The 66777-nt window shown below is 52.1% G+C and overlaps 1 protein-coding gene across 3 annotated transcripts; it reads left to right on the top strand.

Moving 5' to 3' along the window:
• The first annotated feature begins 13454 nt into the window (after positions 1-13454).
• On the top strand, positions 13455-40605 carry TRIM29 (tripartite motif containing 29). 3 transcript variants are annotated; one of them, XM_023208476.1, is made up of 10 exons: positions 13455-14358; positions 22992-23087; positions 23899-24132; positions 25634-25832; positions 28476-28577; positions 30783-30875; positions 33078-33176; positions 36448-36524; positions 39404-39473; positions 40077-40605. In XM_023208476.1, the coding sequence occupies exons 1-9, from the start codon at positions 13555-13557 to the stop codon at positions 39464-39466; spliced, it is 1767 nt and encodes a 588-aa protein (XP_023064244.1). In that variant the 5' UTR covers positions 13455-13554; the 3' UTR covers positions 39467-39473; positions 40077-40605. The 3 variants fall into 3 exon arrangements, with proteins under 3 accessions (XP_023064244.1, XP_023064243.1, XP_023064245.1); XM_023208475.2 differs by having other exon boundaries at positions 39404-40605; XM_023208477.3 differs by lacking the exon at positions 13455-14358 and adding an exon at positions 22576-22840 and having other exon boundaries at positions 39404-40605.
• The last annotated feature ends 26172 nt before the right edge of the window (positions 40606-66777 follow it).

Genomic DNA, 66777 nt, shown 5'->3' with positions numbered 1-66777 from the left:
GAAAAACGGGGGAAACCCGGGGGGGGGGGCGGGCGGGGGGCCGGGGCCGCGCCCCCCCCCCCCCCCCCTGGGCGACAACGAAACTCCCTCTCAAAAAAAAAAAAAAAAAAAAAGGTCAGGAAACAACAGATGCTGGAGAGGATATGGAGAAATAGGAGTGCTTTTACACTGTTGGTGGGAGTGTAAATTAGTTCAACCATTGTGGAAGACAGTGTGGCAATTCCTCAAGGATGTAGAACCAGAAATACCATTTGACCAAGCAATCCCATTACTGGGTATATACCCAAAGGATTATAAATCATTCTACTACAAAGACACATGCACACATATGTTTATTGCAGCACTGTTCACAATAGCAAAGATTTGGAACCAACCCAAATGCCCATCAGTGATAGACTGAATAAAGAAAATGTGGCACATATACACCATAGAATACTCTGCAGCCATAAAAATGATGAGTTCATGTCCTTTGCAGGGACATGGATGAAGCTGGAAACCATTATTCTCAGCAAACTAGCACAGGGACAGAAAACCAAACACTGCATGTTCTCACTCATAAGTGGGTGTTGAACAATGAGATCACATGGACACAGAGAGGGGAACATCATACACTGGGGCCTGTCAAGGGGTGGGGGGTTAGGAGAGGGATAGCATTAGGAGAAATACCTAGTGCAGATGACAGGTTGATGGGTGCAGCAAACCACCGTGACACGTGTATGCCTATGTAACAGACCTGCACGTTCTACACATGTATCCCAGAACTTAAAGTATTAAAAGATGGGAAAAAAAGTGAAAGATATTCTCATTATATGACCCAACAAACCCACTTCTAGATATTTACCCAGGAGAAATGAAAATAAACACACAAGGACATTTATGTAATTATGCATAACAAACAGCTCTATCTATACCAACTCCAAAAAAACGGCAAATGTCCATCAAGTGGTGAATTAATAAATACATTATGGAATATATTTACAATGAAATACTATTCAACATTCAAATGGAACTACTTATACAGGCAGCAACATTGGTGAATCTCAAAAACATTATGCTAAGTGAAAAAAGCGAGAAACGAAAGATTACATACTGCAAGTTTCCAGTCATAAGAAATTCTAGGGAAGGCAAAACTATCATGCCAGAAAGCAGAGCAGTGATTTCCAGGGACTAGGGGTAGGAGATTTACTATCAGGGAGTAAAAGGTGTCTTTTTCGAGTAACAGCAATGTTCTATATTATGCTTCTTGTGGTGGTTACATGACTGTATACATATTTGTCAAAAACCCATTGATTAGAACACTGAAAATTGGTGAATTTTATATAAATTATGTCTTTTTTTTAAACAGAGTCTCACTCTGTGGCCCAGGCTGGAGTGCAGTGGTGTGATCTCGGCTCACTGCAACCTCTGCCTCCCAGGGCGATTCTCCTGCCTCAGCCTCCTGAGTAACTGGGACTACAGGCGCCCGCCACCACACCCAGCTAATTTTTTGTATTTTTAGTAGAGATGGGGTTTCACTGTGTTAGCCAGGATGATCTTGATCTCCTGACTTCATGATCCGCCCACCTCAGCCTCCCAAAGTGCTGGGATTACAGATGTGAGCCACCCCACCCCGGCCTTAAATTATGTCTTAATAAATCTAAAAGGACATCATTAAGAAAAGTAATAGACAAACCACAGATTTGAAGAAGATATTCAGAAAACATATATCTGATGGACTTGTTACTAGAATATGCAAAGAGCTCCTATGATTCAATAATAAAAAGAAAAGCAACCGTGTTAAAAATGGGCAAAATACTATTTTTTTCTTTTTGACAGAGAGGGTCTTGCTCTGTTGCCCAGGCTGGAGTGTAGTGGCACAATCCTGGCTCACTGCAACCTCTGCCTCCCTGGCTCAAGCCATTCTCCTGCCTCCCAAGTAGCTGGGACTACAGGCATGTGTCACTATGCCCAGCTAACAAAAAAATAAGCCAAAGACTTAAACAGATACTTCACAAAAGAAGATATATGAATGCCAATGAGCACATGAAACATTGCTTAAACATCATTAGTCATTAAAAAGTACAGGGTAAAACTACAATGTGATACTACTACATACCTGCTAGAATGGCTACAATTTAAAAGTCTTACAACAACTGCATGTTAATGAGATCACAGAGCACCTGAAATGCATGTACCTTGTGGTGGGAATGCAAAATAGCGCAACCACTTTGGAAAAAGGTTTGACTGTTTCTCAAAAGGTTAAACTTATACCTACTGTTGATGTGGCAATTCCACTCTTAGGTATTTATCCAGGGGAAATGAAAACATGCCCACAAAAACAAATGTTCATAGCAGCTTTATTCACAATAGTCAGGCACAGGAAATGCTCATCAACAGGAAATCGCTAGGTAAATTCTGATGTGTCCATACAGTGGAATCCTAGTCAGCAACTTCAAAGAAATAAACCACGATTCATGCATCCAGACAAATGGGTCCCGGAGACATTATGCTAAGAGAAAGAAGCAAGGCACTAAGGAATGAAGATGGTGTGAGTCCACTGATGTGAAGTTCTAGATTAGCTAAAACTAATCTGTAGCTAGAATTTGGATTAGTTGGGGATGGAGGCGAGTGGTAGGATTGACTGGGAAGAAATACGAGAGAATTTCCAGTGAGACGGCAGTGTACCATATTATAATAGGGATGTGGTTTGCTTGGATATAAACATTTTATCAACATTGTAGAGCTACTATTTGCACATTTTAATGTGTGCAAGTTTTCCCAAAAAATAGTAATGTCAAAAAACAATAAAAGTTGAGTGGGTGAAAATATAGTGAAAGGAGAATAGCATGACATGCTCATTGTGGAAGCGGAGTGATGGATACATAAGGATTGAAATTATACTCTTGTGTTTACATTGTGTGTTTTTGAAGTTTTTCATAATAAAAAGTGAAATAAAACAAAAGGGAGGAAAAGGATAATTATACTTCACAGGGCTGTTTTGCGTTCATACAGACAATGCTGGGGACGGGATTCTGCCGGCTGTGGAGTGTGTTTTGACATAGCTTCTCCATGTGATCTGCTTCCCCCTCTCATTGACTCACTCTGGCTCTTGCTGTCTGCTGCATTCTCACCTTCTCGTCACTCCTGTTTCATTTCTCTTTCCCTCCCACCTAGCTTTCTTCTTGTCCTCCCCCTCCATTGCCTTTGGTCCGTTGATGGTTAGATTAGCTCTGGGACTCAGGGACTGCAGTCCCAGCTTCAGGGGAGATCATGAGGGAGGGGCTCAGGACAGACACCCCAAGGCATTGCTTCCTGCCCTTTCTCCTTGGTGCTTGCCCACCCCCCAACTCTGTCACCCTATGTCTCCCCAGGGTGAGGCAGGCAGGGCTCTTGCCTCATTGTCATCTGAGTGCCAGCACATCTGTAACAGGATGGACAGGCTGCTGTTGTCCCGACATGTCTCCTCCACCTGGCTGCCTTGAAAACTGTCAGATTAGAGGAAATCTGAGCCAGGTTCGCAGGCCTGCACCCTGGCTGGCCTCCCTGCTGGAGCTGCCCTGCCCTGGGCAGCCTTCCCCCTCAGCCCTTCACCTTCCACCAGACTTGGCCTCACTGCCGCAGCATCCCACAACTCTTGCACCCTGATCTGTTCTTGCCAAGACCAGCTGAGTGCCTGGCAGTCCTCCGGAAACCTTGGGCTTTGGGGCAGTACCCACGAGTTGCCTAGAGTCTGCGCTGGCTTTGGTCTGTTTTAACCACCCGTGAACTCGAGATACTTATTGGGCACCACTGTTTGCTGGGCACTGTGTTAGACTCTGTGACTACAGAGATGGCCTGGACTTATGGCCTGCTGGTGGAAGTGGTGTAAACAGATGATTCCAATGCAGTGGGGCAAGGCAGGCCCTGGGGAACTGAGTGAAGTTGCAGGGGCACATGGAGGGGTCACTCAGCCTGGACTGGGGCAGGGAGGTCAGGCAGCCATTCTTGGAGGAAAAGCCAACTAAGCTGAGACCCGCAGAGGGTGGAGAGGCACCGGAACAGCATGTGGGGCAGCCTGAGGGGCGCACTCGCTTTCTGGGAGCTGCAGATGGTTCAGTCTGGTTTGGCTTTGTGTGTGAGGGTCTAGTCAAGAGGTGAGGCATGGAGAGGCTAGCAGTTCCCCTGCCGGAAGTTGCCACACCCAGCTTCCCTGCCCGGATGATGAGGACTCCAAAGTGGGCCCCCACCCAGCCCTTCCTGGAGCAGCACACGGCTCCAGCAGGATGGCACTGAGTTGGTGCTTGAGTGTCCCCTCACTCTGTCCCCTTCTTCCCTTCCATTCCTCTCTCCCTAGAGCCTCAGGCCAGGCAGTGACCTAGGCAGAGCTGGGTCATCTCCTTCTGAGCCATCCACACCTCCCATCTCTGCAGGTCAGGCTGCCTCCTCCTGCTCCCTGGGCCTCTCCCGAGTGTTCTGCTCTGGGTCTGCATTTGGGTCACATTTGGGTTGTGGCTCCAGCTCTGGTTCTCGTCCTGGGCTCAGTTGTGTCCCCAGGCGAGCCCATACACAGGGAGCCGGGCCTTGCCTGGGAGAGGAGAACAGCTTCTGACCACAGAGCCTCCTCCTGGGGCGGGAATCTCCCCCATTCTGAGCTCAGGAGGCCAGGGTAGGCACGAGGGCTGCCATGTGGAATGAGACAGCTCTGGGGCACCTCAGGAGTGGAGGCTGGAAGAACGTGAAGGGCATGGAAAGAACTTTTAGAGACAGCTCAGAAGTAGCTGTTGGACTCAATGTCATTAGCACACTTGGCTCAGGAGGAAAAAATTTGCAGCACAGTTCAAGGGATTAGAGGGAGAGTTCTGGAGTCAGAGTACATGGAGTTCCAAACCCAGTTCTGCTAGTTATTCACCTTGTGACCTTGGGCAAGTTACTGAAACTCTGTGTGTCTCAGTTGCTTCTTATTTAAAACAGGAGAATGGAAGTACCCTCTTCCTACTCTTAGGGGAGGATTGATTGAGATGAGCATGTTGAGGGTCTAGCACAGTGCCTGACACATGGTTAGTGCTTCATGAAAATGATAATGCTATTTGTTGTCATTATTCTCTCCAATTTCTCTGATGGACCCAGGAGTGACCCTTGCCCATCACCCACTTGGTGCGGGGGTCTCCCAGGGGTTTTTCCCCTCCATCCATTGGATGAGAACCTGCAAGAAGCAGGGTAGGCCTCATCATCCTCATTTAGGAGGGAAGACACGGGTTTTGGAGCTGAGAGACCTGGCTTCATCGATTAACATTCGAGTGACCGAGGGCAAATTGCTCAACTTCTCAGTCTTAATTTCTTCATCAGTAAAATAAGGATTATGTTCCTCAGGGGTTAGTAGTGAAGTTCAGACAGCATGAATAGATGGTACAGGGCTGAGCCTGGCTCGGCTGTGTGGCCTTGGGCAAGTTGCTTTACCTCTCTGGGCCTCTGTTTCCTTACCTATACCGTGTACCATGGAACTAGGGGTACTCCATATGAAGTGCTTGGCATAGAGTATGCCCTCAACAAAGAATAGTAGCCAGCCTTGTTATTCCAATGGTGGCAATGACGATGAAGAAGGGAAGAAGCTCAGGGTCTGGGAGGGAACTGGCTGAGTCTGGATGTTCCTTGGGAGTCAGTGCTACTGCAGCCTCAGGATAAGAGGTGCATCTTCTTTTCCCTAATGCCTTCCTGAATTGGGGCAGGTTCATATTCAGTGTGCGTGGAAGGAGTGGGGAGGAAAGACGTCTTCCAAGGTCTGAGGAAGACAAGTTGCAGTTGATACTGCAACAAGGAACAAGTCCAGGGCACAAGCTTCTCTCTGATTGGCCCCACGTAAGCTCTGGGCCTCCAAGGCTGACACTCCACTGTGCCCAGGGGTAGCGCCGGGGAGTGCTGCTGGGCTATCCCCACCACGCCTGTTCAATTTGCTCTTCGATTTTTTTTTTCTCTTATTTTTCACAATTCTGGGGAAATTAGTGTCTAGAATTCAAATAGCAAGGAGAAAACCCAGAGGTTATCTAATTCGTTTCCTACCACAAATAACCTCCCCACAAGTCCTGTAAAATAGTTGATGTTATTTGGGCAAGACAGGCACCCTGCTGTCTAACTTCAATCCCTCTAGCTGCCTGTTAGACGGTTCCCTGTCCCCTCTGACTTTGCCCTCTAAAGGGATGGAGAGAAACTGACCAGTGCCTCCATCCAAATAACCCTCTCTAGGTAAAGAAGGGTATGATTAAAACACCCCTTCTCCAGGCTAAATAATCCCAATGCCTTTAACCCTTTCCTCTCAGGTCCTGTTTTCCAAGTCTTTAATTATTTTCACTGCCCTTCTCTGCATTTTAGGATGCAACCCTATAATCATAGAATTTCAGGGCTGGAAGGTACCTGGGAGATGATTAGAAGCCTCGCCCGCCCCAGCTGCTGGAGCAGGAAGAAAGCCCTGGCAATTCCTCTTCACCAGGCCGTCTCCAGTCCTTCTCCAGGAGAGAAAATTCTGCTCACTCTCCCTCAAAGTGAAACATTCAACTAAAACGTATTGAATAGTTCTTGGGAGCCAGGCACAGTCTCAGCATTTTCACAATTTCTTACCTTCCCTAATCCCCCAGTGGTCCTGCCAGGGAGCTAGGATCAGTTTCATTTCATAGGAGAGACTAGCTCAGAGAGATTAAGTAACTTGCCCAAATTCACATATCAAGAAAGTTCTGGGGCTCCTCCACCCCAGCTCTGGCTGCACCCACAGCCAGCCATTCCCTCAGGCCCCAGGTGAAGTTCTTCTCCCATGGAGAAACCCTGACAAAGTTCTGGGCATCCAGGGCTGGGCTGTAGCAGGACTCAGTCAGGATTCTGCAGAGAAACAGAGCCAATAGGACCTATAGTTATATGAAGAGATTTGTTTCCAGGAATTGGCTCATGAGACTGTTGGGGCTGACAGGTCTGAAATCCACAGGGCAGGCAGGAGTTGATACTACAATCTTGGGGCAGAATTTCTTCTTCTCTGAGAAACCTTGGTTTTTAACTCATAGGGCCTTCCCACTGATCAAATGCGGTACACCCACATTATTGAGGATAATCTCCTTTATTTAAAGTCAATGGACTGTAGGTGACTTCACTCTCGCAGCAACACCCAGATTAGCGTTTGATTAAATGACTGGGTGCTGTAGCTTAGCCAACTTGACACAGGCAAGTACCTATGGGGCACAGGGTCCCCAAGGGATCTGATCCAGTGGGCATTTTCCACAGAGTCCTAAGCCAGTGTTGGGAAGGTGGCAGGGTACTTGAGGATCTCCCCATTAGGCAAGAGTCCTAGGTCAATTTGTACTACCAGACCCAGACCTGATCACCTTTCCCTGGGGATGCCCTGTCTTGATTCTGCTCAATTGAGAGCTACAGTTAGGACCCAGTGTCTTCTCAGGGGATAAAAGCCTTGGAAGTGTAGCAGGACAAGCTGCAGACAAAACCCTCAGACATTGAGTTAAGGAAGGAAGGAAGGAAGGGCTTTATTCAGCCGGGAGCTTTGGCAACACTCACGTCTCCAACAACCGAGCTCCCTGAGTGAGCAATTCCTGTCCCTTTTAAGGGCTCATAACTCTAAGGGGGTGTGCATGAGAGGGTTGTGATTGATTGAACAAGCAGGGGATACGTGACTGGGGGATGCATGCACCAGTAATTAGAACGGAACAGAACAGGACAGGGATCTTCACAGTGCTTTTCTATACAATGTCTGGAATCTATAGATAACATAACCGATTAGGTCAGGGGTCGATCTTTAACTACCAGGCCCAGGGTGTGGTGCTGGGCTGTCTGCTTGTGGATTTCATTTCTGCCTTTTAACTTCTTCTTTTTTTGGAGGCAGAAATTGAGCATAAGAAAATATGAGGGGTGATCTCCTTCCTTAGAAGGAGCCAAGGGTAGGAGCAAGAGGACCATTGCTTGAATCCGAAGGGACCCAGTGAGCTAACAGTCCCTGAGGGTGAGGACAGTATCTTCTTATTCTCTGTACACTAGGGCTGGGACCATGCCTGGCCCCCTGGAGAGGTGCCACAAACGTCTTTTCCTTTCCCTTCTCCTCCCATCCCAGGTAGGGTGCCTGAAACATTCCGGGCAGGTAGAAATCAGTCCTGCTTTTGAAGGGCTTCCAAGAAAGGAATTTATGATCACAGGAACAGTACTACTCAATCTATAGAGTTCTTCCTAATATATAATCTAAATCCTTCCAATTTCAGGACAAATTCTGTTGTATTAGGATAGCTGGCATGAGAAAATTAGACTTTAGAAATTTTATTATTGCTATAAAGTTTTGAACCGCCATAGGCTTTTTGCTCCTGTCTATAGCTAGAGGTACAAAAAGAGGACAAGGGCACCAAGAAGTCAAAAGAGACTGGGCACGGTGGCTCACGCCTGTGATCCCAGCACTTTGGGAGGCCTAGGCCAGTGGATCACTTGAGGTCAGGAGTTCAAGACCAGCCTGGCCAACATAGTGAAACCCGTCTCTACCAAAAAATACAAAAATTAGCTGGGTGTGGTGGCACAGGCATGTAGTCCCAGGCACTGGGAGACTGAGGCGGGAGAATCGCTTGAACCTGGGAGGTGGAAGCTGCAGTGAGAGGAGGTCACACCAAGGTACTCCAGCCACAGCAATAGAGTGAGACCCCATCTCAAAAAAAAAAAAAAAAAAAGGGCAAAAGAACCATGTAAGCATTAAGACTGGATCAAACTCTTCTCCTCACAGAAACAATTATCTCATACCTTCCCTTTTGCAGGGCCAGAGGCTCAGTTCCTTAACTCCAATTGCACAGTACACTTTCATTTATAGAGTATTTATGTTAGACTCAAAGAAGAACTTCCCACAGCAAGCGGTCCTAAAGCTTGAAATGAATGGCTGAAGGAAGCTATGAAATCTTTTTTCTCGCAGGCCTTTTAAATAATATATAGTTCTTTAAAAGATACATCAAAGACTTCCTTGATATAGCCTTGCCCAGGGGCAAGGGGATGGACCAGCTGACCACTCCCTCCCAACCCTGGGATTCCAACGAAGCCTGAGAAGTTTTCTCCTTTTAAGGGGTTTCCTCTTTCATCCGAAGATGATTGGTGACAGAATCAGGTGTTCCCAGGCCACACAGTAGGTAAGTGAAGGCGGCTCCACCTGCTGAATCAAGGGAGGTTGCCAGGAAGGGAACATCTTTGAGGTGCCTCATGGGAGAAGCCGGGAGGAGGCTTGGGATTGGCCCGTGGGTGCGTGTGGGAGGAGGGACTCTGTGGGGGCTTTCAGGCATGCCTGGTCTGACAGGGCCAAGCAGGAAGAGGTAGAAGTTGCCTCTGCTCCATAGGAATCCTTCTCTGGAAGCCACACCTGCCAGCTCTTCTTACCTTCTAAAGCTTACAAGGGATGAGGTAGGGGCAGGCAGCCAGTCGCATCTCACCACCACCTGGTATAGGGAGAAACGCTGCAGCAGGAAGACTTTAAGCTAGACCACAGGGAGAACAGGATGAGACGTGGGAGGAGTGACTGGAGTGGGAGGTTTCATGGGCTCCCTTTCTTTCAAGGCCTTTAAAAGTGAAGAGACATCTCTGCCACAGCAGTGCAGATGATGGCCTTTGGGGGCTTTTTGCCAAGTTGCACAGGACACATGGGCTCTCAGGGCCATTAGGAAATGCCCTCTTATGGAACCTATGCAACTGAGTTTGAGGCTGGAGAGGGGCAGGACCCCAGCAGATGGGGTTGCCTGTAGTCAGGTCCTGAGCGAGGGCCTGGGGAGCTTCAGGAGCAATCGTCTTCCTGTGAGGTGTGCCACACCCATCCAGACCTCAGTGCTTCAGGGGTGGGAATCCTCTTCTTTGGTTCAGCTCCAGGAGGGATGTTGGGGTGGTGGGACAAGGGCTTGGGGACCAGCCCTGAAGGGACAATTGTTTGCTTCTTTTCAGCTCCTGGCTTCTGGGATCTCCAGGAGACTCTACCTTCTGCTAGGCATTTGGGTAGAGCAGTCCCTCAAGGGAGGAGGGGCCCTGCACCCTGGCCTAGGAGAACCAAAAGACCAGTCAACCAACACCCACTGAGAATTCAGCCGAATAAATATCTGCTGAGTCAAGTCAAATACTGTCTCTGTGTAGCCAGGGAGGCCACTTATGTGCATGGAAAACGAGCCATGCTCATCCTGGTTGGAGAGACGGGCCTCTCTCAGCACATGCTGGTTCCTCCCTCCTCTGAGCAACCCAAGGCCGTCACACATATTTCTCTCATTCACTGTTCATGCCAAATTCAAGTGATTTGCTTACTGATCTCTTCTCCCACTAAACTATGAACTCCCCAAGGGCATGATCTGGGACTCCTTCTTGTCCGTATGATCAGTCCCTTGCCTAACCCTGGCCCACGGTAGGACGCTCAATAAGTATGTGTGAATGAATGAATAATTAACAACACCAGGTGGGCTGAGCTAAATGCTTCCTAAGTAGGACAGACAGGGATGGATAGATGTTACAGGGGTTGAATAGGGGCAGTGGTCACTGGGCTTGGGTTAGGGAAAGCCTCCTGGAAGAGAAATTCGCCTCATCTTTCCTTTGCCTTGAATCTCTTGAACCTGTTCCCCTGACATCCTCCAGCATCCATCTTTCTATCCTCCGTCTTATAAGATGTCTTCCACTCTGATCATCCACTAGTCCTCCAGCGATGCGTTGGAGCAGGCCCACACTGGCTCCGGAGAGCTGACTGTGTGCATCTCTTTCCTGTGCTCTTCACACTGGTAGCTTGAGACTGACTAGGGTGAAATTTTCAAATGCTACAAACCAGTGCTTTTTTGCCTGGAAGAGTCCGTTCCTAAACGGACTCCTAAACTTTTATCAGCACACCCTTGCAATCCACCCACTCACCTAGTTACCGCCTATCTGAGATCTCCTTCCTTCCTTACTCTTCCCTTCTCTTTCCTCTCTCCTTCCCATGTATCATCCTTTCTCTCTCCTTCCCTTCTTTTTTAAATTCTTTGACACAATTCTTCAACTATGTGTCCATCCAGCCATCCATCCATCCATTTTCTTATTCATATTCATCTAGCTTTTACTTATTTCATTCACCCATCCATCCATTCATCCATTTGTTCATCATCCAACCACCCACTTATCCATTATCTACACATCTTATCCATCTGTTCATTTATTTCCTTCATTCGTTCGTATTCATTTAGCTTTAACTTCCATGCATCCATCCATCCATCCATCCATCTGTCTGTCCATTCACGCACCCACAAATATTATCTGAACATCTACTCTGTGTCAGCCTATTCCTAAGGCTCAGAATCTTTCCCCAGATTTCTGGAAGATGGGTGCATGAACTCTAAGAGCAGAGGCCCTCCAGGGTGCCCCCAGGCTCATCCAGCATTGATGGTAAACTCTAACCAGAACCAGATGACTTTCCTCTTGTTTCTTCCCGTCCTCTCTGTTCTTTTCTCCTCACCGCCTGTTCTCTCCAGGTTAGGGAAACACTAACAGGGAAAGTGGGAAGGACATGTCCCAATCCAGTAGGCCAGGACAGGACTTCCCTCTCTCCTTCTCCCTCCATACCTCAGGCAAGAGCCCAGAGAAACTGGGCCTGGCATTTTGAGAAAGTGTTCCCCTCCCCAGAAGGCCCAAGGAGCTCTTAGCCAATTCACCAGTGAGTTCAAACAACAGGGGGCTCCTTTGGGGCCCACAGACAGAGACCTCAGGCAAGAGGAGAATCCCTGTCATGAAGCCAGGACTCCCCACACCAACACCACCCCACATACATTCTCTCAGAACTGAACTGCTTTGTGAGCTGGGCTTATTGCTGCCCTTGCTCCCAGGGGCTGTTTTTGCAAAGGATTAGTTGCTCAGCCTGGTGAGGCAAAGGGGTGGGGGCTTCCTAGCTTGACCTGGATTGGAGGGGAAGGAAGGGAAACCCACTCTCCTCCACACAGCCCAGAACCTGCCATGCCAGCCTCACCTACTGTCTGCTCTGCCCTGCCCAGCCTGGCCTTGGAGAGGCACAGCCCTTTCCTTGGGGGTTTGGAGGCTTCCCAGGACCAGGCCAGTGGGTTGGAGCCCAGAAGTGACTGTGGGGCATGTTCCACAAGAGCTGAGGGTCCCTGGTGTTCTGCAGGGGCTATGGAGAGGAGGGAATGAAGTTTATTTTTCTCATTTCTCTTCCTGAGGTCTGCATTTATATGATAGTCATATTTGAACAGGGGACTTCTGAGATTATCTGAATCTCACACTTTGCTGGCCTCTTTTTGGAGGGCATTGCCTGTGGCCTGACCCAGAGAGGACGGGCATATGTTTTCTGAGTCACACAGCAGACCAAGTATGGAGACAGGTAAGAGTCAAGTGTTTGGGCTCTGAGGACCCAACCACCTGGCTTGGCATTGCTTGGATTCCCCTCATTGTTGTGCCTCCGTCCTTTGAACACACGCAGGGTCTGACCTGCTCTGATAGCAATGACCTAAAGTCTATATGTATCTTGTTAGGGTCATTGGGAGAGGACAGACTCTCAGAAGCCATCTTCCGGTGAGATATTCAGGTGACTCCATGACCCCTCAGCTGAAGAAGGGCCTTTGGCTTCTAAAAGGCTTAGGGTTCAAATCTCAGCTCTGCCACTTGACTTAGGCCAGTGAGTTATCTTCTTAAAGGCCCAGTTTTCTCATCTATTAAAAGGGGGTAATTGAACAGGTTTTAGGGAAGCTCGAATGAACTCCTATATATGCAATACCTAGAAAAGTGCCTGGAGGTTGGTAAGTAGGGTTCAATAATCAGTAGCCAAATCAAACGGAACCCATCCTTCCCCCTTAAGGTGAAAAGCAGCGTTACAGTCCCAGGGCGGACAATCTTTCCTCTGAAACTCAGGCCCGCAAATTACAAGGCTATTTAACTTGTGTGACCCAGTTAACAGCTCTGTGTCCCTTAGGCCTCTGCAGACACCTCACCTTCTGCCCTAGGGGCCTCTGGGTGCAGTGAAGCCTGCCCACCTGTGAAGACAGAGACTCCTGGCTCCCTGGATGAGAAGCAAGTGCGTCAGAGGGAAGCAGCCCAACTGGTTGCTGAGTTGTGGAAAATAATTAAGCTGGGGGAGAAAAAAAACACTTCTTTTAAAAATCAGGTTAGGGATGAATGTGCAGGGCGTGGTTCCTGTGTAATTATCTGCTCTGCTGGCTGCGGGGCTGCCTGCTTCTCCCGGGCCCGCTGTGTCAGGCTTGTGCCTGTTGCTCCTCCCCTCCTCCCACTCCTCCTCCCACTCCTCCTCCCACTCCTCCTCCCACTCCTCCTCCTCCGCCTCCTCCGCCTCCTCCTCACAGGTGTATCTCTTCCCTCACTCCCTGCGGAGACACACCTGGGCGGTGTTTGCTCCCTGCCGAGACACACCTGGGCGGTGTTTGCTCCCTCCCGAGACACACCTGGGCGGTGTTTGCTCCCTGCCGAGACACACCTGGGAGGTGTTTGCTCCCTGCTGAGACACACCTGTGAGGAGTTTCCCTGTAGCTGCTTGCCCCACTCCCTGCCGAGACGCCAGCCAGAGAGGTCACCTATCCTGAACCCCAGCAAGCCTAAAACAGATCAGCCAAGCACCCTGAGATGGAAGCCGCAGATGCCTCCAGGAGCAACGGGTCGAGCCCAGAAGCCAGGGATGCCCGGAGCCCGTCGGGTCCCAATGGCAGCCTGGAGAATGGCACCAAAGCTGACGGCAAGGATGCCAAGACCACCAACGGGCACGGCGGGGAGGCAGCTGAGGGCAAGAGCCTGGGCAGTGCCCTGAAGCCAGGGGAAGGGAGGAGCGCCCTGTTCGCGGGCAATGAGTGGCGGCGACCCATCATCCAGTTTGTCGAGTCCGGGGACGACAAGAACTCCAACTACTTCAGCATGGACTCGATGGAAGGCAAGAGGTCGCCGTACGCAGGGCTCCAGCTGGGGGCTGCCAAGAAGCCACCCGTTACCTTTGCCGAAAAGGGCGAGCTGCGCAAGTCCATTTTCTCAGAGTCCCGGAAGCCCACGGTGTCCATCATGGAGCCCGGGGAGACCCGGCGGAACAGCTACCCCCGGGCTGACACGGGCCTTTTTTCACGGTCCAAGTCTGGCTCCGAGGAGGTGCTGTGCGACTCCTGCATCGGCAACAAGCAGAAGGCGGTCAAGTCCTGCCTGGTGTGCCAGGCCTCCTTCTGCGAGCTGCACCTCAAGCCCCACCTGGAGGGCGCCGCCTTCCGAGACCACCAGCTGCTCGAGCCCATCCGGGACTTTGAGGCCCGCAAGTGTCCCGTGCATGGCAAGACGATGGAGCTCTTTTGCCAGACTGACCAGACCTGCATCTGCTACCTTTGCATGTTCCAAGAGCACAAGAATCATAGCACCGTGACGGTGGAGGAGGCCAAGGCCGAGAAGGAGGTAAGTGCTGGGCCCCCTTCTGCCCCTCCAGGCCTCTCCTCTCTCACCCCACCCCTCCGACCTTCATCTTCTCCACTGGGGCTTCCTCGGGTTTGGGGCTTAAGTTTCTGCTGTCCTTGGCTCTTTTAGAAAACATTTCTTTCCCCTCATACCCCCTGTCCCCATGAATCCCACCTGGGGATCAGAGGTGGCTCCCCAATCCCCTAATGTCTCAGGAGACAGGGACATTTTCTAGATGAGCAGATGAAGACTCAGAAAAGACTGGGGGCCTGACCAAAGTCACAGGATAAATTCAAGTCAGGTCAGAGAGTATGACCCAATGGCACAGAACTCACTCCTGGGCGCTGTGCCTGGCTGGGGTGTTTCTTCTTCTTCTCCTTCTCCCTCTTCCTCTTCTTCCGCTGCTGTTTTTTTTTTTTTTTTTTTTTTTTTTGATTTGAAGAAGAGATAATTCCTCTAACCTGAGTGGGTCTGGCCCCTGGGGAATGGGTTGTGGGTGAGGAAAGACACTAGAAGAGAGAAGTTTGGGGTCCACTGAAATGTCCTTTCTGTTGTCTTTGTAGTTTTTATTTGTGGTGCGGTGGCTGCTTGTTCTAGCTGATCCCCAGCTGGTCTCTTGACTTCCTCCACAGCCTCCTTTATCCTTCTCTCAGCTGGGCCCTGTGTTTTGCATGTGTGGTTGTGTGTAGACAAACCTATTCCTGCAGGCGGACACTGTTGGGGAAGTTTGGAGTTTGTGTGTGGATGGCATGTACATGTACAGCTAGTCCCTGACTTAGGATGGTTTGATTTATGATGGTGTGAAAGTGCTATGCTTTCAGTACAGTATTCCATAAAATTCAACACTTTATTACAAAATAGGCTTTGTAGTAGAAGATTTTGCCAAACTGTTGGCTAATGTAAGTGTTCTGAACAAGTTTAAGGCAAGCTAGGTTAAGCTATGATGCTTGGTAGGCTAGGTGTATTAAAAGCATTTTTGACCGATCACATTTTCAACTTACAATGGATTTATTGGTAAATAACCCCATCACAAGTTGAGGAGCATCTGTATATGTGTTTATTTTATGTGCACGTGGGTGTTTTTGTGCCTTTGTGGATGTTTGCATGTATTTGTATATGTGATACGTAAGTGTGTTTGCATGAGTTCTATGTGCCTGTGCCTGTACTTCTATGGGGAGGAGCAGAGGCAAGTGCAGGCCTGTGGATGTAGCATACCTGGGGAAGGTGATTTGGGCAAAGGGCCCAGCTGTGGCCACTGCCCTTTGCCCCACAGATGTGGGGTTCACTCTTCCCTAAGGCACACAGCTTCCTGCTATGGGTGGCCTTCCTGGGGCAAACCTTCCTGACCTCCAAAGCAGTGAACTCCACTTTTCTGAAGAGCTTCTGCACGTCTCAGATCTGGACAGCACAGGATTCCTCCTTGCCCAGGCTTCCTGACCAGGAGGAGCTGGTTGATTACTCTCTCCTTTCATCTCTCACCCACACCCCTGGACAGAAAGGGCTGAGGTAGGGAGGGGCATGTACTCACAGATCCCTTCCAGAAGCCTTGTTTGGCCCAGGAAGATGTTTCCAGCTTCCCCCGTCGGAAGATGGGGAAGACCCCAGTGTGTCCTCAGGGTTCATACTGAGAGATATAGATGGGACAGGGGCCATGAAAGTCATTCTAGGGAGCTTACTTGGGAGGTTAGACAGAATAAGAGGCAATCATCCTCATCACAGCAACTGAGAAATTGCAGAGCCTCAGACAAGGTTTTAGGAAATGTGACTGAGTTCCAGTCCCAGTTTTTGCCTCTAACTAACTGTAAGGCTGTGAATAAGTCCTTTCCATTCTCAGTCTCAGTTTCCCAAGGGGTGAGGCTAGATTGTTGGTTTTCAAATTACCCCACAGAGCCATAGGATTCTTAGAAATGTCTTTGAGGCCTCAGGATGAGGAGGGGCAAAGAGGTGTCAAGAAGGCGGAGGGTTCAGGTTCCCACCTCGACTACAAGCAAAGGACATTCTTATTGATCATCTTCTATGTAGGATTTGGCCTCAAATTTGGACTGAACCAAGGATATCTCTGCTTAAGCCTGGGTACCCCTGGAAGAGGTGGTTCTGGTGGGCAGGAAGGTCTTGGGCAGCCCCGTCTGGATGTGCCAGGAGCTCAGAGTTCAGAGTTCAGGTTCCAGTATGGGGGCCGCCGAGGGACTCACAGTTCTTTTCTGAGGGAGGGCTCATACACACAGACAGGACTGGGGAACACCCACCCAGTTACGCAGAGTGGCCATCAGTCAACATAAAGTCGTAGTGGACAGAATGCCAGGCCAACAGAGTATTCCCTCACCTTGCAAATAGGGACACAGGCATAGAGGAAGGAAGGGGCCTGTCCAAGGTCCTTGTTTGAGGAGGAAGCCCCCTAAGCCCTCTCCCAGTGTTTGAGAATGCCTCAGGGAAGGGGCCCCAAGGGGATGGGATTGGGGTATGTGTGCTTTAGGAGAAAATGCCTGGTCCCCTAAAGTGACCATGATGGTGGGAGCTTCAGGTAGCCTGCATGTGTGTGTGCACACGCATGTGCACCTGCAGCATAGGGCTAGGCAGGGAGAAGTGGAGCCAGGCAGCCAGGAGACTGAGCTGGGCACCCCGGCTGTCTCGGCCTGGCTCTGCTGGAATGTCAGAGGTGGGGGACATTGGCACAGAGCAGGTTTAGTGGGTAGATGGTCCAAAGTGAATGAGCATGCCAGTCCTGGCATCCTTTTGAGGCATCTCCTGCAGACCCAAACATCAGCCCACACATAGCTGTTTGCAAGCAGCCTTGTTCAGAACCTGTTCTGCAGGCCAGTGGTGAAGGCCCAGGTGACATAGCCTCAGACCTGCCTTGGTTGGTTGTGTGAGGCTAAGATGACACCCAGGGCTGTGGGTGCCCGTCTCCTGGGCCTCAGCTCTACCTACAGACTCTGAGCCGAGTCTCTGTTAGAAAAAGATCGCTTGGTGCGACAATATGACAGCACCTTCCTCTAGTGGTCCCTGGGTCAGCATGTTTCCAATTCCACCCTGAATGTCACAATAGGTCCCATACATGTCCTCCTGTCTTCCCCTCTGCCATTGGACACTTCCCAGGCTAGGTTACGTGGGTGAGATTGAAATGTACACATACATCCCTGTCTGTATTTCATGGTCTTCCTTCTGCCTATCTCAAGCTTCAGCAGGCCAGGCTGTTAAGACCTTCTGGGTGGCTGGCTGGCTGCTCTTGGGTGGCCTTGCCCTGACATGGGTCTGGCCTGCTCTGAGGTGGCAGCACGACCAGGCATGTGTGTAGGTCACTCAGCCAGGAGCATTGCTTTGGAGAGGCTCAGCCTCACGCCTCCTCCACTCTCTCAACCCCACCATTTGGTTCAGTTCAGTTCTCTCACCATAACATGGCTTTGTTTCTCATCTCATTGCCCAATTCTTCCACAAAAGCTGGGCCACTGGTTGCTGGGCATGGGTAGCCACGGGTCCTTGCGTTTCTGAGCAGCACTGGTCTGCCCAGGAAAGCTCTTTGGGATTTGGGAAGGGGAGCTGGGCTAAAGGCCAGGGTGCCCTGGAGGGGCTGGGCCCACTTTCCCTGGAGACTTCGGTGACTTTGCGGGAGAGTGCTTGCTCTGGGACGGGGTGGGTGAGAAAGGAGGCAGGGTGACCTCTCTGGGTGTTAAGGGAGAAACAACAAAATAAAAGAGGCTTGGAGACAGGAAGCAGGGGAGCAAAGTGACAGGCAGGCAGGAGACAATCCAGTATCTATGGCACACACCTGAGTGCCAGTGCCTGGCCCAGCATGTCCTACCTGTAGATGAAGAAACAAGCTCAAAGTCGTTAAGAGACTTACACAAGTTACAGCACTCAAGATTGGCAGAGCTGGGATTCCTCTCCGCTATTTTAAGCCTTTTTGTTCCTGTAGGATCGGAAGGGTCTTCTTGAGATCACCGAGTCCAGTGGCCAGCAATCCCCAGACCACAATCAACTGGTGAATTGTTGAAACAAAAATTCCCAGTCCTTACCCAAGGAGGTATTTTAAAGGTCTCCCTAGAGAATTCTAATATGTAGCTGGGTTGGGAGTCAGAGATCTAGTCCAATTTCACCACAAGGAAACCAAGGCTCAGGGAGGGGAGGTTCCCACTATGCCTGTGTCCCCATCTGCAAGGTGAAGGAGACTGAGGGGGCTGCTAACTCCGTGGGCCTGGCATTCTGTCCTCTTCCCCACTGTTGGCCTGGAGATGGCCAGGGTGATGCCTTCCTTGCCCCATCTTACCCCTCCCCTGACCTGAGGCTGTGAGGAAGCAAAAGGAACAGTAAATCCCAGTTAAGCAGACTAACTGATCCCAGGCTGTTTGACGTCCGGGTGGAAATGGGGAAATCTATCCAGCATTTCAGATTCTTATCCAGATAATTACCATTTGTCTGAGAGTACAAATCTGGCAATTAACGGGCTCATTTGGCAAATGTCACAGCCGACAGGCCTTGTAGTGAATTCAGGCCAGGGGAAGATCGTGGCCAGTCGTCTCCTCCCTGGAGGCGGTGCAGGTACACCTGTCCAGGTGGGTGCTCAGGTGTGTCTCCACCTGAAGACCACATCCAGGTTGAGGTGCTGCTAGCTGCTACGCTACCCGTCTGCTCTCAGGGAAGCCTCTGCTCACCCAAGGCTGAGGGATTTCAAGGCTGGGTGGCCCATGCAGGGCCCGATCCTGGCATCAGAGAGCAAGAGGCAACCAGACAGGTGTGGGAGAAGGGAACAAAGGAGTCATTTAGGGGCAGGTCTGGGCAGGGAGGAATGAAGCGGAGAGTAGGAAGTCAGGAGGGAGGCGTGGGCAGGGCGAGACTGCGGGGATCAGAGGCCCTGTCAGCCATCAGGGCCTTTAACCACTTTCTGAAGGAAGAGGGAGAGAGAAAGCTGGGGCTTCAGGACAATGGGGAGGGTGTGGGGAGGGAATTGGGAGGGAGGTGGGGGCAAGAGGAAAGACGTGGAACTGCCAAAGTGGGCCATCTGCGAGGTGAAGGGAGCATGGGAGGGCTTAGGTCAGCAGGAGTGAAGGGGAAGGACAATGCCACAGAAGACACACAGGACAGCCCCGTGCCACCACCTCTAGATGCGCCTCTTAAGGCACAGAATAGGATCTGAGCCCTATTGTTGCAGCTTGGTCTTACCGCTTTCCACCTGTGAGAACTCGGGCAAGCTGTGTAATCTTTCTAGGCCTCAGTTTTCACACCTGTGAAATGGGGCGGGGAGGGGAGGGATAATGCCACTTACCTCCACGGGAGGCTTTTGCTGGTTAAAGGAGAAAAGTCGTGGCACATAGTAGATGCTCAGTAATCAACACTCCCTTCCTTCCCTCTACTAGTGTTGAAGGAGAGCCCAGTGTCTTTTAAACCTTCCCATGTTATATTACTTCCTGTACAGGAAAAATTGCCAAGAGCTGAACAGACACGAGGTGCATCCCTAGGTCTCACCCCAAATGCTCCTCCCCTGACAGGGTAGGACTCATCCCAGAGGTGATGAAGGAGTGTTCTAGCAGCACAGAGTTCCCAGTCCAAGGGAACTCCAAGAACCTGCTGTGTCCTGCCAGTCTGGTCTTGGAAGACGTGCTGTGAGAACAAGGCCCCTTCCCAGCCTGTGTCCAACTTCTTCAGTGCCCCAAAGAAATAGAAGGCCAAGTCTCTCCTCCACCCTGACCGACTCTTCCACCCACAGCTGCAGACAGTCTCCCCTTCTGACCCTGCCCTCACAGGTTTCCACGTCATCCGCCAGCACCTCTGGCTCTGCTCTCCACCCCTTGGTGCTCAGCTAGCCCTGTTGCCCTCTTCCCTGGCTCCCTTATAAAGGATGGACTCTAGGGGGACTGGCATCACCCTGCCCTTGGCCTAGACACTTCTTTGTTCTAATCCCCATTGAATTCTACATCCCTGAACTCTGTCTCCTTCGTCTGTCTTGGCCAGTGAATCCATGCTCACTTGGGGAGACCTTTCCTCCTCTGCAGCCCCAACCATGCAGCCCTCACCTTCTCTGGTCAGACCTTCTTCCATTTGCAGGTGGTTAGTCCACCCTCATCCCCTTTCTTCCTCCTTCATTTCCGCCAGTGTCCTCTAATCTTCAATTATCCACGAGCTATGCTTCCGTCTTGCATTCAGCCCAGTGTCTTGACCTCACCAGCCTCTGTGCACTCCCTGCTGTTCACTCTGTGTCTAGGCAGTGTACACATTCCATCTGGATCCCAATCCAACAGCATACACTATCCTCACCACTGAACACTACCAACACCTCACCTGATCACACCTGCCACGCTCCTCACTTGCCAATGCTGGGCCCACCTGCCCACCACACTGCACACACTGCTGCGAGCGTGGTGTGAGTGAAAGCACCTGGCCTGGCCCCTGGTCCATGGAAGGTTCCCACACAACAGTGACGATGGGGACCAGTGCTCAGACGGTGCTCACGCTGTGCCAGATGCTTTCTGGGAGCTTCACTCCCAATCCCAGGGCATCCCACAGCTTCCCTGGGAGGCAGGTCCTCTTCCCGCCCCCCATGGACCAGACAAGGCTACTGAGGCACAGAGAAGCTAGGCAACTTTCAGAGGCACTTGCTGTCCTGTGCTCCCGGTGAACTCCCTCTGAGCCCACCATTGCTCATTTCATGGAAGGGCTGCCCATCCCCTATTTGAGACAGGACTTTTACAAGCGCTGGGCCCTGGCCTGTGGTGGGAGGGGTTGTGTTTTTGTTCTCTGCTTTCCTTTCCATCAGACCTTGTTCTGGGGGTGGTAAGGTGGGGTGAGGAACCCAGGTGCCAACTCCTCCATCGCTGAGCTGGGTCAGGAGGTTGGGGGCCTCCAGCTGTTCCTCGACCTCGGGCTTCACTCGAGTTCTCCAGGGTGAGAAAGGTGCCTGGGATAGAACCCCAGTCTTGGTTCTCTTGGACTCTTCCTCACAGCTCAGATCTGCTTGCCAGGTCCAGCCTCCTCGGAGGCCTTTGGGGCCATGGGATCTGCCAGCCTGTGTTTCCTGGGCTCTTGGGCTCTGTATCCTCAGAGAGTGTGACGGTCTAGTTTCTGCCCTTATGGTGGGCCTCCTTTCTGTTTTCCACTCTCTCACCATCTTATTTAGTGACTGCTGGCTTCTCTCCAGCCTTTTTTCCAGAGATAGGGCCAAATCTCCATCCTCATCTCCTTAGGTCCTCTTTTCCATCTCTGGTGATGGTATTTTCCATGCTATGGCATTTCCAGCCCATTGCTGGTGGGGCAAATGCTACTGAGAACAACTCTGAATCTCCCTGCCTGGAGAGCCCAGTAATGTGGTGGAGGGGGGAGGGGGGGAGGCCAGGGATTCAAGGACTGTCTGGAAGGCTCTGTGGCTCTTGGACCATGCCTTCCCCACCCTCTGGGCACCTTTTCCAAGAAATCCAGGGAAACTCTCTGCCATCGGATCCACTTCCCTGGGTGCCTGCAGCAGGTCCGCTGTTAGCCCTCCCTTGGCCTGGTGGGGCGTTCAGAAGTTGTGCCGTGTGGTGATGCATGTGCCCAAGTGCTCATGACTCCTGGCTGCTGGAACTCACATTCCTAGAGGTTTGTGGCTTCCTCACCTTGACTATTCTTTTGGGCTCCTCAAGGAGATGACCAGAGAAAGGGGTGGGACTCTGCATTCAAAACCCAGTGGTAGTGGGGAAATCTGGAGCAATCCAAGGCTCCCTTGGATGCTTTGTTCTGTCAGGTGGAGATCATTCACCTATTGTCCATGCTGGACGGGGCTTTGAGAGTCCTACAGGGCAGCCCAGCAGAACAGAGGCTTGGCTGGATGGGACTGGCCTTAGCTTCATGCCTCTCCTTTTGTCTCTATTTTGGCTGCTTTTCAGAGAAGGGCACTTCCCCAAATGGAAGGTGAATATGGGAGTGAAAGCTAATGTCCCAGCACACTACTGATACAACCTCTTCCTTAACCACCCCAGACCCCAACAGTCTGTGTCCTCTTCCTGAGCAGGGGTCCCCACAACCCCTTCTTCCACTCTACACTGCCTTCCTCTCTAGCCTTCTCCTTCCCCAGAGCCCCTGGATAAAAGTCCCTGTCTTGCCAAAACTGCAGAATGCCTTCCCTTTCCCATAAACAGGTTTTATAGCTGTGCCTGCCCAGACGGAGTCCACGCCAGAGGCAACCCTGGCTGCTGCTTGCAACACAGCCCTACGTCATGCCATAGAAACGCTGCACACTGTTACTGCCATGAGACACTCCCTGGGCTGGGCTGGGCTGAGCTGGGCTGGGTCCCCTTCCTTTCTCTTCCCAGTGTCTGCAGGTCCACTGAAATGGGCAAGCACCCTGAAAATGAGTTCCCTCCTGCTCATGCTGGGTGGAGAAGACAAGCAGAGGTTTAGCCCTTAAAAAGACAAGGCTAGAATGTCCAGCCCTAGTGGCCTGAGAATATAGCAAGATGGTATTTAACTTACTGCTAGATCCTTGGCGACTGGCATGGTGCCTGGCATATCCGAGGTCCTGATGAATGTTTGCTGAATGAAGAGCTGAATAGATGAGTGATGAGCCCTGGCTGCCAGTGTGCCCCTGGGTGGACCCGCTCCCTTGTTCTCTGGTTCTCTTCCATCTCCTCCCCCTGACTTCTCCAATCCTGGCTCTTTCTCTGCAGACAGAGCTATCACTGCAAAAGGAGCAGCTGCAGCTCAAGATCATTGAGATTGAGGACGAAGCTGAGAAGTGGCAGAAGGAGAAGGACCGCATCAAGGTGAGCGCCCCCAAGCTCACCTTGCTACTCCCTTACCCCACCAGGCCTGCCTGGAAAGAGGCAGGCCTTGGCTCCCATTTGAGTCTCAGGCACACATAGACATCCCACATGTGTTTCTTCTGGCTTCTCCCGCTTCCTCTGACATTCTCACTGACTGCCCTTCTCAGTCTGAGCCAGGCCCTCAGGTGGGATCCTGTCTGTGACCTAATACCCATTTCATATTATCCCAGCAAGTAAAGGCCCCAGTGTGTCTTCCGATGTTCTCCAATGTCTGTTCTGCCCACCAGACTCCCCAACCACCAAATACACACCATTTCTTCTCTACTTATGCCATTGTGGCTAAATATGTGTCTGCCGTGGTTTGGGTAATTGCAAACTACAATCTGAAATCACTGCCTGCTTGACCCTGACTACATACACAGCTGGCATACACATTAATTTTCTGAATACACATTTCTACATATACATTCATTTTCTGAAGATGTTTGGTTCTGGTTAGAGTTTCAGGGAGCATATTGTGACCCATGGGAGAACTTTGGGGCCCACAGGGAATGATGGCTCATATCAACTCACCAAGAAGAAGGAGCCACGATAGGAATGTGGGCTGTGAACAAACCTGGCTATCTCTATCAGTAGGTGGCATCCCTCAGTGATGCCTTTGAATGAGATTCTTGGCTAAACAGACTTGCCAGGTTAGGGCAGTGGGAATGCCCTGACCCTGTGCTGGAAACCTAAAGACATACCCAACTAGCTAGATTTCTTTCCCTAACTAAAGCCCTGCCTAATCCCTTCCCTGACTTTGGACCTCTAGAGCTTCACCACCAATGAGAAGGCCATTCTGGAGCAGAATTTCCGGGACCTGGTGCGGGACCTGGAGAAGCAAAAGGAGGAAGTGAGGGCTGCACTGGAGCAGCGGGAGCAGGATGCTGTGGACCAAGTGAAGGTGATCGTGGATGCTCTGGATGAGAGGGCCAAGGTGCTGAATGAGGACAAGCAGACCCGGGAGCAGCTGCACAGCATCAGCGACTCTGTGTTGTTTCTTCAGGTAACAAGCCACTCCTCTGTCACTCAAGGCCTTAATTTCCCCGTGCACTTTTCAAGACCCCCCTCCATCATCCATCCACCCACCTATCCACTTATCTACGTATTCATCTATCCATTTATTCACCATCCAGCCATCCAACCATCCATCCATTCATCCATCTATCCAAGCGCCATTCTCTCTGTTTAATTTTTTTTAATCCAATCCATTTCTCTACCTACTCTCAAGATGGCACACAAATATCACCTTTTATGAACTTCAGTTGATACGTGCTAGCAGTGCCGTAGGCTCAGTAGGAAAGAGTTCTGAGATCAGTGAATTGGGTAGAGGGGCAGTGGCGTAGGAGTGCTGCCTATTTGTTATCTTGGATCTAGTCCATTTGTCTATTCATCCATTCATCCTTCCATCTGCTAGAGAGTTTTGGATACTACTGCGTGCCCAGTACTCTATTAGGTGCTGTGGCGAATAGAGAAGTACAAGACATGGTTTCTGCCCCCAAGCAACTGCAATCCAGCTGGGAAGATAAGACATGTACAATTAGAGAACAATATAGAAAAGTGTGTAATTAAATGATAAAGCATATGGCTCAGGAGATAAGTGCCTGTAGAAGCTCAGAGAAGGGCAGGCGGGCTAGAGGAAGCTAAGACAGCTTTGTGGAGGAGGTGGAGTTGCAACTGGGTCTTGGAGGCCGGTTAGGATTTGAGAGGGAGGACAGAGTCTTTGGTGAGGAGGAAGGGAAATGAGCAGTGCTAAGGCAGCACTGAGCATGGCATGTAAAGGTAGAAATACCACTGTGGGCCGGGCATGGTTGCTCACATCTGTAATCCCAGCACTTTGGGAGGGCAAGGCAGGCGGATCACCTGAGATCAGGAGTTCGAGACCAGCCTGGCCAACATGATGAAACCCCACCTCTACTAAAAATACAAAAACAAAAACAATTAGCCAGACATGGTGGACTCACCTGTAATCCCAGCTACTCAGGAGGCTGAGGCAGGAGAATGGCCTGAACTTGAAAGACGGAGGTTGCAGTGAGCCAAGATCGCGCCACTGCACTCCAGCCTGGGCGACAGAGTGAGACTTCGCCTCAAAAAAGAAAGAAAGAGAGAAAGAGAGAAAGAGAAGAAAGAAAGAGAAGAAAGAAAGAAAAGACCACCATGGCTGACCCCAAATACCATAGTCATTCCTTGCATTTCTTAAGTGCGTTCACTCCCAGTCTTCACAGCTTGTGTCTCTCTCACAAACCCTATGAGGTAAACAGACGTACCCACTTTAGCGGTGGCAGTCGTGGAGTCACACATCTGAATGCCAGTGCCATCAGGGGTGTTAGCATCCAGTGAGTTTTAGCTGAACCTTTTCACCTTACAGAAGAAACAAATGTCCAGTGAGGAAGAGTGGGGCTTGCAGCACTGAGACCCCCAGCTGCACTGTGAGAGCCCCTGGCAGAGAAGAGTCCTCATAGCTCATGAAGACCCAGGCAGTTAATGGTTTTTTCCTTTCTTGGTAGGAATTTGGTGCATTGATGAGCAATTACTCTCTCCCCCCACCCCTGCCCACCTATCATGTCCTGCTGGAGGGGGAGGGCCTGGGACAGTCGCTAGGCAACTTCAAGGACGACCTGCTCAATGTATGCATGCGCCACGTTGAGAAGATGTGCAAGGCGGACCTGAGCCGTAACTTCATTGAGAGGAACCACATGGAGAACGGTAGGTCCCCTCTCGTGGCTGGGCCCCAAGGCCATGGACCTTTCTCTCCCAAATCAATTCCTGCTGCCTGACATGGGCCGGCGTCCGGTGAGCTTATTCTCATTGTTCCTACCCACCCACCCACCCTTCCTCAGGCTGTTTGGACTAGGATACAGGGATTCTAACCCTCCCCCTCCTTTGAACTTGCTGCCAAAGTTATGCAGCTATAGCAAGAGGCCTCCAGAGCAGGGACGTCCTGGGCACCGGCTGCACAAATGCCTCCTCTCTGTGGGTTGCCCATCAAACTCAGAGACTGGTTTTGTTCAGATCTACATCTAATTGCCGGGCCCAGCCCAGCAGCTGTGTGGATCCTGCCCCTGGTATGGGCCAGACTCCAAACTGGTGGCTTTGCAGACTCTAGCAGACGTGACCTAGAACTGCAGCCATGCCTGGAGGGAGGACTTGCCTGTCATCATGGCCATGCTGAGCAGTGCTGAGCCCAGAGACTGGACTTGGCCTGGTGGGCTGGGCTGGGGATGGTGGGACACTGTCTCTGTGACTCACCAGCTCCCCTGAAGTCAGCTCTTCTTCTGAGTCATGCTGTCCCCTCAGAGGTCAACTGAATCACCTCACAGAAAACCTCTGAACCTGAGAAACAACATTGTTAAGTCCTTTTCCACCCAGTCCCTTTAGGGCCTGAAGCCTGGGCACTTTCCCCAAGGCCCCACCCAATGTCCCAGGCGTTGCACGGGGCCTTGAGAGTACAGCTTTATTAGTGAATGCTAGACATGGATACCCCAAAGGAAAGGACCCCTGATTGTTCTCCAGACACAGCATATGATTCTTTGGGGGAGGAGAAGGGGATGAGGGGGATAGGAGTGTGCGGAAGGGTTGGGGTTCAGGAGGCCATTTGTGCACCTTGGTGATGGCAGTATCACACAGTGTCCCTGTGAAATGTGGGAGACATTCAATCACACCCAAGGACAGATAAGCCATTTCAGCAAGACAATCATTTGGCTTCAAACGGCACTCAGATCCCGAAATCCTTCTTCTAATGACAATAGTGATGATGCTAATGGTGATGGTGACAGCTGACAACGATTGAGTGCTCCCTCGATGCTGGGCATTTCGCTGAGCTCCTCATGCACATTACCTTATTTTCCCTGCGGGGTGTACTGCATTTTACAGGTGAGAAGGCTGAGGCTCAGAGACGCATCCTTTCATAGGGCGCACAGCTCGGTAGGGGGTACGGCGGGGTTGAACACTGCTATTCAGTCTCCCGAGCCCTCTCATCTGAGAAGCTGCAGCTGCCGGTGGCTGCAGCAGTGGGGTTGAGGAGTGTGATAATCATCAGCCCTGGGGTACAAACCCGGCAGGGGAGACCCTCCGGTGAGGTCTGGCCAGGCCTGGGGGGATGGCCTAGACTGGGGTGGAGTGAGCCTTGCAGAAACTGTTCAGCCTCCTGGCCGCTCAGTGTCCCATTTCTAGGTCACAATGCTGTCCACAGCCTCTGTACAGGTGTGGCCCTGCGTCGTGTATGAGGTGTGTGGCGAGGTGGCAAGCAGGAGCAGGGATGGGCGCTGCTGATTCAGTGGCCCACACCTGTGCCTGGGGCCATGGGGGCGGTTCCTCTGCCTCTATGTTGTTTTTTTGTGTGGCTGCTGTGTGGATGCTGGGAGTGTGTCTGCTCTAGAAGGTGGTGGCCGGTGAGTCAGACAGTGGAGTGACCATCCACTCCTCCCTGATGCCAGCCTGCCCACCAGGCCAGGAACTCATCCACACCTCAAAGGCCCCTGTGCTAGGAGACACCAGGCCACTTCATCCTGGGCTCTGTGGGGCACAGGGCTGGGCTAACACCTAGGAGGGCATTTGTTTATTCTTTGAGTATCTACTGTGCACCAGAACACTGACAGGCGCAGGTGATGAAGATGAAGAACAAGGCTCTCAGGCACATTCCTCCTCTTGCTCAGGAGAGAGAGAGAGGGAAGGACAGGGAAAGTAGAACACGGGGAAGTCGCAGGTGAAAGGAATGGACTGGAGGTGGCTGAGGGAAGTCAAGTGAGGAGCAGCAGATCTGTTTGAGTTAGGGGGTCTGCAGGTGAGTGGCCCCCACCATAGCAGCTCACTCCACTGCCTGGATCCCTGGGCCAGGGAGGCCAACATTGGGACCTCATCCCCTCACCTTAGGCTGCCAGCAGTGGCTGGGACTGAACCCGGAAGCAGAGGGCCAGGGCTCAATCACAAACTCTGCTCTTATTGGCATGTGACATTGGGCAAGCTGCTTCTCTTATTTCTCTTACTTCTCAGTTTCCTTATCTATCTCAGGGGGATATAACGCAGCTGATGTATGGATCAAATAAGCAATGGGCATTGAAGCACCTTGTAAAGGTGAAGTGCTAGGAAGTGCTGTGCACACGATCTTATTCACAAGGGCTCTGTCCACGAGGGTGGATGGCTCTTTGCAGACACCCTCTCCACCAAGAACTCAGGAACCGAGCAGATGGCAGTCAGGGCATCATATTCTCGGAGGTTTCGGAGACTTGGCTCTCCCTGGGACATAGGGGGTGGACTATGGGGTGGCTCATCTGAGCCCCCAAAGTCCCCAGTGGGCTGCCTCCTCCTTCCCACCTGGTTCCTCTGCTGACCCGACCCTCTCCTTCCTAGGTGGTGACCATCGCTACATGAACAACTACACGAACAGCTTCGGGGGTGAGTGGAGTGCACCGGACACCATGAAGAGATACTCCATGTACCTGACACCCAAAGGTAAGAGGGAGCCCCCTCACCTCAGACCCAGCGTCTCTCCTGCTGCCCAGGGGACCCCCAAAGTCCACGCAGTGACTCTCAGCCAGGTTCCTCCTGGGTGGGGGTGATGATATGTCCAGTTTGCCTGGGAAAGTCCTGGCATCTGCATGTTGTCCTGATGTGAATATGAACAGCGTCTGCGTTTGCTCTCAGAAGCATCCTGGTTCGAATGAGAAGTTACCTGGTGCCAGCTCCTCAGAGGCGTTCCTCCTCGGCCACACAGGCAGCCCCTCTGCCCTCCTTGCCCTCTCACTTCTAGTCTACACCTCTGCTTCTCGTTCCTTCCAGAGGTCTCCTGGGCTCCCTTCTGCCAGGCTGGTGCTGTGTTTTGCTTTGGCTCAGGTTTTCTAGGGGCTGAGCCCTCTGAGACGGCTGCCGACCGCAGGACCATTCTGCTCCCCTAGGCGGGGAGAGCAGTGCCTCTTCTTCTGAGTTTCCTGGCTCTGCACCCTGGCCCCCTTGGCCCTCCCTCCCAGGCCCTGGACAGTCCCAGCCTGCAAGGTGCTGGCCTAGCATAGACCAGTGCCTGCCTGTCCTTGTCCTGTGGTGGCCTCTCATTCTTGGGCGCCAGCAACAAACCACGGCAATATCCGTTACATAAGGGCGGGTGTGCTGACCCTCGGGCCATGAGGGTGTGTGCCTGTGCATGTGGGAGAGTGGGGCTGGGGGAGGAGGGAGGCATGGGGAAGGCACAGGGGCTGGGGAGGGGGAAGCCTCCAGGAGCTAATCAGTAATTCACACATGTCTTACACACACACATACACACACACACACACACACAATGGGAGAGGCCTGGGGGATTTGGAGAGATGAGCTCAACAGAAAAGCACCTGTGCCGCCCCACCCAGTTTGAAAACAACTCCTGGGCTTCTTGGTTGTTGGGCTCTCCCTCCTCTGACATTCCTGGTGTGGGCCAGGCCCCAGCCGGCCAGCCTGCCTCCTCCCTGCCCAGGGTGCTGTGCCTTTGGGCAAGTTCTGGGAGAGGATAAGCTGTTCTAACCAGTCAGCCCCAGCAACCCTCTCCTCAGAACCCCCACCAGGCCTCGCCCCGGCCCTGTCCCTCCTGTCTCTCCCTACCATCCATGGACCAGGCCCTGGGGTGCCATCGAGTGCCCTGATGGGCTCCTGTGGGTCTCTCCTGCTCTGTAGGAGACTGAGGGCCCGGTGTGAGCCTCCTGCAGGTGTGGGAGGGGGTGGAGGGAACAACAGCACCTACTATGATGCCACCCTGAGGGCTTAGGGCCTGGGGGATCTTGGGCAGGCCTCAGTACCCGTTTCTGAAGAGAGGGGAGGTTGTGCTCACATGCTGGGAAACTTCCCAGCTCTGTTGCTGTGAGTCAGTCTATGATGTCTGTGATAGAAGAAGCAGGTTCCCCCAGCATCCCTGCCCAAGCACTGTGGGTAGCCTGTGCCGAGGACAGGAGGGACAGGAAATCTGCCCTCTGGGAACTCCCAGGCTCAGGGTGGAGTTGTGGGGAGGACACCAAGGAGTCACCAAGGAGATGAAAGAAGCAAGGCCCCTAAAGGGACTGGGTCCTGAGTCTGGGAGCTTTGAGGTCAGTGGGATTGACAGTGGCTGTGACTCCTTCCCAGGAGGGGTGAGTTTCTGGGAACCTGTGCTCAGTAGAGGGGCATGACTGCGATGGGCAGAGGGCATCAGGGACCACAGGCATAAAGGCTTACAGGAAGGACTGGCAGGGCCAGAACTGGGGGTGTGGTGTTATCTGAGGGTCAGGTGGGGAAGGACAGAGGTAACAGAGGACCAGAATACACATGGGGAGCTCATTGTTTTCAGCTGGGTATCAGTGGGGGTATCAGTCCCCACTGCTTCCTCACAAGGCTGTTGTGAGAGCCCAGGTGTGTGGAAAGGAAAGCACTTGTGAAGTGAGGCTCTGAGCTCCCACCGCTTCTGCCCCCGTGCTTGCCATGGCCTCTCCAGGTTTATGCTGATGCTCTCCTCACGGTTACTAACAGAGCCCTTCTACTCTTCAAAAGCATGCCAATTTTGGTGATAAATTAGTTGATTGCCTTATGTCAGACCCAAAGGACCTCTCTCAATGGCGGAGTCCAGGTCCTGTGATGGGCACTTGGGCAACTTTTTTGGGGGCAAGGAGTCCTGCATGCGACCGTTTTCTGCAGTGACAGCCCCCTTCATCGGCTTCACAGGTGGGGCCCGGACATCATACCAGCCCTCATCTCCCGGCCGCTTCACCAAGGAGACCACCCAGAAGAATTTCAACAATCTCTATGGCACCAAAGGTAGGTGGTGGCTCAGCTCGTGGGTGCACAGTGTTCATGTGGGGCTGTCCAGGCAGGAGGGGCGTAGAGGTGAGGCCGGGGGCACGGGGTTCAGACCCCAGTGTGAGATGAATGTGGGAAGCTGGGATGGGTGGGGGGCCCAGACACGGGTGGAGAGGGGTCCTACCTACCGAGCTTAAAGTGTGTGTGTGTGTACATGCATGGGGGACACTGTTAGTTAGGCTGGAGGAAAAATAGCCAGGAATCTCGGCATTCCTGGAGATTCTCGAGTCCATATGCTCTTCTGATTCCTGAGGAAGGATTTGGGGAAAACTGGAGCTGAGCAGCCACCTTGGGCTTAAGTGTGGGGAAGCCCCCCAGCAAGTATGAGGGCACGAGGGCCCAAAGAGAATCTACTGATTTGCGTACTTCTGCAATGAAAAGTCGTACAGTGGTTAGTTGTTAGCTTGGCTGTGACTGGAAAAGAAGGCATGGCAGGAAATGGGACTGGCCCTGGAGCTCCAGGAGGTGAGGCGAGTGAGCAGCACCTTAAGACCTAGATGAGATGAAATGGGGGTGGGGACATGGCTTCTCTAGGGGGAGCTGCTAAGTTCAGGGTCTCCTTCTGCCCAGTGCTCCGAGGGGACCATTTGCTCAAGGGCAGGGCCATCCACTCAATGAGACCTGGTTCTGGGAGCCCTTGGTTCTGTCCTGGGGGCTCCTGGTCACATGCCAGCCATGCACGGGGAAGGAGGGGACTGGGTCAGCCCCCACCCCAGACATAGCACTGGAGGACTCTTCTGTGAGGAGAAGAGCCATGGAGACTGGAGGGTCAGGGGCACCACAGCAATGCCTGGGCCTCTACATCCAGGATTGGATTCACAGCCGTGACCAGAGGTACCCCCTCTTCCACATATGCAGTAGACCATGGGCACCTTGAGGACAGAGCTGTGTCTGTCCTGTTTGCTGCTACAGGCCCAGAGCTCAAAAGTAGGAGGGGGACAGGAAGCAGTCGTTGAGAGAGAGACTAAAGGCATGAGTGAACAGAAGGGCAAGGTATCTGGCCTCGCAGAGCCCTGGCTGGACGTGCTCACTGAGGCCTTGCTACAGAAGCTGCCTGGGATCCTCGTGGGAGGGCTTTGCACGGGGGCAGGTGGCCAGCCCCAGCCACCTCTGACCCCTGAGCCCAAAAGTCAGCCCCCAGCCCTCCCCACAAGCAGCCAAGGGGTGAGCCTGACTAAGGAGGTCACTGATGTTTCAAGCCTGGCAGATGGGGGTGCTGAAGAAGTGTGCATCACCCACGGGGGCTCTGAGCCCCCCACTCCAGTGCCCTCTGAGTGCCCTAGCAGCTCCTCCCACCCCCTTCCCATTGCCTTCTCCTTTGGACTATGGGACATGCCTGCACATAGGCGTGTGCTAGCCTATTCAACTTGGCAACTATCAACTGTCTCCTCCGCAAGTTTTAGGATGTGTTTGTATTTATTTGTTCATTGGTTCATGCATTCTGTCCATCAGCCATACAATGATGAACCTTCCAGGAACCAGGCTGTGTGCCAGGCACCAGGTGTGATGTAGGGGCCAGACAGGTACATTCCTAGTTCATGTGAGCTCACTGCGGGAGACAGACAATTGAACATATAGTTGCCACCCAGAGGGTAGGGGGTACAGGATGATGTGGGGATGGGACTGAGGCACATGCAGACACTGGGGAGGTGCCATGTAAGCTGACACTTGAAGACCCCACCCTTGAATCGCCGAGGGTGGGAAGCAGGAGAAGCGTCCTAGGCAGAGAACAGGGTCTGGGTACATAGCCTGGGGCAGGAGAGAAGCTGGAGTGTCTCAGACACTGAGAATTAGGCTGGTTTGAATGTCCAGTGGTGGAGGGAGGGCAGAGGCAAAGCCAAGAAGTGGGAGATGGCGGGTGTGTGGCGTAGATTGCGGAGAGCAACTCACGACAGAGCCACGGGCTGTGCTTGGGACGTTGCGCCTTATTCTGAGGACAGTGGTCTTTAGGTAGGGCAGGGACCAGACTACGCTTTATATTTTAGAAAGATAGCTATGGTGGCAGAAGGATGGGGGTGAGGTATCACTGGGATCACAAGTGGCATCCCGGATTAAGTTGTGGCCAGCGGCTGGAGAGTCACAGACCTGGCTGTGTCCTGGTCCTGCCTCCTCTCCCCCTCCCAGCTGTGGGGGCCTGACAGCCCTTCTTTGCCCTGCCAGGTAACTACACCTCCCGGGTCTGGGAGTACTCCTCCAGCATTCAGAGCTCTGACAACGACCTGCCCGTCGTCCAAGGCAGCTCCTCCTTCTCCCTGAAAGGTGAGCTTGCCCACCCTGGCCCCTGCTTTCCTCCACAGCTGCCCCATACCTCCCCAACCCTGCTTGGGTCTCTTCCCTGAGCTGCTAGTTCCTCCCTCACCTCCCTGTCCAGTGACCTCAGCCTCTCACTGGACAGATCTGGCCCAGGACAGACCCTGCTTATTTCTTGAGGGCCTCAGTTTCCAGGTCATGGCCTGTGCCTTCCCAGGCCTCCCTGCAGGCTGATGACTGACACTGAGAGTGCCTTCACTGTGCTGTGAACCACAGCTCCTTTCTGGTCTGTCTGGGCTGAGGCGGAGGGAGTCAGGGCGGCCCCGCCTTAGACTAGCATCTTTACAACCAAGCTCAGAGAGCGCACCTGCTTTGGGCCTCTCGGGCTTGCCGTGCTAACCCTGGGTGGTGGCCACACTGACAAATTCCTGCCCCTCTCTAGGCCCTAGTCTCTGACTAGTGAAACAGGGGAGAGGCCACAGAGCCGGGGAGAAAAAACGTGAATTTGGGTTTTGGAGTCTGGCAGCACCTGGTTTGGAATCCTGACTGCTGCTTATAAACTGTGCGACTCAGGCAAACTGCTGAGCTCATAGATACGGGGCCAGATGAGAGCCCGGGAGCTGCCGCCGCCGCCGTGGTCTTTGCTGAAAATGAGGGCAGGAGTGGGGGCTGGGCCACATCAGCGTTTCCCAGGGCTTGTTTCACCGCTCTCTGGTCTCTACCTACACGCTGCAACAACAGCTCTCAGTGGTCAGGACGGGGGGGACACCCCGTACCCCCTGCACCCGACCTCTCTGATCTTCAGGGTGCTGCTTCTCCTACTGCAGAGTTTATTTAACTCCCAGCGTTGGCCGGCTCTAGGGTCCTGTGGCCATGGAGCACCTGCCAGCATCCTGCAGAGCCAATCCTGCAGGCGCCCCTTTGGGAAAGGCAGGACCAGACGACCCTAAGGCCCCCCAAGACTGATCCTCTTTTCTGGCACTCTGTCCCCCGCCTGCCTGCGGTGCTCTCCAGCACTCTGACAAGGGAGAGTGGTCGATGCCTCCTGTCCCCTGGGGCTGGGGGCATCCCGAGGGGGCAGGCTTGAACCAGACCCCAGCTGTGGGCCCCAGGCCCTCATGTATCTCCTGAAAGATCCCAGGGACAGCTCTAATGGCTGTGGTGGGAGTAACCCTGTCTCTTTTCTGGCACCCCAAACATCTGGCCTGGAAGTCAAGATCAGCAAATTGGGTGGGCTCAGGAGAGGGAAAGGGGCTATGCAGGGCAGACAGATCGCTGAGCAGTGGCCTCTGAGGCCTCGTCACTCAGCTGTCCCTTCTGGCCCAGAGTCCTACACTATACCCAGGGCAGGGATTCTTGGAGCTGCTGGCAAGATGAAGGAGACAGGACTATGGGTGGAGGGTCCCAGCCTGCAGAAGCCCCAGGCATGTCCTAGCCCTGATCTGGGCCTGGGGAGCTCCAGGACTTGCCTTGGCCTGTTTGGCTTCTAGCAGGTGCCTTTCTGCTCTCTGCTCAAGCCTGGACCACAGAGCACCTGGCAGGGGAGGTGGCCGCCCTCAGGTGTGATTCAGAGCAGCCCCCAGAATGAGGGGTGGGTCCTTTTGGCCCCTCGTGGGACCAGCACTGTGCCACTAATGCCTCTCTCTCTCCCAGCAGGCACTGGGAAAACCCCCTATCAGTTCACCACCTTGGGACAGGCCACTGCAGAGTTTTCCAAACCACTGGGTCGCAGTGGGCTGTCTAAAAATAATCCCGGTACCTGCCCATTTTTCCATTCCTCCCCTTTTCTCTCCCACAGCGGGGCAGGTGGGACATGGGGAGCTCTCTGCCACTTCTAGGGTGTGCCGGTCCCTTCTCCCCAGAGCTCCCTGGAGAGGGATGCATGCCCCACCTGCCACCCCAGCACACTCTATCTGGATTTCTGCCTGCTACACAAGGCGGGTGACTTGGGCCACCCTAACCCCACCCCTGTTTCCATTCTCCCCTCTCTCATGGCTGGCGTGGGATTTTCTTTCCGGGAACTGAGAGATGAGGCCTGAATTACCCCTCTTAATCTCCACTCATGATCCCTGGAATGCCCCCCTTTCCAAGGCTGCCCCCACCCCCAGATGCAGGAAGAGACCCAGGTTCTTTGCTCCGTCTCCTCCCCTCCTGCTTGCTCAGTGCAACCTGGGAAGGGCCAGCCCAACAGGCAGCCTGGCAGTGCTCATCACGAGCCTGACCTGCTCATCCTCGCTTAGAGCAGGGCAGGACAGGGGCTTCCCCAAGACAGACCACAGCCTCTCACTGGACAGAGATCTGGCCCGGGACAGACCCTGCTTATTTCTTGAGGGCCTCAGTTTCCAGGTCATGGCCTGTGTCTTCCCAGGCCTCCCTGCAGGCTGATGGCTGACACTGAGAGTGCCTTCACTGTGCTGTGAACCACAGCTCCTTTCTGGTCTGTCTGGGCTGAGGCGGAGGGAGTCAGGGCGGCCCCGCCTTAGACTAGCATCTTTGCAACCAAGCTCAGAGAGCGTACCTGCTTTGGGCCTCTCGGGCTTGCTATCCTAACCCTGGGTGGTGGCCACACTGACAAATTCCTGCCCCTCTCTAGGCCCTAGTCTCTGACTAGTGAAACAGGGGAGAGGCCACAGAGCCGGGGAGAAAAAACATGAATTTGGGTTTTGGAGTCTGGCAGCACCTGGTTTGGAATCCTGACTGCTGCTTATAAGCTGTGCAACTCAGGCAAACTGCTGAGCTCATAGCTCACAGATACAGGGGCCAGGCTCAGTGAGGAGACGTCTACAAAATCCCTTCCACAGTGCTTGGCACAAGTGGGGCTCCATGAATGGGAAGCATCGTCCAAAAAGCACAGGGGAGTCCAAGTGAGCGCCTCCTGCCAGGAAACTCTGGCAGGTCATGCTTATGCGTGGTGCTCCTGGTTTCTGGGAAGGGGAGGGCCCGTGGTGTAAACCTCTGGGGAAGGTGAGTGGAAATCCCTGCAGAGCAGTGTGATGCTGCACTGGATGTGGGTGCAATACTCCCCTGCTGCCTGGTCCAGCCCACCTGGCCAGCTCCTCCTCCTTCTGTTTGCTTTGCTGCCTCCTCCCTTTGGCCAGCCTCCCCAGGAATTTCGGTTGCGGCGCCCTGGCTGCTGCACGCCTCTTCAGGCGGCTGCATTTGGTAATGGGCTGGATGATGCTTGGTGGTCACTTTGGAGAAGGCAGCTGTGCTGCTCCGGCCCCGGGGGCCCCTGACCACCAGCGGTGCTCCCTTTGACTTGAGTCTCTTGTCTTCCCAGGCTATCCTTCCCTCATGCGGAGCCAAAGCCCCAAGGCCCAGCCCCAGACTTGGAAGTCTGGCAAGCAGACTATGCTGGTAAGGGCAGTGCTGCCGGGAGGGCCTGGGCACATCCAGAGACCTGGGCACTGAAGGGGCCTCCCTGGGGCAACAGGTTCCAGGGCCTGTGGGAGGATGATGACTTCTCTGGGCCATGGGGTAGAGAAGGAGGCAGCAGTGGCCTGAATACCTGCACACAGCAGAGGGTAGTAGAGAGCCAGGGCTAATGGGCAGGGGACTAGCTAAGCACACACTGTCTGGACCTCAGTTTTCTGATCTATAAAGTGGGCAGCCTTGGGGTTTTATCTGGCGAATGCTTGTTGGATGCCTATGCTAGTGGAATGGCAGCTTGGGTTCTGCCAGCTCTGGGATTGTAAAACAGCCCAGCAGGAGGACAGGCCTCCTCCTAGAGATAGGTCCCACCTCCCCGGGGCAGTTCTCCAGTGCTGACAGCATAGAGGCCATTGGGGTGATAGTGTGGGGACGGGAGAGGCTGGAAAGTTGGGAATAGATATATTTAGGTTCCGTTATCTAATGACCCTAGGCCAGGGATATCAGAAGAGCAGCAAGACAGGGAAGCATGGCTTTGGGGTCCAGGCCACCTGCTGACTGTGGGGTCCTGGACAAGTTAGATACCCTCTCTGAGACACTTTCTTGCTTTTTATGATGTGGGGACTGAGATGATCTCCAGTGCCCGTTAGATCTGACATGTCTGACCCTGACTGAGAGCTCAGTGATCAGGGACTGTAGTTCACATGCAGAGCCCCCATGTGCCTGAATACCTTGCTCCTGAAGGTCCATTCTAGGCCCTGCTACAGGAGTCAGCCAGCTGCCGTGGCAAGTGGGTGGCATCAGGAGCTCTGCTGGAACCAGGGCAGAGCCCTTGGCTCTTGCTGTCCTTGCAATTGGAGTTCAGAGCAGGAGAGGTGATTTGCCCTGGACCACAAAGAATGGCTGGGGATAGTTTAATTGGAGAGAATCTTTAATTGCTGGCGATGGGAGCTAAGTGATCGTGTGTGTAATTTGGAGCTGGGCCCAGGGGCATTGCAACAGCAGGACTGCAGAAAGCAGATATGGGGAGATAAAAGAAGGTTTCTGTTCTAGAGTCAGTCCTTCCCCTCCCTACTACATACTTTTCCACCCTCTCAGAGCCTGGGACCCTGAAGAGAAGGCTCATCAGCACTTTGAGGCCCCTGGCAGGGCAGGGTTCTGGTGTCCAGCAAGCAGCCAGCGCTGGGAGAGTGGAGGCAGTGCTGGGGTGCAGAGAGGCTGAGCTGGGAATCAGTTTCCCTGGGGGCTGGCCCCAGCTGTCTCACTGACTTGCTGTGTGACCTTGCGTGAGGAAGAATGATTCCTTTGTGCCTCAGTTTTCCCATCTGTAATTAGGATGATTTCCTAGCTTTTCCAACGGCCATATGTGCTGTGACCTCAAGCCAGGGAGGGGAAGGGAGGGGAAGGGAGGGTGAGGGGAACATTCTGCCCTGATGCCCACCGACCACTCTGGGCTTTTAACCAGACAATGCAATTCATCGACCTGCAACCCATATTATTGACCCAGTCTTCCTCAAAGAAAGGCTTCGGCCATTTCCAAATCTATTCACTTTGCCCTATGAATTGCTTGGGGTCCCGGCTGGCCCCTGGGAGTCAGGAGACCTGGTCCAGGCCCTGCTCTGCCAGTAAGTAGCTGTTCTTTCCCCTCCCTGGGTCCCAGTTTCTTCCTTTCTTTAATAGGTGGTTTAAGCAAGGTCTGAGCATCCCTCAGGCCCACAAGTCCTGCTGTGGACCAGGCATAGGCAAGGAGCTGACCAGGAGGGATCAGTTCCCTGGCAGACAGGGCCAAGGGCAGTGCACCCTTGGGGTGTGTGTATGAGGGGCAAATGGTGTTTCCTGTATTGGGATCCACAGGGCATGGGGGTGGGCTTAGCCTCTGACCCAGCTCAGGGACAAATCCTCTTCCTGAGACCCTCCAGGGGCTGATGGTACTTGCATGGGTGAGCAGCAGCTAAGTCGTGCTCTTCCACTCCATCCTGGAGGGCTGCTTCCTCAGGGCCCTGATGAAGTGATCTGGGCGGGGTGGGGCACGCTGATTTCATGAAATTACTAGGAGATATGATACATGGAGAAGGCTGGGAGAGCTGTCACTGGGCTCTCTCTCCAGAGATGCTCCCTGAATACCAATGGCTGGGGGAGGAGGAGCAGGACGAGAGAGGCATAGGGCTGTGGGGAGCCTGGGACTGTGTTGGGCTGGGGTAGTTGTTGACCCTCTCTGCACCCCCTCTGTAAGGGAGATTTATGCAGAGAGAGCCAAAGAAAATCCTGGAAGCCCTCGCCATAAGAGAAGTGATGCCGAGAACTGGGGGCTGGTGGTGTGGGTTTTGGAGGCAGCCTGCTGGGGCTTGGATTCCGGCTCCTTGCTTACCAGCTGAGTGACCTTGGGCAAGTTGCCTAGCTTCTCTGTGTCTTGGTTTGCTCAACTATAAAATGAATATGATAATAGTAATCTATGTAATTGGGTGGTTGTAAAAATTAAATGAGTGCATCCGCATATAGCCCTCGGCACAGTGCTGTGAAGTTCCGTGGAGTAGAAAATGTTATATAAATAGCAGCTGTGGTAGCACTGGAGGAACCTCCTGAGCTGTGGAGAGAAATTTCGACCAGTGTGATGAGGGGCTGAGGTTCAAGCTCACCCACTAACTATGGGAATGGACTCCAATTAGGATTCAAACCTGTAAATCCTGACATTAGGGACCAGCCCCTGATCACGGGGTAGGTAGATCTTGCAGATCAGGCCAAAAGGCTCCTAGAATTGTCGGGGCTTGGATCACTGCTACCTCCTGGGGCAGGTTAGGATAGGGTGGGTCTAGCTAGCGGGCTCATCTGTCATCTGGCCTCCCTGACCACTCTTGTTTTCCCCACAGTCTCACTACCGGCCATTCTACGTCAACAAAGGCAACGGGATTGGGTCCAACGAAGCCCCATGAGCTCCTGGCGGAAGGAATGAGGCGCCACACCCCTGCTCTTCCTTCTGACCCTGCTGCTCTTGCCTTCTAAGCTACTGTGCTTGTCTGGGTGGAAGGGAGCCTGGTCCTGCACCTGCCCTCTGCAGCCCTCTACCAGTCTCTCGGGGAGGTTCTGGCCTCTCCAGCTTCCCCACTGGCCACACTCCATTCAGACTCCTTTCCTGCCTCATGACCTCAGATGGTCAACATCGTTCTGTGCTCAGAGGCCAACGCATCACAGGGGTGAGATAGGTGGGGACTGCCCTAACCCATCACCCTCCTCCTCTCGGGCTGGATCTGGGGGCTAGCAGTGAGTACCTGCATGGTATCAGCCTGCCTCTCCTGCCCATGCCCTGCTGTCTCCAGGCCTACAGACCTTTCTCTCCAAAGCCCCATCCCCCAGTGTTGCCAGCAGGTACCTGGACAGCACAGCCACGCATCTCCCTTTCACATGGCCCACCTCCTGCTTCCCAGAGGACTGGCCCTACATGCTCTCTCTAGTCCTACATATCAGTGTCCAGCGTGGCAGAACCTGCAGCCCTTGGCCACTGCAGACGGACACCTCTCAGTGTCTTGACATCGCCCTACGCAGGCAGTGGGTCTCCACCACAGCCACTTTGAGTCTGTGGTCCCTGGAGGGTGGCTTCTCCTAACTGGCAGGATGACCTTAGCCAAGATATTCCTCTCTTCCCTCTTCTGGGATAAATAATTCCCTTAACATGATATGATCCACCCATGAAAACAGCTACTGGCCCAGCTACCATTTCCCAGCCGCTGTACCATTTGCCTATAGAATTTCATTCAGTTTATCATTTGGCATTCTCTCTGGCGATGGAGAGTGTGGCTGGGCTGGCTGCGAAGAGTGCCTCACACACTGCCCCCGCCCTTAGCCACCGCCCCATCAGAGGCTGCCCCCTCCTTCCGATTACCACCCATGTTGCATATCAAGGTGCCCAGGGATTGGAGACGAGACAAAACCAGGAGCGGCACAGTGGGGACCTCTCCCGTCTCAACAGCCCCAGGGCTGTGGGGACTCTGGAAGGATGGGTCAGCTTGCAGGGGTCGGGGAGGGAGGCATCCAGCTTGGGCTTTCCCCTTTGGAATAAACCATTGATCTGTCACTTCTCTTGTACTGAATGACCATTTCCTGAGGGTCCCCAGGGGAACAGGCTGCAGTTCTTCTGAATGTACTTTTTCCCTCTGATGAGGGCACAGTCATCTTCCTGCTCTCCTCTTGCAGATGTGGCTCCTTTGAATCTCCCTTCACCTCCCTTACCCTGTCTGGGACACAGGGGTGCAGTGCAGGAGCCCGGGTCTTAGGGAGACAGGCCTTGGCTGACAATGAACACAGGGAGAATGATGGTGGGTTGTGGGCCTGAAGATACGCTCAATACCTTCTGCCATGCTCAGACCTTCTGGCCAGCCCACCCCAGAGTTCCCAGGGGGAGAAGGGCCCAGGAGTGGCTGGGAGCCTGTAACCCCCAGCACTCTGGTGCTCAGACACAGGCTGGAGTGGAAGCCCACTGGAGGCTTCAGACCTGAGGGCCTTCTCGGAAGGGGAGCTCACTTCTGAGGCTGGCAGGAGAGTCAGGCTCCTGAGGACAGCACCATCCTGGACTTGAGGGATGGAGGAAAGGGAAAAGGCCATCTAGTCCCTGGAAACCCAGAGATCCCTGGAAGGACAGTCAGGGAAGGCTTCCTGGAAGAGGTGAGCAGGCCAGAAGGAGGCATGATGGTAGAGAGGGAAGAGGGTGCCAAACAACCACATTCTTTTCCCTGGTGTGGCAGGGACACCAGGGCCCCTCTGTCCTCACTGTTCTTCCTCACTCTGTTCCCCACCAGGGGCCAGGTGACACCAGGGGAGCAGTCCCTCTGTCCTAGTAAGAGTCCCTAAGTGGCTGGCTCTGGTCCATTGTGGAGGAACAACACTCTTCCTTCCCCCTCTCTGCCTTCCTGGGCCAGGGAGCTTTAGGAGCCCAGCAGCCATATGTGCCAGTAAGGGGCTCTTGGGAATGAGAAAGGGAGGGAGAAATGGCTGAGAAGAGAGAGACAGAGGAGACAAGAGGGTAAGGGTGAAAAAGGAGGGAGAAGGGGCCAAGTGAGCCCACGGAGGACCTTCCGGCACCGTCAGGAAGATGGACCACAAGTCGGACCTGCATGCTTGGCCGCCTGCGTGGTGCTCTCCCTTGGGAGCTGGGACTGCAGAGTGTCCCTGGGGTCAGTTGTCACTCCCCACAGCCCCCTGCCCTGGGTGCTGGTTCCCTCAAACTCTCTTCTGAGAAGCATCCCTACCTGGTGCCCCAGCAGGTCCACCTCTGTGGGCACCATGCCCTGCAGCCTCCTGGCCCTTCTTGAGGACCCTGGGGTTGTGATAAGGGCCCATTCCTGGGCTCCAGAGATGCCCAGACTCTCAGAAAGACCCTGGCCACAAGAAGCTCCCGGTTCTCCAGGCCCTGCCCTAAGCCCACCAGCTCCAGAGGAGGGGAACTGGATGGGACCCAGGTCTGGCTAAATTCCCCTGTGGGGGCAGCCGGGCCCTTGCCTGTCCTGTGCCTGGGCCGCACCAGGGGCTGTACCTGCTGCACAGAGGCTGGCTGGTGGGACGTCAGGAAGACCGCTGTGTCGGGAGGCCCAGGGCTGTGCTGGGAACTGGGTGGGGACGTCGCCGAGCATCATACTCTCCCCATCAATCCCCACCAGGTCCATTATCGTCTGAGCTGTGATTATAAAGCAATCAGGGAAATCCTTTCTTCCCAGTTCTTGAGAATGCCTCTGTCCCCAGCATGAGTGAGAATAGGAGGATTACTCCAGGCCTCGAGTGGCTCAGGGGAGGGGAGAGAAAGGAGGGGGCCAAGGCTCTATGTCCACTTCTGTTCCTCTCAGACCGAGGCAGTGTCCTGGCCCATGCTCCCCTGTCTCCTGCCCTCTCCCAGCTCTGGGCGTTGGGCGATTCTCAGAGGTGTGGGTAGCCCGCTGGCAGACAAGCGAGGAGGGAGGCAGCAGAGGGGCTCAGCAGGGAGCTCTGGCTGGGTAGTTGGGGGCCCTGGGTCTCATCCAGGCTCTGTCGCTTGGCTGTGTGATCTGGGCAAACTGCTTGCCCTTTCTGGGCCTGACCTTCTTGATCTACAAAATGAGGTGTATTCATTGGGTCGTTTCTGGGGTTCTTTCCCAGCTCCAACAGCCTGTGAGTTGGAGACCACAGCAAAAGGAGGGTTGGAAGGGACAGGAATATTGAGCTTGGTCCCAGGTTGGGAATCCACCATCAGGCCTGGGCCAATAGCCAGGCAGGTTGGACTCCCAAATCCCCAAGGCTCCCTGTACCCAGTCCCCTGCCTCTCCTTTCCTTTAGACCCTGTCAGGGCCATGGGTCCCCATCTGAGAAGCCTTCTCTGTCCAGGAGGGAGGGAGGAAGACTGGAGACCCAGGAGCTTCTGAGCTCTGCTCTGGGCCTCAGGACCTGCGGGAATGTGGACTCGGTGATAGCAGGGATGATTCCATCATGGTGTCCTAGAACAGTGCTTGGCACATGGGCGGCCCTTGGAGGCTAAGAAGCAGTTAACTGGGAGGAGGAAGTGGGAGAGGAAGGTGAAAAAATCAAAAGGGGAGCTGGAAGACATCCAATGAGGGGTGCCTGGTGCCTTTCATCGTGTGGAGAGCTGAGGCATGGGCTTCTGAGGGCAGTGCTTGGAGCTGGAGCCACACTGTCAGGGCCAGAATCCTGGCTGCACTGCCCATCAGCTGTAAGACCAGGGCCAAGCTGCCCACTCTGTCTGAGCTTCAGTGCAGGTACTGCAAAGTACCTGGCTTAGCAAGGGCCCAACAGTTGAGAGATTATGCTATTATTATCATGGAATTAACAACAAAGACAATGACGACATTTCAACCTGGGATGAAGCTTGATTTCCCCTCTTTTTGGCCTTCTGCACTTGGTGGAGAGTCACAGGGTGGAAGCTGCTGGGCCCAGCCCTAGGACCCACACCAGGGCTCCTGCAGTTCTGGGGTACGGCCGGCAGGTGACAGCATTTCACTGCAGTGAGTGGGCGCCAAACTCCTGCCCCAGCCCGGGCCGTCAGGACTGGGTCCCAGGGCCCTTCCACAAGGTGAGCGTCTCTCTCTCTCCTCCTTCCCCCACTTCTGTATTGGCTGAGTAGACCCTTCTGTCCTAGCCTGTAGAATATGTGACCCCAGGACAGCAGTCCCCTGGTCTGAGTAGGAGATAGGGGCTTACTGCTCACCCCACCGGACCTTGCCCGAGCTGGCATGGAATTCTGCAGAAGGGGCAAGCTCCCCTTATGTGGGCCCCACCTTTGGGTTCCCTCTGCAGGTAGCTGGCCTGAGGAGGGGGCTGGGTGGGCACAGCAGGCTCGGTTCTGTAGCCCCCAAAGAGGACTTGCATGAGTCAGACAGGGCTCTACACAAGGCAGCTCTTGGTGAAGAGTGAGACAGAAAGCCAGAGTCCTCAAAGTCCAAGGGAGAGGAGACACTGAGGGGCTGCGAACTGCAGAGCTGCCTGACTCTCGTCCCCCTGCCATGTCCCGGCTACGACATGGGGACCTTTGTCCCTGCCTCCTGATGGACCATGGAGAGAAGTCAGAAGGGTAACAAGTGGGACCCCAGGAATGCCTGTCCAGAGGGGTGGGGGCTGGATGGCTGAGGCAGGGCCAGCTCATATCCCACCCACCTTTCCCACCAAACCCTCAAATCACCTCCCAAGAGTGACCCAGGCAGTTTTATCTTTCTGAGTATTGACTATTAAGTTTGAAAATGAACTGTTGTTCAGCCACAGAAACAAGGAAGATAAACACTAATTGCTTGGTGAATGTGCCAACTCCTGGCTCCTAATTCATCACCTAGCCAAGGCAGAGGCTAAGAAGAGGCAAAGGAGTGGGGAGGGGGTGAGGAAACTTGGGAACCAACAGACTCTCTTGCAAGACGTGACAGTGGATGGGTGACCTCAACCCAGGCGATAAGGATGGTGCCCGGGATCCCTGAAGCTCCCCAGGAAGGACAGGGAGCCAGGTGAGGGAGGGAGGAGAGGTCTTTGACTGGGCTTATCATTTTCAATACATTCATCCCAAGTGGACATATAATGTGTTCCCTCGTTGGCCTTGAGGTTGGCTCTGATTAGCAAATTCTGTATTTCTCTGAGGTTGGTCCCATTATCATGTTAAGATCCTCAACTGACTGAATTGAGAGGCTGCAAGCCTTGTTACTGATTGGTAACTTGCAGGATTCAGGTCTGGCTGTGGAAGGTGGAGCCCTGAGAGCTTGTCTGAGAAGGAGGCGCCATATTCTTTGAGGGTGAGGTGTGGGTCTTTGATGGTTCAGGTGTGGACCTGCCTGGAGCGGGGACTGCACTAGGTGTCCTGAGCCCAAGACTGGGGGCACTGCATAGGCCCAGGGGAGAGAGAGGAGCACAGATATCTGATGAGGAGCAGGAATGGAGGTGTGGCTTGGGGGAGGCCTGCACTCATTCAGATCTTTGTGTTGGACGAAGATCTAAGCACAAGATACAGGAGACACAAGCTGCCGCTCTGCAGGAATTCGCAAGACTGGGCCTGTGAGCTGATCCAGAAGGTGATCAGAGTGTGCAGGGCCCAAAACAGGGTGATGAGGAGGTGTGTCCCCTGAGGAGGGGACAGCTGTGCTGAGAGTGGGTTGAGAAGATCTGGGGGGACCAGAGGGATCTGACTTGGACAGTGAGTTTTGCGTGTGTGAGAAAGGCAGGGCTGGATCATGCCAGACTACATAGGGGCTGAGCTTTACCGTAAACACAGGGCCACCCCCATGGGACAGTGAGTAATCAGATCAGTGCTCTAAGAAGAGGACTCAGGAATGAACCGAGGTGAAGCAAGAGTAGAGGCCCAGGTGCGCTATGCCGGTGACTTGAGACATCGTTGATGGGACCGACTGTGGCAGGTGGAGATGCTGGTGGCATTGCAGGTGCAGGAGCAAGCAAAGACCCAAGCAGGATGTGCAGAGGATGCAGGGGTTTAGGAAACGGTTGAGAGCTGAGGGCCAGTGGGTGGAGGAGGGGAGTTAGAGAGTAGGTCCCGGTTGCAGGAGCGCTAATGCCAGAAAGGGAGGCTGCAGCACAGCTGCCATGGGCTGAGTGGGAGGGATCTGCCACGAGGTGGGTGTGGAAGCAGGGAATACTCTTGGGGGGGGTGACACAGTCCCAGAGATAACCCTCTGTCTGTGCCTCTCTGAGGGAGGCAATGTGCCACTCTGTACCTGAATCCTGACTTGGCTGGGTCAGTAGAAGAAGCTACTTACACTTCTTTACCCTCAGTTTTCTCATCTGCTGAATAGAGCTAGTCATAGTGACCGTATGGGTTTGTAAGAGGATCAAGTGAAAGGGGGCAAGTAAGTGTCGCCACAGTGCCTGGTGCATCATCACTTGATAAATCGGTGCCTGATGCATGGTGGAGAGCAGGACAGAGGGTCCTTTCCCTGCCTCAGGCCCTTCTTCTCTGACTGCCGCTTTTGTTTGCTGGTGGTGATGACAGAATCTAATCCCTGGCGTTTCAGGGAGGGCCTGCTTAGCTCCTTGAGGCCACCTGGCTCTGGTTCCCGGGTCCCTCCTTCCCTGGTGGCCATGCAGCCATGGGTCCCCTGGGCTGCGTCTGGCAGGAAAGCCAGATCGCAGGAGGAGTGGAGGCTAATGCTTCTCCTCCCAGTGCAGACCGGCCGCTACATGCATGGGTGGCTGGGGTAATTAATTTACACATTTTATCCTGCTTAAACTAATAAGCTTCTCTAGCTTCCTTCACTGAGCCTGAGCCTTCGAGCTGGGCCTGCCAGAAACATTATCCTGCCCCCTGGGAAGTCTGATGGGGCTTATAGCTGTCCTGTGGGCTCGGGCCAAGGCTCCCAGGCCCTGTGTCCACACTTTTGAGGCTGCTTATTTTGGCTGCTCCTAGCCTGCTGGTCCAGGTATGCCACAGAGGCATCTTAAGATGCCAATCAACACTGCACATCCTGATGGAAAAGCAGGACTTGGGAGCCCATCCTTCCAGCCCCCTGCCCCGCAGCCTCCCGCTCCCACAGTAGCAGGGCGTGGCTCAGAGATGCCTGGGAACACAAAGACCTCCTCCATGTAGCAAAAAAGAAGTCTCTAAGAAAGGTTGTGGAGTAACGATAGTGATGTGGGAATAACGTGTGACATAGCCGCTATTTTCTTGAGAAAGGAAGAAATGCACATCCACATTTGCTTGCATGAGGATAAAGCCTCCTGGATGGATGTACAAGGGACAAGGGACCGGCTGCTCCTAGGAAGGAGCTGGAGAGCTGCGAGGCAGGGTGAGAGGGAGACTTTCCCCGTGGACCCCTTTGAACCTCTTGAGTCTTGAAGGCTGTGAATGTATCACATGTTCAAAATGCATCAACTGTTGGAAAATAAACACAAACACGGTGGAAACCCCATCTGTGCAGCACATGTTTATTGGGTGCCCCTTTGTGCCTGGGAGTAAGGGTGTGAGAGAGCAGGTCATGGTCACACCTTTCAAAAGAGCGAGGGGAGAGGAAGAGAGGTATGTCTGTGATTATAATCGTCATTGGTGAGTTCAATGCCAGAGGAAGCCTGGAAGCCCCCGGGCTCACAGAAGAATCCAAGTGGTAGTTAGAAAGGGCTTCCTGGAGGAGGAGACTCTTGAGCTGTTTTGAAGGTAGCGTAAGAGTTGACTGGATGGAGAAGGGAGGGAAGGGTTGGATGAGATTGAAGTGTGTGTTTCTATTCTGACTGCCAAAACCGGCGGTGCCTTTGGGTGTTAGTCTTCCCATTCATAACACAGGAAACCTTGGTTCAGGGAGCCAGGCAGGAAAGTAGTTCCAGCCCCTAGAATTTCAGCCCTCACCTACCCCTCTGAAGCCGCTGTGGGCACTCTGGTTCTGTGTGGGCTGCTGCTTCCCGGAGAGGTGCTCTCGCTAGCTGAGGACGGCGGGCCAGCCCCTTCCGGCTGCTTCCCCTACTTGTGGATTCGTCTTGTATTCTCGGATTCCAAATCCTGCAGGATTTAATATCCACTCTGTAATCTACTGGCACCAATAGGCATTATCTAACTAAACCTTAAATTGAAAATGCTAGGCTTACTATTTTCCCCACGCCGTCGGGAGAAGTCGGGACTCTCTTCGTCCAATGTGATTTACTCTTGCACTAATTAAAGTGCGTCACTCTGCTGTCCTTGAAGGCACACAGCCTGCCCCCGACAAGGAATGCAGCCGGGGTGGACGAGGCAAAGCAGGGGCCGGGCTGGCCAATCTAGGGCTGCAAGATGGTTCCTGCATCCATCCCAAGTGCCTCTTGCTTTAAGGCCATTTCATTTCCTGAGAGATGGAGAGTTCACTTGCTGTAATATTCATTCATTCATTCACTCACTCATTCACTCCCTCCCTCCCTCCTGCATTTATTAAGCATTCAAGGCAGGCACAGAAATAAAAGCTGCTAAACATATGATCAGGCTCTTCTCTCTAGCCCCTCCCCCGATGTTGTGAGGGTTTCACAGGATGCAGGTTCCTAGGCCATACCAGCTCACAGAGGAACCCAGGGATGGAGAGTAAGAATAGCTAATGTGGCGGGCGCAGTGGCTCACGCCTGTAATCCCAGCACTTTGGGAGGCTGAGGCGGGTGGATCACGAGGTCAGGAGATCGAGACCATCCTGGCTAACACGGTGAAACCCTGTCTCTAGTAAAAAAATACAAAAAATTAGCTGGATGTGGTGGTGGGCGCCTGTAGTCCCAGCTACTTGGGAGGCTGAGGCAGGAGAATGGTGTGACCTGGGAGGTGGAGCTTGCAGTGAGTATAGACTGTGTGCCACTGCACTCTAACCTGGGCAACAGAGCTAGACTCCATCTCAAAAAACAAAAAAAGAATAGCTAATGTTACAGATGCTTCCTTGCACCCAACATTATTTAAAGAACTCTGTTTTTTTTTAAAATGAAACTTATTTTGAGATCATTGTAGATTCACATGCAGTTGTAAGAAGTACTAGACATCCAGTGTGCCCTTTGCCTAGTTTCCCCCAATATTAACATCTTGCAAAACTATAGTATAAGATCATGACCAGGAAATTGACATTGACACAGTCAAGATACAGACTGTTCCGTCACCACAAGGAGAGATCCTGTTGTCCCTTCATAGGCACTTTCCCCTTTTCCTTTTTTTCTGACCCCTGGCAACCATGAATCTCTGTTTCTATAATTTTGTCATTTTAAGAACGTCACAGAATCATTTAACCTTTTGGGATAGGCTTGATTAACTCATTTAATGCTTTTTTTTTTTTTTTTTTTTTTGACGGAGTCTTACTCTGTCGCCAGGCTGGAGTGCAGTGGTGCGATCTCGGCTCACTGCAACCTCCACCTCCCAGGTTCAAGCGATTCTCCTGCCTCGGCCTCCTGAGTAGCTGGGACTACAGGCACACATGACCGTGTCTGGCTAATTTCTGTAGTTTTAGTAGAGATGGGTTTCACCATGTTGGCCAAGATGGTCTTGATCTCCTGACCAGCCACCTCGGCCTCCCAAAGTGCTGGGATTACAGGCATGAGCCACTGTGCCCGGCCCCATTTAATTCTTATAACAACCTGATGAGCAAGGTCAGTATCAGTGTCCTCATTTTACAGACATATAAGTTGAGGCCAGGGCAGTAAAGTAACTTGCAGAGACAGGATTTAAGCTCAGGTCGTCCTGACAGCAAACCAGGCTCTGAAGTCTCTCCAATGTAACACTGACTTGCAGGCACTGCTTGAAGTGATGGCCCTCAATCCTCCATGTGTCAGGTTGAATTCCCTCTGCTTCCAAAACACAGCTGGGGGTCTTGGCTCTGGAATGCTAAGGTCTCAGTCCTGGAGGCTGGAGAGGGCAGTTTTAGTTTGTCCTATCCAGCCTGAATTCGCAAGTGCAGGCCATGGTGCAGGGACCCAGAGATGACACTTCCTGGAGACAGAGGTGAAGCTCTAGCTGTCTACAGGGGTTGGCCGGGACTCAGTGCTCACTCCTGTCTCAGTGGGGGTGGCGGAGGCTCATACAGTGACGTGCTCCTTCTCCCCAGTGCTCTCCAAGGCTGTTCAGGCCTCACAGCCCGGAATTGGAGTCTCAGATACTGTGGTCAGGTCAGCTATGGGGCCATGACGGGTCAGCTCCGAAGTAGTGTCACTTGAAGTAGTGTCACTTGCGGAGCTAACCAAGCGTGAGATTGCTCAGATGGCTGGAACAAGCGACTCCCCTGTGCATTTCTTCTCCCTTCAGCCAGCCACAGGCTCCTTTAGCTCTCACCTAGGTCCTGCTCCTGCCATAATATCACCTGACACTGATGAGGTCACAAAGCCAGTACCCATGGGTCCCACTCACTGTTGACAAGGGCCTCATCTCCCAGTGGGAAGCCTCAGTCCCTGGTCCCTGGAGAGGAGAGCTGGTTCTCTCTGCATCCAGTGGGAGAGCCTGAATAGACCTGCAGGAGGTGGGTGCTCCCAGCTTCATCCAGGGGTCAGATGGGCCAGGGCTGGGGCTTTGCCTGTGTGTATGAGTGGGGGAAGGGAGAGGACTTCCGTATACTAGAGTTGGAGTCAGCGGCATTGACCCTGGCCCCTAGGCATCAGGGATTCTCTACAGGGCAGAACCAGGGCCAATGGGAAGGAGTTATGATGGGAGATGGGTGGTTTTTGCTCAACAACAGTGAGATTTTTTGTAGTAAATAGTAGAATCCAACAGCAGAGCAGACTGCTTTGTGAGATAGTGAGAGCCCCATCAGTGAAGGCATTCATTCATGTATTTAACACACATTCATTGCCTACCTTGGCTCTTGGCACTAGAGTTCCAACTGGAACTAGAACTGGAGTTCAAGTTCCAGTTCTGCCACTTAGGATTCCATGATCCACAGCGAATTCCTTGTGTCTCAGTTGCCTCACTTATAAACATGAGTAATAACAGTTGTTTACCTATCTCAGTGGGAAGGTTGAACAACTCCAAGCTCCATGCCTCACACAGGTAAACACACGGAGCCTTGAATGTACTATTTCACAGGTGTAATTACCTCTATCCTGCAAGTGAGTTAAATAGCACGTTCTCCATTACTAAATGTCTGAGTGGGAATCTGAATCCAAGTCAGTCTAATTCCAAGTCATTCTCTTCCCTCTGAACCATACGGCTGGGCTCAGTTAGGTATACAAATCTGAACTGTGGGACTTGTATCTAGAATATATAAAGAACACTTACAACTCAATAATAAAAAAGACCAAAAACTCAATTAGAATATGGGCAAAGGATCTGAATATACATTTCTCCATGGAAGGCATATGAATGACCAAAAAGCAAATGAAAAGATGCTGCACATCATCAGGTATCAGGGAAACACAAATCAAAACCACAAGGAAATGCCACTTCACACCCAGGAAGGCGGGGATAACCAAAGACAGACAACAGCCAGCGCGAGGCCGTGGGGAAACCGGAGCCCTCATACACGGTTGTGTGGGAGTATAAAATGGGGCAGCCATGCTGCAACACAGCCTGGCAGTTCCTCAAATGGCTAAACAGAGAGTCACCATATGACCCAGAAATTCCATTCCTAGGCTGATACTCAAGAGAATTGAAAACATACATCCACGCAAAACGTGTACAAAAATGTTCAGAGCAGCATTACTGATAATAGCCGAAAATAAGAAACAACCCAAATATTCATCAACTAATGAATGGATAAACAAAATACGGTCTATCCATACAATGGAATATTATTCAGCCATAGAAAGAAATGAAGCGCTGACACATGCTACAACATGAATTAACCTTGGAAAACATGATGATAAGTTGCTGGGTGCAGTGGCAAGTGCCTGTGGTCCCAGCTACTCTGGAGGCTGAGGTGGGAGGATCACTTGATCTCCGGAGTCCAAGGCCACAGTGTGCTACAGTGGGCTGTGAGTAGCCACTGTACTCCAGCCTGGACAATATAGCACGGCCCTATCTCTATATAATTAAAAATAAATAATAAAATTTAAAAAACAAGATTTAAAACGTATTCCACTTTTTACATAATTCAATTTATATGAAAGTCCAGAATAAATTTGTAGAGAGAGAAAGTAGAGTGGCGTTTGCTTAGGGTTGGGGGCTACGGTGTGGGGTAGGGGAATGGAGGAGTAATACCTAAATGGTAGAGGGTTTCTTTTTGAGATAATGAAAATGTTCTAAAATCCGCTCTGGTTATGGTTGCACGTATATGAGAATATACTAACAACCATTGAATTGTATAATTTAAATGCGTGAATTGTATGGTATGTAAATTATATTTCAACAAAGCTGTTAAAAAAGAGAGAAAGAGAAATAAACCTATAAAAAACGTGATGATGATCACCTCTTGTCCCAGCTACTCAGGAGGCTGAGACAGGAGGATCACTTAGCTTAGGAGTGCAAGACCAGCCTAGGTTTTTTTCTAAGACCCCCATCTTGGAAAAAAAAACATCTGAGGCTATGAGAGAAGTGGCCAAGGTGTGGCTGGAGATAGAGTCTGGGGAATCTTAAGACACAGGTGCAGGGGAGACTATGAGGAGACCTTGCTTAGGAAGAATTTCCCAAGTGGGAAGATGGATGGAACCTGGAGGAATGACTTCTAGAGGAATAGGCATTGCTTGGGTGTACCCCTGGGTGGGGTGGGGGAGCGGAGGCTGCACCAGTGTCCTCTGGCAGCACTCACAGCCCAGCAGGAAAGGGCACATCAGTGTTGGGATGGGGGGTTCTGATCATGGCTGGGCAGGTGCCCCACCCGCCTGCCAGACCATGCACACGATCCCATGGAGATGAACAGGACCCACTCCATGTCTCCCAGGAACACAGGAGTGGAGGGGCAGAGCCAGGTCTGGACCTGGGTGGTTGCTACCTCTCTGGCCTTGGTCTCCATATCAATGGTATGAAGGTGGCGGTTTCTCCCTCACCGTGCTGCGTGGCGTGAAAGTGGAAGTTGTGTTGAAAGCACACGGTGAGCGTGGAGATGGGGGCCAGAATTCATCGTAGCCGGCCTTGGTCGTCACTTCAACTATGGGTAGTTGAACAGCATTACTGTTCCCATTTCACAGATGAAGAAACAGAGAGGCTGTGTGCATTGGTGACTTTCTAAAGGACACGTTGTGAACAGAGATAGGACGGGACCCTGCTCCAACCGTGTGCCCACCAGGTCATCCTTGCTGCCTCACGCCTGATAACCGAGCAGGGCTGGAAAAGCGCGGTCAACAAATGACTTCTTTCGGCCTTTAGGACAAACTTCTGCATATGTAGGCCTGGTGGCATTTTTCTTACCTTACAGATGAGAAAACTGAGTCAAGGGACACGCCTGAGGTCCCACCTCTGACAGCGACAGGCCAGGACTGTAACTTTCCTTCATTCAAACCTGGTACCTACATGACTCAAGCAAGGGAAAGGTCAGGGCACCCCTCCCTCCCACTGGCCTTAGAGCAGCCACACCCATGATCCTGAGCCTTTTGGACTCCGAGATGCAGCAGATCAAAGGCCTTGTGATAAAAGTGGAGACTTAGGTAGGTACTGTGGATGGGGAGGGCATGCAGGTTGGGGTACAGGTCTAGGGGCTTGCAGACTCCATGTCATCACCTGCAAAGCCAGTGTGAGTAACCAGGCAGCCCTTTCTGTGGACGCTCTACCTCTCCCAGAGGCTGTTGTGGGATGAAGGAAACTGGAGCTTCTCTGCCCAAGGAAGGTGGCTGCATTTCAAGCGGGAATCGTACAAGCACTCTTGATAAACAGCAGGTAACCCCACTCCCAGCAGCTAACAGGATTAATCTAAATGCACACAGACGCAGCTGGGCAAAATCAAAACACAGAACCCAGGTTAAATCATACCACTTAACGGGAGCCCTCAGAGCCTCAGAACGCGTCACCTGACTGGTGCCTGGTGTGGGGTGGGGACGTGGGAGGAGGCCGTGTGCACTGATGCTTACTTTTGAGGGGCTGTGGAAGCCCTGCTGCAGCGTGGGGGCCAAGGGAGCCCTGGGGCAGGGACCAGGCAATGGCGCGTCGGAAGGTCAGGTGTTCAGGCTGCCATGGCAGGGAGCAGGGCTGTCTCTGAAGGCTTGGAGTGGCAGGTGGGGTGGTCAGCCTGGAAGGCCGCAGCAGCTTCACGCTCTGGGTAAGTGGGAGAGGCCTTCAAGTGCTCCTGTTGCCTCCCACCCCCACTCAATCAGCCCTGTCCAGTGAGGGTCCCATCCCAGGGACATTCACAGGAAGGAGAGAAGCCGGGGCTTTGGGTAGCTCTGGCAATCCGGGGCTTGTTCTGGCCTCCACAGGGAAAAACAGAGGGAACACCACACCCAGACTGCCGCAGCCCCTCCCCACTCCAGCCATTATCAGCTGCTTTTACAGTTGAGGACGCTGAGGCACAGCCAGTTTTCAGGTCACGCTCTTTGCCCTGCCCCCAAGCTTCCTCCCAAATCAGGGCTCTAGTGAGAAGCAAGTTCCCTGTCCTGCACCTGCCTTGGGCTCAGGTCAGTTCCACCCAAGGTCACAGCAGAGCCTCATTCCTCCCCAGGGCCTGGGGCCATCATCTGTGGGGTCCTCCATGAGCACTCTGTGGGGCCAGCTGGCGTGGGCTGGAAGGCCCCAAGGAGGAGCCTCTTGGGGAAAAGGAGAGTGGCCATGGGACTCACTTCCCAGGCTCCTCAAATGGGGCGAGAGCTGGGAGTTCATCACTGTCCCCTCTTGGCCTCCAGAGTGGCCAGCAAGCCAGCGGGCGACCCCTTTTTCCTTGGACCTCAGGAATGATGGTAACAATTGCTAATGCTTATTGAGCACTTTTTCACCGCTAGGATCTTAGCTAAGCCCTTTGAATCTACAATCTCCTCGAATGCACCCAGCAACTTTAGGAGCTGAGCATTGTTTGTGGCACGATCTCCATTATACTGAGGAGGTTCTGAGGTCACACACTGGGAGCCAAACCTGGACCCCAAAGTCCTATGATGTCACCTTCCTAGGATTCAGCTCCATTCCCAGGCCCTTCAGGAAAGGGTAGTGGGAAGGGAACAGGTAGTGTCTGGAATCACAAAACTTGATCTCAAGTTCCTGCTCGTTCCCACTAGCTGGTTCTATGGCCCCGGGAGCGGGGGCCATAGTCTTTGAACTCTTTGAACTCTTTACTCTTGAACCTGAAATTCCTGGTTTGTAAAACAAACACGGAGAAAAATCTTTGCCTTACCTGCACTGCTGCGTTGTGGGAATCAAATGAGAAAAATATACGACCGTGGTTTTCATGCTGCGAGGCGCCACATAAATGTGAGTTATTACACCACGCCCCAGAGCAGGCATGTTCCTGGCTCTGTGTGATTTTTGTTGTTGTTGTTAAAACCTTTTAGGAACGATAATTACTTAATAATGATCCTATTCCTAATCCATGCGCCTCTGTATGGGGACCTCAGTGCCCCTGGCATTGAGACATATTTGGTCTCTGCCCAGGGCCCAAGAGCAGGGGATAGTGCTCCCTATTTTGCAGTGGAGTAAACAGGCCTCCAGCATGAGCAAAGGGATGTCCAGAGTTCCTTAGCCCCCCAGGGTGATGTTCTGGGCTTAGAATCTGGGATTGGAGCCTTCCCCCTCCTGCTGCGAGGGCTCCCAGGCCGCCCTGAGAGCGATTTACGGCAGGAATCTGCAGTGAGTGCTGTGTCAGCGCTCCCCGCTCCCACCTTCCTGCTCTGTCTCCACCCCTCTTTATCTGCCTTCTCCCCGTTTCTCCTGTGCTGCCACTCACCTCCCACAGCTGTCTTCCCTGCTTGCTCCTAGGCTGATTGAAGCCTAATTTCACCTCCTTTCTGGGGCTGAGGAGCTCACGCTGAGCTGTCAAGAGTGGCTGGGGAATTTAAGCGGGAGGCCCATGGGGAAAGCCGGGAGGGAGAGTCCTTGTCCTTTGTCCCAGGCCATCAACCCTGAGGCCCTTCAGGTCCTCTTTCTGGAAAGGGTCAAAAGGGTACCTGAGGCAGAAAGGTCACGTCACCTCTTTGTGTTCATGTAACCTGTGTGTGGCAGAACCTGCATTTGAGCCTAGGTCTATGGAATGCCCAGGTCCACGAGTGTGTCCAACACCCAGGATCATTAAAGCCTGGCACCAGGGCTGTGGGCAGAGCTACCCCCTCAGGCCATGCAGACCCCTTCACAGAGATCCTGGTGCTTTGCCACAGCATCTCAGATTCCAAGTCCTACTGGGAAGGAAATTCGGGGGGAGTGTGCCAGGGCCAGGAGGGCAGGAGCAGACATCAGAGCCTCCTTCCTGAGCTTTGATCCGGGCTGGTAAGGTGCCAGACCACGGGCTTCTGGGGAGGTGTTAAACAGAGCCTGTGAGTGGGCACTGCCCAGGCAAACAGCATGTCACCAAATAGTGAAAACCAAACAGTTGAATATTCAACTTATGAAAGTCAAGGATTTGTTGTGTTGCTAACTCATTTTTTAACATGCATAAAATGGAAACTCTTTTTTTAACATGCTAACTCATTTTTTTTTTTTTGAGGCGGAGTCTTGCTCTGTCGCCCAGGCTGGAGTGCAGTGGCCGGATCTCAGCTCACTGCAAGCTCCACCTCCCGGGTTTACGCCATTCTCCTGCCTCAGCCTCCAGAGTAGCTGGGACTACAGGCGCCCGCCACCTCGCCCGGCTAGTTTTTGTATTTTTAGTAGAGACGGGGTTTCACCGTGTTAGCCAGGATGGTCTCGATCTCCTGACCTCGTGATCCGCCCGTCTCGGCCTCCCAAAGTGCTGGGATTACAGGCTTGAGCCACCGCGCCCGGCTAACTCATTTTTTAACATGCATAAAAAGAGAGACTCTTTAACTTGTCCAAGGTAACACAGTATCCTCCTGGCACAGAAGCTAGGGTGTGGGTCACTCTCTGGCCAGTTGCTGCCTATGCTTTCCCTCCTTCCTCACCCCTTCCAGCATCCAGAATCCCAGGAGGCTGATCTGCTCTTGGCTTCAGGGATGGGCCAAATTCAGAGTGACCACACTCAAGGCCACTGCTCAGCCTCCTTCCCTGGCTGCTCAGGGCCATGTGCTGCTTCTCCCTCTACACCCAGGATGCTCGTGGCCTGGGGAGGCTGGCGAGGATCTGAAATCACTATCATAACTCTCGTTTCTGGGACCAGAGGGTTAAGTGGGTACTTTGGAGGCACTGGTGGGTACAGAAGGAACTTGGGGAGCTGGAACAGGACTCTGAGATTTAAGGTGCTCCAGGGAGAGCAGGTACAGAATGGGAGGGGCAGCTGTGATCTTTGGGTCACCAGTCCCTGCCTCTTAACCCCTCTGTTGGCCTTTCCCTAAATTCAGGGGCAATGAAACACTAGGGCACTGGGCCAGTGGGGCCACCTGACTCTCCAAGGCCAGATCCTCCCGTGCTGACTCTGACAAGCCCAGCTGAGGAGGCTGGCACTGGCAGATCTTCCATCCTGTGGACAAACTTGTTATTTACGTTGATTGGCGCGTGATTTACAGCTAATTTGTTAATCAACCACAGCCTATGCAACCTGGGTGAGCCTGCTTCTCCCTAATGATCCACCAAGATCCTATTCTGAGAGGCTGGCCCAGGCAGGCTGTGGGAAACCGAGGGTGGTGATGTGGGCCTGGGATGGGGTGCACCTCACACCCAGGAATGCCCATCAACCCTCACTGCCCCCGTATAAAGCTGCTTCTTCTGGCTCTCCTGGATTTTCACCACGCCCTCCCTCAGCCCATACTCATACCTTAGGGCCACTCTTACTCTAGGACAGCAGTTACCGGGCGCCTTGGGCATCTCACCTCACCCCTCTGGGCCTCGGTTTCCCCATTTTTTGGTAGCTTATGGATCTCTGAGTGAGGAAGATGCGTAATTTCCATGAAAGCACCATTCTAGTCCGGGTGGTGTTAGAGCTGGCATTTATGGGCTCACGAGACTGGAGCATTAAACCTTCAGTGATTTTGTGAGCTGATTGAAAAACATAGCCGTTATTAGAAATTACATTATATAAACTACAATTAAATAAGTCATATTAAACATCAAGGTAATAAATACTCAGAACTCATTACTTCCTAATTATTTTACTGCATTTTACTATCTATGTTCGAGATTATTTCCATCTCTGGTATCTGTCTGGTGGAGAGGCTGTATGATGCCACACCAGCAAGCATCTCTTCCCAGTGCTACACTCAATGATGTCAGCTTGAAATGAGCCAGGATAGGAATATTCACAACATAGAATTGACAAAGACTCTAAATCAGGGTTTCATTCATTGTTCTGTTCTTTATCCAGACTTTAAAAAGCGATGGAGAAGCTGGGCACGGTGGTTCACACATGTAATCTCAGCACTTTGGGAGGCTGAGGTGGGCGGATCACCTGAGGTCAGGAGTTTGAGACCAGCCTGCTAACATGGCGAAATGCTGTCTCTACCAAAAATATAAAAATTAGCCAGGCGTGGTGGCACATGCCTGTAATCCCAGCTACTCAGGAGGCTGAGGCAGGAGAATTGCTTGAACCCGGGAGGTGGAGGTTGCAGTGAGCGGGGAGCGCACCACAGCGATCCCGCCCGGGGGGGAGAGGGGGAGACACTCCAAAAAAAAAAAAAAAAAAAAAAGTGATGGGGAATATCTTAATGATGCAGATTAAACTTAAAAGTATGCTGTGTCTGTGACTATTACACATCTATGAAAAATGAGGACATATTCTTGCAGTAAGTGAAAACTAGTATCTGATGCCACAATGAAGTCACTCACATCATTGATGAACAAGGGAAGTTTCAACAAATAGTTTTGTCATTTCACTTTTTTTCTTTTTTTTTTTTTTGAGATGGAGTTTTGCTCTTGTTGCCCAGGCTGGAGTACAATAGCATGATCTTGGCTCACTGCAGCCTCTGCCTCCCGGGTTCAAGCAATTCTTCTGCCTCAGCCTCCCGAATAGCTGGGATTACAGGTGCCTGCCACCATGCCAGGCTAAATTTTTTTTTTTTTTTTTTCATTTTTAGTAGAAACGGGTTTTCACCATGTCGGTCAGTCTGGTCTTGAAATCCTGACCTTGTGACCTGCCCACCTCGGCCTCCCAAAGTGCTGGGATTACAGGTGTGAGCCACCGCGCCCAGCCCATTTCACTTTTTTTTTTTTTAACCCATTAATGTAAATGAAAATATCAAACATCCCCGTGGGAATTACACTGGCTTGTCAATTGCGATCATAGACTGGCTGCAAATACAGGAGTTCTGCAAAAATCAACTAAAGCATTCTATGAGAATCAGTTGTTTATATGTAATTTATGATAAAGGATAGTATATATTTTGTTATTATTTGTAAGATATATGCCACACATTCTTTAGACCTGTAAAATTACACACATACATACACATGTTTTTCCCAAAGAACCAGTTGTTAAAGATTTAGCAGCATACCACCGACAGCACTCATGGGAGAGACCATTATTCTTTTCCTCTTGAGCCCCTGCTTCAGCTCTAGAACTTGTATGACGTCAGCTCTTAATGGCTCACCCAGATATTGGGGAAGGAGCTAGAACTTGTACTTCTCATCATCCTTTCCAGCCCCTACCAGAGGAAGACTGTTTCTAGCTGCAAGGAGGCATTTCCCCCTGGGGTCCCAGCAAAGAAAGTGTCTTTAGGACACTTCCCTGGGCAGAGAGCAGAAGGACCCAGAACCCTGGAACTTGCCTGTGAAGCTCCGGGGCGTCTCCATCTTTGCTTGACTCCATCCAGAGTCTGAGCCCTGGCGTCACCTTGGGTGGGGGCACCATGGCCTCTGGTCTGGACTTTGATAAGAGCCTCCTAACCAGCCTCCCTGCTTCTATTCTTGCCCGCTTTACAACGTGTTCTCCACATGCTCCCAGAGAGATCCTCTTTTTTCTTTTTTTAATTAAAAAAAAATTTTTTTTTTTTTTTAAATGGAGATGAGGTCTCACTCTGTTGCCCAGGCTGGAGTGCAGTGGTGCAAACATGGCTCATTATAGCCTCCTACCCCTGGGCTTAAGTGATCCTCCTACCTCAGCCTCCTGGGTAGCTGGGACCACAGGCATGCACCACCACGCTCCTTTCAGAGGGATCCTTTTAAAACCTACATCAGGCCAGCCACGGTGGCTCACGCCTATGATCCCAGCACTTGGGAAGGCTGAGATGGGCAGATCATGAGGTCAGGAGATCAAGATCATCCTGACTAACGTGGTGAAACCCTGTCTCTAGTAAAAATACAAAACATTAGCCGGGCATGGTGGCACGAGCCTGTAGTCCCAGCTACTCGGGAGGCTGAGGCAGGAGAATCACTTGAACCTGGGAGGCGGAGCTTGCAGTGAATTGAGATCACACCACTGCACTCCAGCCTGGGTGACAGAGCAAGACTTTATCTCAAAAAAACAAAACAAAACAAAACAAAAAAACTAAATCAGATTGTGCTACTTTTCAGCCAGAAACCCTGCAAAAGCCCCCCCGGGTGTCTCCTCAGGCCTCGGGCTACCTCATCCCCATGTCTTAGGGCTCTGCCCTTCTCTCTGCTCCCTCTCTGCACCAGCCACACTGGCCTCTGCAGTTCCAGGCATCTCCCCTCTCAGAGCCTTTGCTCTGGCTGTGTCCTTGGTCTGGGATAATCTTCACCCAAATACCTGCTTGGCTCATTCCCTCACCTCCTTCAAATCTTCACTCAAATCTCACCTCCCTACAGAGGCCTGTCTTCAGTTCCCTTCAATACGGTCCCTGACCCCCACCCCAACGCACCTAAGCACCCAATGCTGATCAACTTTCTGTTTGTTCTTAGTCTTTCTCACCTCGTAATAGACTAATTTTCTTATTATCTTTGCAATGGAATCTGAGTTCCATGAGGGCAAGGATTTTCATCTGTTTCGTTCACTGATACGCCCATACTCCAAAAGCCTGGCACTAGGTGTCAGTAAATATTTTGACACCCAGTAAAAATGCTGGGTGTCAGTAAATATTTTTGAAGAAATGCTTTGGGCAAGGAAGGGCAGCTTCTAGAAAGGAGCATGTGTGGAAGAGCAGAAAATACTTTCTTTCTCTATTGGTGCCGGGGTGGGAGGAGGCCAGCCTGCTCAGCCGGTTTCCCAGCTCCTCTCCCGCTCAGAGCCTCTGGGGCCCTCTATTAGTCAAGGCTCTCTAGAGAGACAGAATCAATGGGATGTGTGTATATATATGTATTAAGAAAGAGATTTATTCTAAGGAATTAGCTCATGCAATTTTGGGGGTCAACAAATCCCAAGACCTGCAGCCAGCAGGCTCGAGACGAGGAAAAGCTGACGTTCCAGTTCGAGTGAAGAAAATACCGATGTCCCAGCCTGAAGACAGGCTGGAAGAATTCCCTCCTAATTTTGGGAGGGTCAGCATTTTTGTTCTATTCAGGACTTCAACTGATTGGATAAGGGCCACTAAGATTAGGGAGGGCCATGTGCCTTCTTTAGTCCAGCAATTTGAATGTTAATCTCATTGAGAAACCCCCTCGCAGACACACAGAATAACGATTGACCAAAAATCTGAGCACCTTGTGGCTGAGCAGAGTTGACATAAAATTCACCACTGCAAGTGCTTTGCCTGGTCCAGCCCTCACAGAGCAGGCTCAGGGACAGGTGACCTTTCACCAAGGAACAGTGCTCTATCAAGGTGGCCTGTAAACACCACTCTTTCTCTTCTCCTGGTCTCCATGGGCCTGGAACCTGGGTAGAAGGAGAGGGAAGGTGGCCTAGAATGACCTTTGAGGCCTTGGCTCAGCCTTTGTTTTCCCATCTGTAATATGAACTTAAAACAATATCCCTTATCTCACAGTCATAAGGCTGAAATGAGAAAAAGCTTTGGCAAACAGAATGCATTTTGCAAGCCTGAGGTATTAATCTTGCAAGCTACTCACTCCTACACATCTCTGGCAAGTGTCTATCCACAACAAGGAAAGGGTTAAATCTGCCTTCTTATTTGTACAGTTTCTCATGTCCCTAGGAGGAGCAAAGAACTAGGCTTATAAATAGGACCAGGGTCTTTGCAAACAACAGTAGCAACAACACATTTGTCTGAGAGGCTAGGTTGAGAATTGGTGCTTGCTCCATCTTTTGCCCTAGAGACAATCCTCGGACTGTTGAACTTCTCCACTCTCACGGCATTGCCCATCAGGAGGGATTGCAGTTCTGAACATGATGGATCAGATGCAGTATCAGAGGAGCTTCATGTCTGCAGGCCCGTCCCAGGTGAGTTCTCGCAGGTATATCTGAAAGCCAGAGGATGAATGGGAGACCCAAGGTCCCAAATGCTCAAAGAATGTATGTTCTCAGGGTGCTTCCCACTATCCTCAGCACATCATCCCTTCCTCCCGGCCCTGTGGGGTTGGGAAGCAGAAATGAGAAGGCACTTTCCTTTCTCCAGACCTTTTTTGTGGCTCCTCCACCCAGTCACTGGCAGAGCCAAAGTTCAGGTAGAAACTTGTCCAGCTGGACTGCCAGAACACCAATGCCATCCGCTGCCCACCTGTGAAAGCTGCCTGGCAAGATGGAGCATGGATGCCTGTGCCATGACACCGGGTGACGAGAGGCACAGGGTGTTCCCAGCCCAGGGGCCTTTCACGGAGACAGATGACTGATGGAAACCTGCATTGATTGGGGCAGGGAAGTGTCTGTCTTCCTGTCCCTGCCAATAGCAGAGAGCATGGACTCACCCCATCCTTGTTCTCTGGGAGGACCACACCCCAATACCCATCCTTGGACACTGTCTGTGTTGGGGCTTCACTTCAGAGGTGGATATGAAGCTGCTTGGTTTCATCTCACAGTTGAGGTGAGGCTGATTCATTCATTCGATAGTTATTTATTGAGAGCCTGTGTATTGGCCCTGTTTTCAATCTGGGAATCCAAGAACAAACAACATAGACAAGGTCCCTTCTGTAATGGAACTTATGTTCTAGTTGGGGAAACAACAGCACACATATGAACACGTGTAAATAGGAGGAAAATGGCCCAGGTCTGTGCTTTGGATATAGCACTGACTAGCTGTGTGACCTTGGGCAAGTAGTTTAACTGTTGTCAACCTCAGTTTTCTCATATTTAAAGTCAGGAGGATAACAACATTGATGTCATGGGGTTGTTGTGAGAATTATTTGAAAGCATATGAAGTGCACAACAGAGTTCTTGGCTCACACTAGACGTCCCCATGCAGACATGCACCCATTATTGTTATTGCTGTTGTTATAGTTAATATCACTTACCTAGAAACAGAATCAGAAGACACCAAAATGCCATATTCTTTCTTTCAGTGAAGTGACACCCAGGAAGGGGTGAGCCAAAACCCATGTCTGTACAGCATCACAAGCTTTTAGTTGGTAAAACATCAATTCAGCCAACTTCTTGAGTGTTTGGTCAACAAAGGCTTTAACAACTGACTTTTTTTTTTTCATTGGTGGGATCAGGTGGTTGTTTGAATTAGATGAACCAATTGATTCTTCTAATTGGATGAATCAATTCATTGTTCTAATGTCATGGCGACCCAAACTAAGATTGGTTACAATTTTATCTAAGGCTCTGGGTACTTTCTCTTTCACGATGAGCCTTTTGGCCTGGTTCTGTCTTAGTTTTATGGCTGTTAAAAACATGTGATTGAGTGTGAGGATGCACGTATGTGCATGTGTGTACATACAAACATATATGCACAAAAGACATGCCAACCCATCACTATCCCTGCTGAGTTGAGACCAAGAGAATGCAAACTTTATATTTTGCCAACAGCTTTTACCTCTTCTCAGCCAGGTTTTTTTTTTTTTTTTTTCAGAGCAGAAGCCAAAGAGCCAAATGGCATAGTCTGAATGTGGTCACTTTCCTGCCAGCCACTGGGCCAGACTCTGGCTGTTGGCACAGGGTTCTGCTGCCCGTTGTGAGATAGCATCAGCTCTGCCTGGCATGGAAAAGGGAGAGTTGGCATTGTCAGCCTGTAGGTGCTTGTGGGGAGGAGGTAGAGGATGTTGGTCACTGGCAGGCAAACCTGTTGCCACTAAAACTTGGCATGTCTGGGTGGCTTCAGCAGTCCAGACAGAGAATTAGCAGGGAGGAAGAGCTCCACAGAAGTGCCCGTCTGGCTCCTTGGTACTGTCCATGGAAAGAGATTTCTTCCTTGGTAGAGAACTTGGTACCTTGCAGAGGCAAATCTATTCATAGTGAGGTAAGTCTGTAAGTCTAACCATAATCCTAGGATGACTCTGATCCATCATCTAGGAGAGGTCTCCTAGGGTTCTTTTTGCCCTATGTGTGGGGAATACACACACACACACACACAGACACACACACACACACACACACACATACACATATATTTTAGACGGAATTTTGCTCTTGTTGCCCAGGCTGGAGTGCAGTGGTGCCATCTCGGCTCACTGCAACCTCTGCCTCCCTGGTTCAAATGATTCTTCTGTCCCAACCTCCCAAGTAGCTGGGACTATAGGCTCACGCCACCATGCCCGGCTAATTTTTATATTTTTTAGTAGAGATGGGGTTTCACCATGTTGGTCAGGCTGGTCTCGAACTCCTGACTTCAAAGTGATCCGCCCACCTTGGCCTCCCAAAGTGCTGGGATTACAGGCATGAGCCACCTTGCCTGGCCCTGGGACTTATATTTTCTAAGTGTTTTCTGTAGAAGCAGTAAATGCTGTTTCTGAGCTCTTGGAAATTGGTGAGCTGGTAATGTCTTGAAAATTGCTCCTGTCTGCTCTGGGAGCATCATCTCCCCTTGTCACCCCAAGTCCTTGAGGGAGTCCATAAGGGCTCTGCTTCCCTGGGCCAGGAGACAGGCTGCATACCCAAGCACCTTTCCTTCCGCATGCAGACAGCCCGAGAGCACTGCCTGAGGAGCCAGGAGACCAGGATCCCAGGGTCAACACTGCCTTTTACAAGCTGTGGGACAGAGACAAGTTGCTTAACTTCCTCAGGCCTCAGTTCCCAGCTGCCCTACCTAAAGTGGTGAGGATTAAATGAAATACTACAGGTGGAAGCAAACTGTAAAAAAAAACTTCAAACACGTGCAAGGGGTTACATTAAGCTCTCCGCACAACCCTCCCACCAGATGAGCTCCCTGGGACGACTTTTTCATCCTGTCTTGTTAGAAAGCTGCTTACTTGGATAAAGCCCTCAGGAGATGCAAGATGTTCATCCCGAGGGAACCTCCACTCCCTCCTGACCTGTCCGCCTGATCCCTAGATTTTTCTCCACCCTGAAGCTCTCAGCCTTCTCCAAAGCTAGTCCCTGAGCAAGCACAGACTTGAGCTTTCTGTTCCTTTCTTGGTTTCCTGTTCTGAGATGGGTGAGCAGCCTGATTTATTTTTGACAAATGTATCTGCATTATGAATTATATTGGGGATGGAATTGTTACATTAAATCAAAGTTAATTTTCGACTTCTGTTCAGGGCGCCATAAATAATCAACTCCAGGATAAGGTTATGGACTGAAGTCACCCAAATTATGCTAATGAGGATGATTAAACTTTAGAATTCTAAGTTTCTGTAAGAATAACAATCAGTTAGCATTTACATTTCTGCCATGCCCTAGGATCTGCTGCTTTCTCTGAAGCTGCTATTAAATATAAATAATAATACCATTTTCTAAAGTCAAGTTGAGCCCTTTGGGGCATATTCTATTCTCTTTCCTGGTGCTCAGCTTCTGCAGATGTGTCTGAGGCAACCAGAGAAGGAAGGGAGGGTGGCACAGAGTCCACAGAAACTGCATTTGCATTTGCCTTAGAACTGCAAAGGGATTTTCAAGTTCTAACAGAGACAATAATTAAATTTTGCCTTGGTCCATTTGGTGAGGAATGCCAGGAAGCCCTGTTGAGCTTTAGAAGTGCTACCCTTAGTGAGCCGGCAATGATTTCCAAGGGATTTTGAATTTAGGATGGGGTAGCAATTCCTAGCCTTTTCTGCTGAGATGCTGTGTGTCTTCAGGTCCATTGCATTAACTTTATGTGCTCTGTTGTCCCTCCACAGGCTCTGGGGACCTTATAGAGGATGCTGCTGAATTCCCTAGCTTGGCTTACAGAAGAGCAAAAAGATTCAGTTGATTTCCAGCCTCATGTTTAGCCACCTGTTATCAAAGCCTGCCCCGAGAGATGTTCATCTCCTGAGGTCTATGTGGGCCCAGGTGGCTGCAATCAAAATGACAGGTCAGCTCAGAGGTTAGGTTGCTGGCTGAGTGGCTATTGTTTATCCCAGTTTCAATTTCATCGTCATGACAACCCACACAAGTCATTGTCCCAGCCGATGCCTCTGTGTGACGGAGTGTGAGGAACGTGCTTCATCCCAGCTCGCTCCGCCTGACGGACGAAGAGCCATCTCTGCTCTCGGGTGGCTGCTCCTTTCTTTCCTCCACGTGTTCACAGTGTTCTTATTTTCTCCACCACTTACCCAGAAATTGTTTCTGAAAAGTGTCTCATTTCAACTGAATTTGGCGCAGAACGATTGGGAACATGGCTCGGCTGGGATTTGCTCTCTCTCCTCAGCAGTTTTGCAGGCCTTATCTCACTCCTGTGGGCTTCCAGAACTGCTGGGACCCCTGGCTGAGATCAAGTGGGGGGCAGTAGATGGGAACCTGCCTGTTTCACACTCGGATCATCCAAGGGAAGACACGAACGTTCTGCACACACAACATGGTATAAGCACAAAACTTGCCTTAATGTGTCTTCCAAGCTATGCGGGACCCCTTCCTTGAAAATTTCAAGAGACAGATGGCTGGTGTTTCTGTTGTGCTCCATGGCTCTGAGAAATCCTGTGTCTGTGTGGGGCTGTTGAGATGCCAGCTCTGGATGGTAACATCGGTGAGCCTGGAAGGCTTTGCCTTGGAAGCATGGGGCCTGTGTCTACTGAGCTTCTCTTTTGGGTCCTCCAGCACTTGATGATTCTGAGAACACATGTTCCTTTACTTTAGGGAGCAGCCTCAAAAATGGACCCTTCTTCTTTACTCTGGCATAGTGGTGTTTCTGTCGAGAGGCACCTTGGGCCAGATTTATCCTGTTCTGGAGGCTCACAGGCAGGCCCAGCACTGAGAGAAACCCTGCCTGGCCCGACAAGCCTTCTCCTGAGGGGGGCTTCTCCTGTGGCTACAGGATCATCTATGTTGGTCAAACGGATGGTACAAGATGTTTTAAAAAGATATTGGGATTGCTTTGACTGAAAGAGAGGCTGTGAAGGACTGGGGTGCTCATTAAGAGTCTCAGAATCAAGGAAGGTTGTTATGGAGACAGGCTGATCACTGCCGTGGGAAAGGCTGGGGTGAGGCAGGTGGATCACTGCTGTGGGAAAGGCTGGGGTGAGGCAGGTGGATCACTGCCGTGGGAAAGG

Source organism: Piliocolobus tephrosceles, chromosome 13 (assembly GCF_002776525.5).
Source record: "Piliocolobus tephrosceles isolate RC106 chromosome 13, ASM277652v3, whole genome shotgun sequence".
Classification (NCBI taxonomy): domain Eukaryota; kingdom Metazoa; phylum Chordata; class Mammalia; order Primates; family Cercopithecidae; genus Piliocolobus; species Piliocolobus tephrosceles.
Note: the sequence above shows the minus strand (reverse complement) of the source record. Positions and strands in the feature narration are given on the sequence as shown.

Bases quoted from the DNA above. Each gene is read 5' to 3' on its own strand.
- TRIM29 (XM_023208476.1), top strand. From the start codon at position 13,555: ATGGAAGCCGCAGATGCCTCCAGGAGCAACGGGTCGAGCCCAGAAGCC. The intron at 25,833-28,475 runs GTAGGTCCCCTC...TCTCCTTCCTAG, and splicing joins GAGGAACCACATGGAGAACG to GTGGTGACCATCGCTACATG. The intron at 28,578-30,782 runs GTAAGAGGGAGC...TCGGCTTCACAG, and splicing joins CATGTACCTGACACCCAAAG to GTGGGGCCCGGACATCATAC.